General features: G+C 38.2%; 2 protein-coding genes and 1 non-coding gene across 5 annotated transcripts; all 3 read left to right on the forward strand.

Moving 5' to 3' along the window:
* The first annotated feature begins 1,264 nt into the window (after window positions 1-1,264).
* Window positions 1,265-5,932, forward strand: LOC145764735 (zinc finger SWIM domain-containing protein 3-like). Of its 3 annotated transcripts, none has more exons than XR_014288516.1 (5): window positions 1,265-2,628; window positions 2,895-3,065; window positions 3,220-3,372; window positions 3,531-5,584; window positions 5,710-5,932. XR_014288516.1 is itself a non-coding variant. In XM_082576392.1 (4 exons), the coding sequence occupies exons 1-4, from the start codon at window positions 1,329-1,331 to the stop codon at window positions 3,905-3,907; spliced, it is 2,001 nt and encodes a 666-aa protein (XP_082432518.1). In that variant the 5' UTR covers window positions 1,265-1,328; the 3' UTR covers window positions 3,908-5,932. The 3 variants fall into 3 exon arrangements, 1 of the variants encoding a protein (XP_082432518.1); XR_014288517.1 differs by having other exon boundaries at window positions 3,531-4,181; window positions 4,642-5,932; XM_082576392.1 differs by having other exon boundaries at window positions 3,531-5,932.
* A 2,806-nt stretch (window positions 5,933-8,738) lies between these two features.
* On the forward strand, window positions 8,739-36,529 carry LOC145765128 (SCY1-like protein 2). The gene is made up of 14 exons (XM_082576883.1): window positions 8,739-8,921; window positions 17,862-18,019; window positions 22,877-23,018; window positions 27,518-27,664; window positions 28,200-28,421; window positions 28,694-28,810; window positions 29,390-29,515; window positions 30,512-30,688; window positions 31,554-31,790; window positions 33,042-33,210; window positions 33,622-33,731; window positions 34,351-34,485; window positions 35,282-35,473; window positions 35,667-36,529. The coding sequence occupies exons 1-14, from the start codon at window positions 8,739-8,741 to the stop codon at window positions 36,228-36,230; spliced, it is 2,679 nt and encodes an 892-aa protein (XP_082433009.1). The 3' UTR covers window positions 36,231-36,529.
* Window positions 36,530-50,241: 13,712 nt separating this feature from the next.
* Trnad-guc (transfer RNA aspartic acid (anticodon GUC)) lies at window positions 50,242-50,313 on the forward strand. The gene has a single exon. It is a non-coding gene; the product is annotated as a tRNA-Asp (tRNA).
* Window positions 50,314-60,948: the final 10,635 nt, after the last annotated feature.

Here is a 60,948-nt window from a genome sequence, read left to right on the forward strand (position 1 = left end):
AGGTTAGTCGACAGACAAAACTTTTTTGTCTGTTATACAGTACAAGATATGTTCATGCTAAATAGTAGAGATGACTTTCTAATTTCTATGTGCAGTATGATAAGTAGTGATAGAATGAGCTCCGGTTCCGGTCAAATTCTGGCTCCGTACTGGAGGTGATGTGACTCCGGCCTAGAGCCGGATGTGTGTGTGCAAGCTGTGGTCAGGGTCATGACCTTGGAAAAATCTAATTTTTTGCATCATTGTAGTACTGCAGCAATGCAAGAATAGGCTACCAGGTTGCCTGTAACATTGGTCAACACCGTAGGCATATTTGCAATCTACAGGTCGCTGCTGCAGATTGAGTGTCACATGATATTGTGAGCATTCTTCTTGAACCATTTCAGATATAATGTCAATTAAGCAATTCGCGATTGACCTCTTGCCGTAATGGTTTAGACTGCAGATGAATTATTTCGATGACGTGGGTTCAATCTCACCATTGCCAGTTCAATTTAAAGTGTTGACCGCCTGGTTTACCGGTCAATAGACTCCGTCTACTGCAGCAAACTGCGGATTACCAGTACGCACATCATAGTAGGCTACACAAGAAAAATATATAATTTTCAGACGTTTTTCTATTCAGAAAACGTTTGTCTAGTATAACCAACACAGAACATTAGCAGTACCCTACAACGTGTGGAAAATTTGCAACATTGAGCTATAAAGGGTCAATTGAGAGTATTTTTTGCTTCATTTTCTTCACAAGAATTCATTCTACTTTCCCAAACTCATGCTCCAAAGATTTTTGTTGCAACATAAGGCGCTATGGGGATTGTAAGATTGAAAGCGGGATCAAGGAATTCAATCAAAGGTCTTCAATATCTTGAAACAATTCTACTTTGAGTGGATAGAAATAGAAAACATTGCTAAATTTGAAATCTACGTAAAAGTTTACTCCTAATGGATCCTTTTAACGGACCCTAAGCATTGCAATGTGGCATCTTTTAGAGAATGGGGTGAGAGTGGTATACAACCGCTCAGTTGGAACATTGATTATATGATGTAAATATTACCAAAGGCCTAAACATCCTTCCTCTGGCCAATAATTAAAATAACATAGAATAGAAAACAAATTTCACTAAAAGTTGATGTTTTTGCTTTTAAATCTGATGGAGTGCCTAATAGGCCTAATTGTTTTGCGCTATTTTAGTCTGGCCCAGGATTGTCAAGATTCTTGCTTTGTAGGGTATACTAATCCTCAGTTTATTTTCATTTTAGGTGCTGCAGTAGATGTGTTTGCAGATGATGACAAACAATTGCAGGCGATATACTTTCAAACGAAAGACATGCGGGAAACCTTTGCGGCATATCCCGAAATGCTGCTGATTGATGCAACCTACAAACTTAATGACTTGAGAATGCCATTATATGTGATGCTGAATGTTGATGGCTTAGGTCAGAGTGAAATTGTGTGTCTGTGGCTTGTAGCCACTGAAGACAAACTGACCATCAGCAAGCTGTTAACTCAGTTTAAACTCCACAATCCAGCTTGGGATAAAGTGGAGGTTGTAATGGCTGACAAAGACATGGCAGAGCGGGATGCCATGATGAAAATGCTGCCTACTGCAGAAATTTTAATTTGCTATTTTCATACCCTTCGCACTTTTCGTAGAGAAGTTTCCATGGAAAAATTAGGCATTTCTTCAGCCCAAAGGCAGGTATCACTGGAAATTTTAGGAAAACTGGCAAATGCCAAAAATGAGTCAGCTTATAATTTACTGTATAACCAATTCGTTGACACAGTCCCAATTGCTGTCACAACATATTATAACGATAACTGGCATGCTATTCGACATCAATGGGTGGATGGACTGAGCAACTTGAAAGCTAATTTTTTGAACAGAACTAATAATCGACTGGAATCCATCAATGGAAAGTTGAAAAGTGTCATAACAAGATACTCAGGAATGACCATGTTTTTTAAAGATCTGATGGCATGTATCCAATCTCTTTCCACCGAACGTGACCACAAAGCGTCAAATGCTTTCCTTAAGGTTCCAATTGATGCGATTTCAAGTGTGGCGGAGAGACAATACCAACAGCTACTGACACCATTTGCATATATTCATGTGCAACAACAATTCAAGTTAGCGGAAAAGGTTGTCATGTCAGAGATTTTGAATGATTCTGCCATAGTAAAATCTCGTGTCCATGGGGAATTGGCAGTCACAACAACAGCATGTCCTTGTGGATTCACATCATCAATGCTGCTACCTTGTAGGCATGTCTTGGCAGTTAGAAGGCAGCTCCATATGTCAGAGTACAATCCCAATCTTTGTTCAGAACGGTGGACAATGCAATATTTTCTTAAATCCCATCGCCTGACAAGAAACTCACTGGACAACGGTCCTGCATCCACATTACCAGCTGTTGAGATTCTTAACAAGCCTCAAAGAAGATGTGTTTTATCAGAACAGCAAAAGTATCGCCGTGTTCAAGATATTTCCCAGAAGATTGCGTTAATGATATCTGAACAAGGAATGGATGAATTCCAATACAACCTGGATAATTTACGACAAATTGCAGAGTTCTTGCAGGAAGGAAAGAAATTCCAAGTTGTGAACTTTTTGGGTCAAACTCAGAAAGGTAGGCCTATATGCTAGCACTATTTACTAAATCAGAAAAACTAGCCTACTTTTTCAAATATCTGAAGAGATATGGGTTAGTTACTGCAACTTGCGTCGTGATTTTGCAGTCAATTTTTTTTTGAGCAATGATTTTTATGGCGTTGAGCTATCCAATATGTGGGCTAATATGTACTGCATGCGCAGTTGCGCACTAATTTACGATTATACAAGGTTGCAGATGCTCAGTAATTCTGCTTTTGTGAACAACTGCATGATCCTTTTCAGGCACTGATACTGGAAGTGCTGCTGCAACATCTTCCAGCAATGATCCTGGAATTGTATTTCCTACGGTCTCAAACAGTACTTTACAGCACACACCCGGTGACGTCTTGTCGACCGTTGATACCAGTGCGATTATGATGCAGACACCGTCCAGTTCTATTCAGTCTTTTACAAGTATGTGCTGTTTCTGAAACATTCATTTCTGATTAGTTGTTTTTTCTTGCATTGCATAATGCATTATGTTTATTAATTTTTTAATAAAAACGTTGAAATAGTGATGTTTTCTACGTTGTAGCCTATATTCGATTCTCGTTGTGTTTATTAACAGATGATGCAGGATCAATTAAATTTCCACCGAAGATGATGAAACGTGGCAGGCCAAAAGGAGCTGGATTGACAGTCATTGGGTTACCACGCAAGAGACAAAAAAAGAGCGGACCAATTTCATTCAGACTGAAGTCGTCTTTTCAGAAAGAAGCAGGTTTGTTGCATTTATGTTTGTGTGACTTCATTTTTGTTATAGCCTACGTTAGTTTAAAAAACTACACTTTGACTTCTGTGGGTCTGCCTAGCCGATAGGCTACGTCAAAGCGTACGTAGGCTACATCAAACAAAGTCACCCATGGTCATATTTTTCAGCAATACTCAGTTGGTTTGTCGATTCTGAGGTAGTAGAAGAGGTCTTGCGTCCATTCAGCGATCGACTGATCGAAGAAAATGAAATTGAAACGTTGCCCGAAAGAATTCCAATGAAGTGTTTAGATGAAAACATTGCCATTGCTTCTGTGCGAAGACATTTTTCTTTTGACGGTTGGACGTTGATGGAGAACCTACTGACCACTTTGCGAAATAAAGGCCGCTGGTTGTGCATCTCCTGTTATTTAGATCTTGATGCAGGCGACAGCATCATGTGCGACTCGTGTCTGGATTGGCACCATCTGAGATGTCTTGGTAGAACAATGCCGCCAAAAACGAAGTCTTGGTTCTGCAGGAAATGCAACCTTATGGAGAAGTGACATTGAATGTTCAGGTGATACTGCAATCTCGCTTTGTCAATTAAACCAAGGTTATGTAAACCGTGAACTACGAAAAGACTTATTGGCCTTGACGCGTTATGCTTGAAACTTGTAACATTTGATAAAAATCGTTTCTTCAATGGTCCTCACATAAAACGCTAACGATGTGTTCTTGAATGACTAATGAGTCCAATCCTGGCATTAAAAGTTCTGATGCATTTAGGACATTTAACATTCTTTGGGAGAGTTGGCTGAAAGTCATGGACTAGTACAGGTTTGTAATGTAGTTGCTGCAATATACTACGGTCCAACAAGACCTTCAACAGTTCATCAATATTCAACTATTTTACTGTTTCCAACTTAACACAATTAGTATACGTATGTTGAACTCTTTCATAGCAAATGGTGGTACAGAACTTGAAAATAGCAAGTAAAAGGTAGCTCGAAGCTGCAGTTTTTTTTTTGACTGACTCATCAGGAGCTGTCATCAGAATAAAACAAACCTAAATGTGGTGAAGTACTTATAGTAGAAGGAAAGAAGAAAAACTGGAGCTTCAAACTATCAGCTACCTTATACTCGCTAAATCCAGATTTGTTGCATGTGTGTAGTATTTACATTTCTTCACTGTAATCTTAGGCTATGGCATAAATGCTTTGATTTCTTATGGCAAAAAATGGGTGATGAAGATCCATAAGTTTATAACAGTAAAAAATCAATTGTTTATTGTTGAAAGTGGTTGGCTTCAGTTGAAGATGCCATGAGATCCATTGAAGAGTACGAAGCAAAAGCAGGAACGAAGCTTGTTGTTGTTCAGAAACGAGCATACGGTGCCATGTTAATGTTGATTTTTAACATCCTGTCATTGTAATTCACTAGTGTACTAAGTGTTGATATTCATACTACAATAATAAGCCTTTTCTTTGTTGACAAAGATTCTGAAAAGGTTTCTGCAAAGCACAGTGTTTTCACCAAAGTGGAGGTTAGGCATCATAAAAGAGGAAACGGTTTACTAACTGCAAAAAATGCTATAAACATATGTAAATGTGTTCTGTTTCATCAACTTTGCATCTCGTTTCTTAAAGACACTCAGTTTTCAGGTGTAAAAGCTTTGTTGATTCAGAGTAGCCTAGCCTACTTCACTGACCTCTTTTGTATTTTTTCCATCTAGTGTGCCAAATCCATACGCCTATGTGGTGTTATTGATTGGACCAAGTGACATGTCCAGCGGTAACCAAAGGCAGGGTTTGGGTCACAACCAATCTTTTTGAGACAATTTATTTTTTACCATATTCACGTAGTAGGCTTGGTGGTTTTCAATGTTACGTACAGTACCGTATATTATTTCTGTAGGCTACTATCATAAGATGAAAATTTAGTTGATTGTAACTCATCTTAGATGAAGATAATACGATTGTTGCATCGTTGCGGCCAAGGCATTTGCCTCTTGGATGCAACTTACAAGACGTCCAAGTATTCCCTTCCTCTATTTTTTCTTTGCGTCAGAACGAATGTTGGTTACCAGGTTGTTGCTACGTTTATTATCCAAAATGAACAAGCTTCGGACATAGCAGAAGCACTTTCTGTTGTAAAAGGGTGGTCAGAAAACTGGAACCCTTCGTTTTTCATGACCGATAAATGTGAGGCGGAAATCAAGGCCATCGAAAGCGTTTTTTCAAGTTAGTGAATTGCATTAACATTTTCGTTGCTTGTGTGCTGTCTCCATTGCTCATGCATTTGTGTCGTCACTGTTAAGTTGCTACTGTACTTTACCACTCAGTGCCCACGACTTCTTGTTCCGCAGATTGCTACGTGTTACTCTGTGCCTTTCATCGCGAACAAGCCTGGGAAAGGTGGATGAGGAAAAGTGACAATGGCGTTCGCGATGATAAAGCAATTGTGCTGACATACTGGACGCAATGAGGAAAGCAACTACATAGAACAGACTTGTTTGCAATCAAACCAGGCGACAATGAGCGAATGGCAAACGCGATACCCCCCTATTCAGGGATAATATGCGTGTCTGTGACCGCAGGGGACCTGGAGCCGAGTTGTTTTGCACGTTGATAGCACCATGCAGTTGCAAGCACAGTAATAGGCTACTGAGCTCACATTTTGAACAATTCTGTGATCTTCACACCAAGGCTTTTTTTCAGTTGCTAACACGGCCACAAATCGCAGCGCATATGCGTGCTTAGTGTTAAGTAACAGCCTAGTGGAAAGTGTTGTGGATTGAATTTGCTAGTTCAAATAAGTATATTAATTCCGGTACCCAAAGCCTCAAATGAATTCACGAATATCGCAATTGTTAACAATGGCATATAAATTAGGATGTTAGTGCACACAAAGTAGGGAAAGTATTGCTTGAAGAGTTGATTCCTGGGACAAAAATTGAACACTGTAGGCTATGTCGAGCAGAAACTGGTTTAGTGTTTTAAGGTGGTCAAAAATGTAAGCATGCGTCTATTTGCATCCAACAAATAACGAAACTCTAAACTTCTCAGTTTGGTCGGGAAACAAAAAGGGTTGCGAGGACAAATGGCAGGTCTCATCTAGGCAAGGAGAGGAGGGACACATGGGTGATGATCTGGCCTAACAGTTACTGTGCTGTGCTCAAAATATGTACAGTTTTTGTTTAACATGTGCGGTATTCACTTTTTGTAAATAGCCTAGCTTTTCGGAAATGCAACGAGTCATCTGGCGCTATTTGCTTGTGTTTGAAGCCCGGTTGCTCGCTTTGTGAAAAAGCTATCAACCTCAACTTTTGCTTGTCAATAGACAGAGATATGTTGTTTAGATTAGCGTTTATTAAATGCTGTTATCTTTAAAAATATTTGTGGGATAAATGGTTAAAGTCGGTCAAGTTCAACTCTTTACCTAAGAAATATTTTTAACTTTTAGAGTCTGGCTGACCTTAATTTGGATAGATGATAGCTTGTGCTTTCCAGCAATGGTTCAATTGTTAAATTCGAAGCAGAAACAAGCAACTTACAACTAATTTAATAAAGACATATAATGATCGCAGACCGGGGAGACTTGTATACTTGCTTCGATTCGGAAATGCAACGAGTCATCGGGCGCTATTTGCTTGTGTTTGAAGCCCGGTTGCTCGCTTTGTGAAAAAGCTATCAACCTCAACTTTTGCTTGTCAATAGACAGAGATATGTTCTTTAGATTAGCGTTTATTAAATGCTGGTATCTTTACAAGTATTTTTGGGATAAATGGTTAAAGTCGGTCAAGTTCAACTCTTTACCTAAGAAATATTTTTAACTTTTAGAGTCTGGCTGACCTTCATTTGGATAAACGATAGCTTGCGCTTTCCAGCAATGGTTTAATTGTAAAAATCGAAGCAGAAACGACAAAGATATATTATTGATTAAATGCTGGTATCTTTAGAAGTATTCTTCGGATAAATAGTTAAACTTGGTCAAGTTTAACTCTTTTCTAAGGAGATATGTGGTGTTTTTCGGGCCTGTGTTACATAGCTATTAGGTAAAAGCGGACACTTGCATGCTTTTTTTTGTCATGGTTGACTATTTTCACCCCACTTTTCCACCATTTTATGGTGGATTCCTCCTGTGTGACGTCATCGCCTTTTTAACCAGGGTGGCGACTTGTATACCAGTTCCAGATCACGCATGAGCGCATATTGATGTCAAACGTAATGCTTGAGTGGTGCTTGTAAGAATAGCCTCTGAGGCTATTTTTACAATATGTTGTAAGAATAGCCACAGCCTATTTTAATTATTGAGAAAATTCAAATTCTAAAAAATAAGTTTCTGATATAAACCAAAAAATGCTTGGTAGAACGATTAACCATTTGCACAGCCAACTGAAGTACAAGAATTTATTCCAACAAATTTTTTTTTTATGAAAAACATTTGCCATAAAATTTGCGCAACATTTGCCCTCCTGTTGCGTAGCACATATGACGTTGCACGACATGTAATTAAAGTAGTAGTCTTAACGCTGTTTGATGTCTTGTTTTTGGCGTCGCTGAAACAAGAGAAAAATCTAAGATAAATATAATCTTTCGTACGAATTTTACAGGCAGCCATCTGTGGCTGCCTGACAGGTCGGTATTGGCGGTCATTAATGAAAATTCAGGCGGCCATAGCCGCCAGCTATTTCAAGTCCTGCATATCAAAATGGTCATGTGGTTACATTTATTTTACGTAGGCTAACTTATAAAAATGTGGTAACAACAACTCACAACTGCTTTTATATTTCCTAAATAGCCCATAGCCCAGGTAGCTGACCATTCACTACATAAAAATATTTTTCTGGGTTCTGACCGGTTTAAACCTAGTTTTCACCGGTTAAAACCAGGTTTAAGCCGCTTAGTGGTCAAAACCAGTTTTGACCACTTAGAGATCAACCCTGAATTAGCTATTGATTATTGAGCTTCTGTTGTATTTTTTTTTATTTTTTAAACAGTCAAAAAACATTAGATAGACTAAAATGAGTGGGCCCTAATCATCCATGGGCCCCTCCCCAGCTGGAACGTATGGGAGCGGTCAACACAGCCATGGTTCCACCAATAGGATTTATTTTCAGATCCATTTTGAATTGTTTACTTGTTATCTGATTCTCAAAAGTCACAACTTCACTCATGTCATTCATCAATTGTTAGTCACTCAGTTTCGGACACCACAGCTCTACTTTAGTAATCTGGTTCGTTTGATTTCGATTCTCCACTCCTCACAGCCCTTATTGATGACTTTAGAAATGTTCAGCTAAGTTTAACATAAACACTGCAGGAAAAGGTGTATTACCGGTATGACTTATTGTATATTATGACTTCTGTATTATGATTTATTTAGTTAAAGGCTATGGATGTTAGTGGTGTGTTTAGTAAGTTGCGGAATACATTAACAAGTACTGTGAATGAAATAAGTGCGGCTCTTCCTGGAAACCCACTACTGCGAGAATATGATGCAGGAAGCCAAGTTGGAAGTGCTGGATCTCGCCTATTGTGGAGGATTTATCAAGGGACTAAAAAATCAACTAAAGCGGTATAATTTTGCTACCATATCTTATTTAGTAGCTTACTGGTAATCCGGTAGCCTACTTGTACTTGTATTACCGTACGTAGAAATGTGCAAGGCATTGTTGAAGTTTATGGACTTCATGTGTTCTGAGATTTTCTTGCATTCTTTGCTATGTTTTGTTTTCAGTTTAAAATGTAACACATGAATATCTTACAGTTGTCCTCGCTTATTAATCGCTTACGATTAATAGGCCCACCTGCTTATTAAGTCCAATTTGGTTCGGTTCAGAATTACTTAACGTATGATATATGAGTGGCAAAGAATCGTCACTCACTTAATCGGCCCACCCACTTATGAAGCCCAATTTTCGTCCAGTCTCAAGGTGAGCTTAACAAGCGGGGACTAGGCTACATACTGTATATACTGTATAATTTATCATCTGTGTAGACCATTTAAATAGGTCTCGATAATTTTGTTTATGGATTCCAACAGTTCTCAACAGTTACATTCTAATATTTATGTAACTTCTTATGCATCATACACTATGCTACATCTCACGCTACAGTACTAGTACGTCATTTTGTCTTTTTGTTAAACAATACAAGACTGCACAGTTTTGGCATATCAGTAGTCATTTACAAGCAGCGTGGAGTAAGCAACTCCACATAACTACACTCCATGTGTTTTGAAGTTACACTGCAAGTTTGAAAGTTTTTGAACAGCGTGACAATCATTACAACTAAAATATGTTGAATGAGTTATTATACACTTTGTTTACATAACCACTTTCTGAAATATAAGCATCAGTATTTTTATTTATCTTGATTATTGTATATATTATTATATATCGTTGGGGTAAAACCAAATGGAGTTATGTCCAAAATCATCAAACTGAGATAACCGCAAAAAATTGTTTGAATGTTTTTGATATCTCAAATGGATCAAACCAACCAGTGCCACAATACTTACAACCATGCCATGCTCTCCTTGTTTTGCAAACCTGGAGTGCTGGAAAGAACTACACTCAAAAACCGAGACACTGCAATAAAACTAAAAGTGAACATAACCCAGTTTGGTTTTACCTCAACGATATAAGTATTAAGTATATTATATAGTTAATTCTCTTTTTTAAACCTACAAGAAAAATCATTGATATATATACCGGTATGAGAGTTAATCTGTAATGCTGAATAGTGAATACCGTACACTTCAACTATTTTATAAATCATTTAGATGCTCTAGACAGTGGTTCCCAACCTTTTTGTTGTCACGGACCCCTTTAGACAAATTATTAATTCTGCGGACCCCTACCTACATTTTGCCTGAAACTCAATTAACATACAACTGACTATTGCAAAGAAATTCATTTTCACATGAGTCAGTTCAATCACAGTAGGCTACTATTGACTATTGTAATAATTTTGCTACTCAACTACTGTACTGTGTCATATTGCATTGCCGCTATGACTCCTGCGGCAAATATCAGGTTCAACAGTTGCTCAAATAAGATAATGAATGAATTGTTTAAGAAATGTCAGCAGTAGCCTATTTGAATATTAAGGTGACCTAAAGTGCCATGCCGAAACTTTTTCAACGTAAGCAAATTTAATGAGATGGTTGTTGTTGCCTTTCTTGAACTAAACGACTGAACTGCGGTTGAGTTTTTGACAATGCAACACGCATGTCATCTTCAACGTCTAGGCGATTTCGATGTTGTTTTTATTGTAACACGAGCTGAGAATCCTGCCTCGCAAAGGTTAAGTGGTCATGAATGGTAACAAAACAATAATCGCTTGCTTTGCCAAGAATGGGTAGGTTTGCACTTGTGAGCACCAAAATTCTTCCACAGTTTTTGAATGAAACTCAATGCGTAATAACTTTTTTGATCTCAAATCAATTAGGTCATTTTTACTGAGATCGTCATTGCTAATGTTGTTCAAGTCAAAAAGAAAAATATTTCGAATCCATGTTTCAAATTCGTTCGGCAGGTGTTTTAAATTAAAATAATGTTGAAATGAGATTTGCAGGGTTTCAAGTGTGCGCAAAATTTTCTCTCATAGAGATCAAAAGAGTACATTCTCTTTGAGTTTCATCCATCAAGATAAGATCTTCTAACATTGGAAAGTAAGCGTAATTACCTGCTTCCAATCTGCGTTTCTAAACCGGCAACTTGGTTAAAAACGCTTTCAGTTTTTCAGCTGCATCAATTTTTGTCAAACCTGGTCCTTGAATGCCACGATTAACATTGTTAATATGACCAAAAATATCGGCTAAGTAGGCCATGCCCATAGGCGTCATTTCAGGGGTGCGAAGGGTGCTTGAGCACCCCAAAATGAAAATCTGAGGTAACAACATAAATGCGAGAGCACCCCTGGGCCCTGGTTTGCATACAAAATACACCGATTCAAATGGAAATTTGCATTGCTAAATAACGTTTTTTTTTTCTTTCTTCATCATCATCATCATAATCCATCGTCGGTTTGTTCCCCACTAGTGGGGGTGGCCGATTGTTTCCGCGCAGCAATTGTTTTAATCCCTTTTCTCCATTTCACCCTGTCCCTTGCATCTTCCTCCTTCAGTCCGACTTTTTTAAATTCATCCTTCACTTGTTGTTTCCACGTTCTTCTTGGACGACCGCGTTTCCTCTTCCCATCCACCTTTAGATCTAGTGCCTTTCTAAGAAAACTTCCTTCCTCTCTCCTTATCACATATGTCCATACCATCTTACTCCATTTGCCCTTGCCAGTTGGTCTATGGTCTCTCTCATCTCTAGCATATCCAACAATTCTTCAGTCCTTTTTTCCCTTCTCGTTTTCACCCCACACATTGCTCTCACCATTGACCTTTCCGTTCTTCTCAGGATTGCCAGTTCACTCTCTCTCAATATCCATGTCTCACTACCATATAGCATTGCAGGCCGCACACAGCTCCGATATACTTTCCCTTTCATCCTTAGTGAGATGAAAGTCATTTCACCAAAGCGCAATATTTTCAGTGTTTTACATTTGTGGGTGGCACGCAGCGCCACACATATCAAAGACAGACATGATTGTACTATTGCGTAACAATTAAGCACAAACACGCACACTGCGTCAAGAAGTGCTGTTTTCTACTCAAACGTCTACAAAAACATTCTGCAAACGGCGTCAGATGCAATCGTTAGCCGTTTCCCTTCTTCATCATACCGAATGGCAGACTTGCTACTAGAGCTGCTAGAGAATCCCACAATGAAAGAAGCCGATGTTACGAAAGTAAGCAAATTTTATGATGGTCACTGGGAACGCAAGGATTTGCTGCGTGAACGCAAACAGTGGTTCGCTTGTTGCAAACGTGACGGTGATGTTGTGACAGTGAATACGCTAAGTCAGAAATTCATTGCACAGCCGTCAATGGTCGATATAATGCCAAATATATATGCAGCTTTGGTAACTTACATTGTTATGCCGACTTCTTCCTGTGAAGCCGAACGTTCCTTTTCGTTATTACGACGCTTGAAGACCTACCTTCGCAGCACTCAAACGCAACAACGACTGAACAATTTGGCCGTTACAGGTAGTCATCGCGAATTGGCGGAGAAATTAAACATGGAAGAACTTGTCACTGAGTTTGTTTCCAAGACAACGACCCGCAGAAACAAATTTGGATGTGATTAATTTATAGCAAGCCGCATTATAAGGCAGACGTGAACAAATTAAAGTCGAATATATTTCAATATTCAATGTAAGATCACTTTCGCCTCGCATGTAATACTTGTTTTCATTTCTATCTGATCGTTTGACATACTGCTGCAGTCTATTCGATTACACATACGACAAAATTATCTTCTTTTATGTTGATTCGACGTTTCATGACGTAGGCTAAACATGGTTGAATTTACTATTAGATTGAGTCATTTGTTTTAACATTTTCCATCGGTCAGGTTTTCAATTGATTAGCCTATATTGACAATTTTCATAAGATAACTTAGAGCACCCCTAATTTTGTCAAATTTTTAAAAAAAATTACACCAATGGCCATGCCGTATAGAAAGCTTTTACTCTCGAACAATTTTGAGAGGGGACTTCCTTTTGCTTTCAAAAGACTTTTCAAAGATACCTCATGTTTTAGCTGCTGCAGTCGTTTTAAAACTTCTCTAGATAACCAACGTGCGGTACCTCAGAATTATACAAGGCCTACTCCGTCATCTGATCTGACCCTACTTCTTGACAGAGCGCTTTAAAAGTACGGTGGTTTACAGCTCTGCTTTTGATGAAATTAACAACTTTTACGCAATTCGTCAGAATTTCTTTGAGAATCGCTAGTAAAGTTTTTGCCGAAGCAGGACATTAAGGCGCGAACAAAACGGCGCGAGACAAAAAGGCGCAGAAAAAACGGCGCAGAGACAAAAAGGCGCAGAGGCAAAACGGCGCAGACAAAACGGCGCCAAAGTCAATGTATAGAACAATAATACTCTGCAACCATAACGAAAGTTTATGTGTGAATAAGGATTCTTGGAGCTGGTATACAAGTCCCCCCCCCACCACCCTTGGCAACTCATGACAAAGAGGAATTGACCAAAACATGTGAAAAAAATAAGGAAAAGGTTCTGAGCTTGTTACATTGACTTTGGCGCCGTTTTGTCTGCGCCGTTTTGCCTCTGCGCCTTTTTGTCTCTGCGCCTTTTTGTCTCGCGCCGTTTTGTTCGCGCCTTAATGTCGTGGACCGAGTTTTTGCTGCTAAGGCGTACCTGTGCAAGAAGTAATGGGTAACAAACCACGCGAGGAGCTTCGTTTTTTACTAAAGGGTGAAAACAAATGAAATCAACACAAAATTTTGCATTTTAAAACCTCGACGACACCGATTGTGATGAAAATCACATCATTAGTAAAAATGTATAAAAAAATCATTTTCCCAAAATTTTGTCTTTCTACATCGAGTACTTTTCGAGATAGAGTGATTTGAAATTTTAGTCATTTTCACCACTTGATGGCGCCATTTTTCACATTTTAACCCATATCTCGGCCAATTTTCATTGTAGAGACATGGTTGATAGCTCATTTGAAAGGTAATTTTAAGCTCTATCAATCTATCTAAAAATAATGAAATTTTATTTAATAATGAAAGAGGAATGTTGTGTTCTTGGTTGTAAACTTCCGACGAGCACAGCAAAAATATATATTTTCAAAATCAAAATTTTTTTTATTTTTTTTTAAATTTGATTCTTCTTCTACAGCCATGCAAAATATTGCGTTGTGTTTTGACCATTCTGTGTGTTTTTTAATAATTTTACTTTCCTTAGTCAATTTTTTTTTGTTTTGTTTATCCTTACTAAATTTTTTATACGTATCTGCAGGATAACTTACACGGGAATTAGTAACAAGCTAAATGCTGAGATATCTTAATTATAAATAAGTACAGCTTCGATAAAGAGGAGGTCTTCAACTCTTCATACAGTGTGTCTTTAATATAATTAAGCAAGAAGAGACTGGGAGTTATACAGAGGCAGATGATTTAAATTATTTCTATATTTTTGCAATGCTGCAACATTTTGAAAAATACAAATTCAGCTTGAGGAATGAAGTTGGCTACTGTAGCAGTTTGTATTGCGTGTGTCAGGAAATCTTTAAATAATATTATATAATACAACATAGCTTCTTGTAGGTTCTAAAGATGAAATCCAATAGCCAAGATATAATGATAAAAATTCATGATTAAGCAATGACATTGTCGACCGTTACCTTCAGAGGTTAACTATAAGCAACTATAAATAATTTTAGTGGACATAACTCGCTACTAGACTACTAATAAAATATCCAAACAGTAAAAGCTGGTCACTTTATTTGAACAAGTCAAAAATATGCAATATACATACATTACATCAATGTTCCCTCCAAGGTTTTAATAATATTAATTTCTGTTACAGGGGAAATCCACTCAAAGCTAACTGTAGTTTATAAAATACCAAAAAATCCACACTTTACAAACATGCCAATGAAACTTATATATGCAACTTTATTTGATTGGAAGCAATCATCAAATCAATTTTGGCGATTAGGAGGTGTGCTTACGTCATTGGGTGGGCATGGCTCTATACTTTGCATGCAAAATTGTAACATTATCGCGAAAACAAAAGTTCTGGCACAAATTCCAAGCAGCAGCTATTTCATAGCAATGCATTAACTTTCATTTTAAACCACGAAAATCGAGTACCAGTATGCCAAAAGTACGAACACTGAATCTTTGTTATCGTGATCGTACTGTTAATTTGCATGCAAAGTAGAAAGTACCGGTATTGTATAGGGCTATGCCCACCAAATGACGTAGACACACCTCCTAATCAACAGAATTGATTTGCTGATTGATTTCAAATGAAAGTTCTAAGTTGCACAAAACCTTTAAAACTTTTAGATGTAGTCCTAGAATATTGCTTAGAATACATATTTTACATTATAAATAACTGACTTTGGTGGGAACACTGCATTACACGTTAGTTCACTGTTCAAGTTGCAATTGAATTTTTAAAGCTAGCATCTGTTCGGCATGCAACAAATCGTTGTTGGTGAGGTAATATGTCCTTCCAGAGCTTGCAGTAGTTTGAGGATCCACTGATGAAAATAGAGAATTGCGTGGCACTATCAGAACACCATCTTTTCTTGGCAATGAATATGATGATACAGGACCATGTGGAATGTAGATGCAGAAATTTTAGTTCAAGCTCGTCATTACTCATGAACTTCTTCTAAACATATGCTAGCCACCAATTCTTCTCATACACACAATACACATGTAACATACATATGAGGTAATTTCTTCCCATTGTAAAATTTTTGAACTGTGTTTGTTGTTGATTGTTAAGGTGGAAAAATTGGATGACGATGAATATTCTTTGACTATCAGCTTCTCAGTAGATTTCGTCAGTGGTTCAAAGAAATGTAATTTTTGTGTACCTGGAATCGGGTTTGAATAGGAAAACTTTTCTTCAAGGTCCGATGCATGTCGTTTAATTTCTTCATCTTCAACATACAAACATTTCACTTATTGTTAAGCTCTTTTCTGCCCAAACAAAGAGTTGCGTTGGTGTTTGAATGTGGTCATCAGACACTCTTTGTAGGCTGGCTTTGGCAGCCAAGTGTTTTATGGTACCTCCTACTCCATCACAGCGGCCTTTTCCATGTGATGGTAAAATAGATTGCCTGTTTTACAAGAAACTTAAAAGATTGCAAATATTTGAATAGATGACGTTGAAAGGTGTGAACAGTTACAGCATTGTGTTGAAGAGTATCAGAAATTAGGGCCAAACAAATGTGTTTCAGAGAAGTACCGTAGATGGATCTTCAGCAGTAGGGAAATTGTGGTAAATTACAATAGGTGAACGGTAGCCTGCATATTTGTCCATGTCGAACGATAACTTTGAGCAGCATCTTGCACAAAAAAGGAGTAATTTTCAGCAAAAACACCCAAAATTATAACAGAGCCATCAATTTGTTGTTTCATTCGATTCAAACTTGCAGATTGTTGCTTAGCTATAAAATCATGTCTTTGAAGGATCCATAGTTTTTCCAACAGGCTCTCTACAAATTTGTCTAGGGGTCTATTAAGGTTTCCAAATGTGTGCGGTCAACAGTTCCGTTGTTTTTATTTATTTATTTCAACAGACACCCATGCTTTGTATGTGATTGAATCAACGAGCAGATTTTCTTCAAATATTTCCGTGATCATACGTTTAAGGTCATTGATATGACTACATTTATCGCATAGGCTAGTCCAAGAAAACATTTTGGTTGAGCACTGAGCAGGGTTGCAAGCTAGGCGGGCAAGTAGGTGTTTGTAGCTAACTATTGTAAAGAAATGATTCAAATTAACTTTTGAAGCATTGTTTGCACGATGGAAAGAACACAACCGTATTTAATGTGTTGCCAAACATCATGGCTATCGATTTTATGCTGGCTTAACCAGCGCAAACTATGCAATAGCCAATAGGTAATGTATTTTTACATCTGACTGATAGTTTTGTAGTAGAAAGCAAACATTGTTTCAGTAGATGAAGATTCTAGAATCTAGAAGGCACACTGCATTGTATATGACAACCTGAAATCCACATACCATGCATGCCCCTTGCCTAGTGTCCTTTCAAGATAGCTACAGTAACAGATAGGCCTACAGTAACAGATATGTATAGCCTATCTACAGTAATAGATAGGCTATACAATGCATCCTAATAGGCTACAATGTCATGCAGAGCAAACTATGGTGAATTGTTAGAGCAAGGAAAATAAATTGATTGAAAAACACACAGAATGGTCAAAACACAACACAATATTTTGCATGGCTGTAGAAGAAGAATCAAATTTAAAAAAAAATAAAAAAAATTTTGATTTTGAAAATATATATTTTTGCTATGCTCGTCGAAAGTTTACAACCAAGAACACAACATTCTTCTTTCATTATTAAATAAAGTTTCATTATTTTTAGATAGATTGATAGAGCTTAAAATTACCTTTCAAATGAGCTATCAACCGTGTGTCTACAATGAAAATTGGCCGAGATATGGGTTAAAATGTGAAAAAATGGCGCCATCAAGTGGTGAAAATAACTAAAATTTCAAACCACTCTATCTCGAAAAGTACTCGACGTAGAAAGACCAAATTTTGGGAAAATGATTTTTTGTTACAGGGCTTCAAATCATGTAATTTTCATTAAAATCTGAGAGATTCGGGTTTCGGTGCTGTGTTGATTTCATTTGTTTTTACCCTAAAGCAGCAAATCCGGATTTGTTCCCGAGCATAGCTGGTGCTCAATCCGTGCATAGCCTATAGAACAAAGTTTTTTTTTCCAAAATTCATCAAGGTAATCACGGACCCCCAAATGCTTTCTCACGGACCCCCAAGGGGTCCGCAAACCCCAGGTTGGGAACCACTGCTCTAGACTCTGTTTTCTTAAGAGAAATAATTGTCGATAATTCTACATTTATTTTATGAATTTTAGGAAGTAGCTATATGGGTGGTTGAAAAGAAGCAATTGGATCAATTCAGTAAAACTGATCGTGAGATTGTACTGGATGTTTTGCGGCGAGGTTGTGTGCAATTGACAAAGCTTCGTCATCCACGCATATTAACTGTTGAACATGGTTTAGAAGAATCACGGTAATCATAATCATTTTTGTGTTGTTTTTATGTGAAATCATTGTCACCAATCATCATTCATCATATATATATTTGTATTAGTCTCTTATTGTCAGTTTAGTTTATATATATATATTAGGGTGCCACAGGCGCCCTCATGTGGCCGAAATCACCTGAACTTTTTTTCTGGTGTGACATTTCACATATTAAGGCACTTTGCAAAGTTTGATTGAGATTGGACAAAAATTGGATGCGCAGATTGAAAACGAAAGTCTAAACTGAAATACAGTAAAATTAGGGGATTTCCCTAGTTTGAACATCAGTTTTTTTGCTATTTCTCATCTTTTTCTCCACATTGAAACAAGGTAAATTGAAGAATTAGGTTAGGAGACCAGTGCCAGTATGTCAAGATCTCAATTGAGGTCAAGCATGACAGCTCCGCGCCTGTTACATTGATTCCCCATCTTGCAACATTGAGTCAACATTGCTGGCTTGACCTCACCCAGGGTCTTGGAATAAAGTCTTCCGATATTACTATCAGGTATTGGAGGCTCAAAACTGCTTGGTGTTCCTTATTTGCCTGCACAAACATCCGATTCAAACGGAAAGCAAATGGCCAATGCAAGCATGGAATTGTTAAACAATTGGAACTGTACTGCATGTCTTGCTGCAATGGTGTTTGACACCACAAGTAGCAATACGGCCACAAAACTGCGGCTTGTATCCAGTGCTGTATTCGTAAAAAAAGCACAGGGTATACTGTCAGATTTTCCAAAATGATAAATAATACACAACTTACAAAATAGTCTTTATTTTACCATAACATGAATTATCAACATCAAAATTATACGAGTACGGAATTATGTTCATGATACACCCAGGTACCATTGGTCCTCAAATGGTTAAGTAGTTAGTTAGTAGTTGTCAAGAATCAGTAAGGATAGCATAAGCACTCTCTTTGGAAAACCAGAGGGTATACCATAATTGCTCGAAAAAGCAGAGAGATACTGCGTATACCGCCGTATACCCTCAAATACAGCACTGCCTGTATCCAAATACAAGATCATCTTGGAAAAGGCCTACTTTGGGCAGCATGCAGGCATCATATTGGGGAGATAATACTGACGCATGTTTGGGAAGAACTCAAAATAGAAAGCAGCAGTGGACCCAACATTTCCATATTTCAACGCTTTAAAAGCAATTTTCAAACTCTTTCTGATAGCGCATCAGGTTGTTTTCATACATCAAAATCGCACGAGGAAATTGATCTGCTTGTCAGCAAGCGGGAAGAATTGTCTGAACTGATAAATCAGATGAAGCTCCATCCAGAATCATCCAAATTTTTAAGAAGCGACTAATTAGAACTTTTGAATTTGTATCAATTGTACTTAAACATTGAGCCACCTACCAGTAAGGATGTGTCTCTCCAAAGACCTGGTGCATTACACAGAGCCAGGTGGATGAGCAAACTTATATATTCACTGAAAATTGTGCTCTTACAATACGAAATTCATAAATTGCCCCCAAAAAATGCCATCATGAAAGCATCTCAACTCGAAAAGTTAAAAAGGTTTCTACAATTTACAGTTTATTTCTATGTATCATGGTGGTTTACATATGTTGATGCGAAAAAGAAAGTTGATGCTTTCAGATTCGTTAATGATGCCGCTGAGCGAGGCGTCAAGTTGGCCCATGACTTCTTGTCAACTTCAAACCTTGAAGAACGCTACCAAAACATTCTCCAAGTAGTCGAAAATGCGAGGAAGGTATTACCTAATCAACGTACTCGACAACTACAGTCTGAGGGCACATGGTTTTTAACCATGTAATTGTCAAAGTATTGACTGTATAACTCCATAAAGTGTTGTCAGCTTACACAACGTTGCAATCAGCATTATTTGCAGCCTGTCATAGCATACCAGTAGCCTATTATGCTGCATTTTACTTTGTAATTAGATACTTGATAGTTGTGTGTTATTAATTGCCATTTTACCTTACCATTTCACTATTATTGCAAGCGTTAAAATAAATGTAGGCCTCCATAAATTTTACGCTATTGTGGTTTTGTTGTTAAGTAGTGGATGTCTGGACTCTAAGCATTGTGCTTTGTGTTTATCTTTCTGTGTTACGTTGTTACTGACTATGTTTAGTGTGTAAAGATCCAAATTTTTGTTTTTGAGTCCAAGTTCTGTACAAACATAGCTGAGATTTTGATCTTCAAAGACCAAAAAGTTTTCAATAAACAAAAACGATTAGTTAATGATTTTACTTTTGATTTTTCAAATGCTGTAGTAATTTCATCTCAATAGGCATTTTCTTTACATGGATCCATTTTTATCGAAGCAGGACATTAAGGCGCAAACAAAACGGCGCGAGACAAAAAGGCGCAGAAAAAACGGCGCAGAGACAAAATGGCGCAGAGGCAAAACGGCGCAGACAAAACGGCGCCAAAGTCAATGTAACAATTTTTTTTTCTTTTGAAAATACTTAACTCAAGCGCTATAGTTGATCTATAATAGTTTTGATTCAAACGCGTTGCTCACTTCAAGTTCATTTGGGAAGCACGAATAACATTATTGTAAAGAGAAACTGCTGTGCAATAATATCTAATTTGTGATAATTAAATGAGTTCAATAACACTCAATGACATTCTTAATTCAAATGCGTTGCTCCTTAAAGAAGTTTAAATGCTTTTGATGTCATCCGTCGGCGACTGGCCTCCAAGGAATGGACACGGACAAATTATTTCGGCTTGGGAGGGAAGTGTTGGAAAGCATGTCCAAAAGTTTAAACCAGAAAACTTTGGAGAATTTTTTTTTAATTGCTGAAAAAAAGTAGCCTACTGTTGTGAAATGCAGTGCGTAATTTCATTTGTGCAGTTTCGTTCAGTTGAGGAACATTGCAAATTAATTATTTTACCAGACAGCGCAAAAGACTTGAAAAAAAAAACCTTGGCGATTTCAAAACAAGCAATGAGTGTGAACCGTGTTTTTCTACCTTACCACTATTTTCGTAGGCCACATTCCATTCTCAAAACTACACAGCTGGTAAGGAGCTAAAAATAGCACGCTTGAATCAAAAACTTCAACAGTCAAAGTTCCCGTTGTGACATCACAGAGGTCGGTGAGATGAAAACAAGTCCGATTGCCGCAGTTTGTAGAAAAATGCTTTGATCGTACATGCTCTCCCAGTCAGCAAAGATGGTTTTTTTTACATTGTTTCAATGTCTGCTGACGATAAATCAATGTAAAAAGGACCAGTTTTGCTGGCTGGAACATACATCATAGAGTTAATGTGACACAGAACTAGTAAACTCTTTAAAGTTTAACCAGAATTGTAAACAGTTGTATGAAGTATCAGTTGTAATGTGCGTTGCTGCCTAGTCAGCACAGACACCTTCTCAACAATTACGCCCATTCACAATTACTGCAGAAACGTAGTAAATAAACAATTCCTGATTTCGCTAATCATCGGCAAACCGTTGCAATTTGTACAATTCGAAAAGTAAAAATAAAACCCGTCTGGTTTGCGATAGATTCCGTCCAACTGTGGTATTGATTTGCATCCTATCTTTGACACCCATCTCTCTGAACTGTCACGTGCGCTAATTCTGTACTACAAAGCAATTATCCAGGTAACAATATCCGCCACTATAACTTTGATTCAACGTTGCCAGACTTTGAATCAACATCAATGCAAAATCAATGGAATTGTTAGCTGTGTAAGAATATATTTTTGCGGCTTGTAGCCAAATCTGCCTACATCTCAAGCAAACATTTGTTTCCGATCTTCGTACCTTTCAAAACAAACAATTTTCACATCTAAGCACTGTGGTCGCACTTTTGCCAGCTGGATAATTACAGAATAAATAGTTTCTTGGCAGTTGATAAGCCGTCACGGTTGTTAGTGTGAGAGACAGAACGCAAAGTGTGATGCGGGAATATTAATCTCGCCGTATTTTGTCTTGAAAATGATGCGACACAATCTTTGAACTTATTGCAAACAAATGTACGCTGTTTCAAATTGCTCCCCGACCAAATGTGGTCTTTACTTCCCGACTGAACTTGACTTCAAATATAAGGAGCAACGCATTTGAATTAAGAATGTCATTGAGTGTTATTGAACTTATTTAATTATCACAAATTAGATATTATTGCACAGCAGTTTCTCTTTACAATAATGTTATTTCGTGCTTCCCAAATGAACTTGAAGTGAGCAACGCGTTTGAATCAAAACTATTATTGATCAACCTTCGCGCTTGAGTTAAGTATTTTCAAAAGAAAAAAAAATTGTTACATTGACTTTGGCGCGTTTTGTCTGCGCCGTTTTGCCTCTGCGCCATTTTGTCTCTGCGCCGTTTTTTCTGCGCCTTTTTGTCTCGCGCCGTTTTGTTCGCGCCTTAATGTCGTGGACCGCATTTTTATAATGCATGAAACCTCATATTTTTAGGCATTTTTCATAAATTGTTGAACATATACAATTGACACATGGTATGTACGATTGTAAATTAGTAAGTAAGTTCACCAGAAAGTGTTCGAAGTTCAAATACTCCGTAACTGAGAAGAAATGTCTGAGTTTTGATGATCTAGAGAGGGTTTTACTATTGAAATTGTGAAAATTTACCTTTAACAACTTTAAACCTAATCTGCACGTCCAAATTTTATCAAAACTTATTGAAATTTCTCACACATGCTTTTTTTACTAAGTGTCACATATAAAAAAAAGTTCAGGTGTATCGGACGCAATTTTAATTTTTGAGGGGCGCCTGTGGCACCCTAATATATATATAATGTAAAAAGAAAGCTTTTTCAGATTTTATAATTTCATGTTAGAAGTTGTTTCTGGAATTGTAATATCTGTCCTATTTTGCCTTGTTAGGGAGAGTATTGCTTTTTGTACGGAGCCTGTATTTGCAAGTCTGGCTAATGTTCTAGGACAGAGAAACAACATTGCTGAACTTCCTAAAGACCTACAGTCATATGAACTCCATGAAATTGAAATAAAATATGGCTTGATGCAAGTATGTGCCATTGTGCCTGAACTATGTGTTGATATGCTGGTTTGAATTACTGTTTTGTATTTTTGTCACTTTTATGTGACCTTTTTGTAAAAACTTGTTTAAAATTATGTTACTTAGGCTACCCAGAGTAGATGAATAAGTGTGGATTTGTATTGTCTTTATGTATTGATTGATTGAATTTATATATCACAATGTACAGGGTCTGCTACTATTCGGTGAGTCCGATTCGGTGAGTTCCTAACGTCTAACCCCTAACCCTAAAACGGCAATGATAATTAGGCTACGGTACCAGATAATTTAAAAAAAAATTGAAAAAATTCCCCGTTAAGGGATCAGACTCACCGAATCGGACTCACCGAATCGGACTCATCGAAACGGGCCATTCCGCAATTACATTAGCTTTCGGAACACAGTTCCCTAGTCATGTGCTATGGCAAATTACCACAGCAAACTTGCAGCATCAGGCTAAAATAGGCCTAGGTCGTTAGTATCTACATTGTAAAGTAAGCAACGATCATCTCAATCTATTGCAAATTTATGATATCTAAAAGCAAAGTCTCATTAGCACACACATTTGTGCAGATGAAAGTAGAGGAGAAGTGTGGAAGGAACATATGGAAAATGTTATGAGTAAGGAGAATGTATGGGATCATATGACAGAGGTTGATCTGGTGGAGGGTCCAGTGGGAAAGGTTAGTCGTGATGAAGTGGTGGAGGCAATGGGGCAAATGAAACTGCATAAAGCAGCTGGTCCATCAGAAGTAAGTGTAGAGATGATAAAAGCAAGTGGAGAGTTGGGAATTGAAGTAATGCTACAACTTAGCCAAAGGGTATTAGATGGAGAGGGAATGCCGGAGGATGATAAAAGCAAGTGGAGAGTTGGGAATTGAAGTAATGCTACAACTTAGCCAAAGGGTATTAGATGGAGAGGGAATGCCGGAGGAGTTGAAGCATAGTACTGTTGTTCCACTGTTCAAGAGAAAAGGGGATGTGAGAAGTTGCAGTGCATATAGAGGTGTAAAACTACTAGAGCATGGAATGAAAATTGTGGAACGAATACTAGAAAAGAGGTTGAGAACATTGGTGAAATTAAATGATATGCAGTTTGGATTTATGCCAGGAAAAGGTACAGTGGATGCTGTGTTTATATTGAGAAGAATGCAGGAGGAATACCGAGAGAAGCAGAGAAAACTATATATTATATGTGTTTTGTCGACTTGAAAAAGGCATTTGACAGAGTACCAAGGAAAGTGATGGAGTGGGCAATGAGGAAAAGAGGTATAACGGAGGTATTAGTGAGAGCTGTGATGTTTATGTATGAGGATGCAAGAACAAAAGTGAGATTTGGATCAAATTATTCAAACGAGTTTTTTGTGAAGGTTGGTGTACACTAGGGTGGTCCTTATTTTTCAATTTTGGAAATTTCAATGTCTGACCCTGCTAAAATGTGCTACTAGGCACAAAAACACTGTGTGTGAAATATTTAAAAAAAAAATTGATGTTTAGAGGTTGCCCAAGACCAATGAAAAATCACCATACACCACCCCAATAGACAGAATGTTGTTCGGTTCATCATATTTAATTTACACCATTATTTTTTATAAATGAATTTCTAACAATGCTTTCTTATTTTCTAAACAGAATGTTAAGGTCAGTAGAAAATAATGGCAAGTGTGTCTAAAAGTCGAAAAAAGGTGTACCTTCTAGATAAGTGGTTCTCAACCGGGGGTCCGTGAAGCGATTTCAAGGGGTCCGTGAAAGTTTTCCAGTTTTCAGCATGATTGATAAATTGCAAAATTTAAAAATTGTTTGTGCTTTGTTTCTGTATTAGCCTACAGAGATTCTTAAACTGTAAGTTGCAACGCACTGGTGCGTCATTTGAAATTGCAAAGGACATTGCACAAAGATTTGGTTTCTTAACTAAAAAATATCATATCAATGACTTAAATCTTTTAATAAGGCTATGTTGGCTATCTCCTACTTAATTCTTTTGAAACAGCGGATTGTTGTTCAATGTTTAACTTAACATATATAGCAGATAACATACTATTGCCAACATATAGCTCATAAGTCATAGGCCTAACATAGTTTCGTCAATCTCATCAATCGTCAAGTGTGTTGCGTCATCTTGCATGGGTGAACTTATTGAAGCCGCTGAGCGAGATGCAGTTACAAAAAGTCAAAAACTATTGTAAGAATGGATGAACTACTGTAAGAATGAAGAATCTACGTAAAAGCCTGGATTCTTGCTCCACTTGCCGTTAAAGCTCCCAACAGTGACCTGTGTGTTTTGAAGAGCTCGGTTGATTATAAGTGCATCAATAAAGGCATTTCTATGACATCTTTGATACAATTTTTTTTTTTTGTGAAGTCATACAGAAACAAAACTTGTATCAAAGATGTCATAGATGATGATGAAAAGCATTTCAATGGTGACGGCTAAGAAGATTGCGCCCATTTGCGGTAGCCTATTTATCGGAAGAATTAGTGGGTCTTTTCCTGTTTGATGATGACATTTCAACAGATCTGAAAGATGAGATGGTGCAAGCAATGTCCAGCAATGCAGGAGAAGGCCTGGTAAAACAGGTTACATTAGTATTGGGTAACCTTGAAGGAAAAATGTTATGATCATTCTTCACAACTAACACAATGTAACAGTAACACATGGTCACTCTTCAAGAAACTGAACATATCAGACTCTTTGTTTCAACATCCAGCAACAGAGTAGGAGAAAGATGGTAATTTTCAAACCGCTAAAGCAACTGTAAAGTCTCTGGCTGTTACAAACAAACATGCTGAAAGAGGAGTTGCTCTTGTGTAAGATTTCTCTGGATGTTGGACAAAAGATGAAGAAAAATTACAATTCCTTCTCTAAGTCGTTTGTGATCACCGCAAGAAATATCCACAAACCCTCAAAAAGAACCTTAATGCAACAATGATTGGTTGCTCACCATGGCTCTTGGTTGGCATATTAAATATACTGTCTAACTAAGGACATGGACAATGGACATTGTACAGTATAATATCCTAAATTAAGGGTATTAGAAATATAGAATATCGGTATATAACTATATATATTATTTGCTGTGTTATCAGTACGATTTTTAAACTGAACAAAAACTTGTGTTACTCTATGATGGTTGATGTTCTTCTTATGAAAATCTGTGACGCTAGGACTTTAAAGCATCAATTTATTAATGGTCCTTCGCCAAGCAGTTAGCTTGACCCCCTCACAGTAAATAGAGAGATGCTAAAGTTCAAAATGTTGAATCAGAACAGGTGATGTGACTAGCCAGGCATACTCATTTCCCAGAATTTGCCACTTGCCGTTCATCGTTAGCACAGATAGCATGGACTGATGACTGCTATACAATCATGGAATGATATAAAAAGCACTTGTGCTCTATTTCTTTGACATCTAGTATATGCATATTTTTCGCCATAAATTCCAAATTTCAACGGCTCTGGGCAACCTCTAAATATATGTATATTTTTTTCATATTTTACACAGAGTGTTTTAAAGCCGATGAGAACATTTTGGCATGGTCAGACCTGAAACTTTTACAAAAAAAAAATTTACCCTCAAATAAGAACCACCCTATTGGATATGCTAGAGATGAGAGAGACCATAGACCAACTGGCAAGGGCAAATGGAGTAAGATGGTATGGACATGTGATAAGGAGGGAGGAAGTTTTCTTAGAAAGGCACTAGATCTAATGGTGGATGGGAAGAGGAAACGCGGTCGTCCAAGAAGAACGTGGAAACAACAAGTGAAGGATGAATTTAAAAAAGTCGGACTGAAGGAGGAAGATGCAAGGGACATAGTGAAATGGAGAAAAGGGATTAAAACAATTGCTGCGCGGAAACAATCGGCCACCCCCACTAGTGGGGAACAAACCGACGATGGATTATGATGATGATGATTTGTGTGAATACACTTTGTCAGTTCTGAAACGATTGAAAAGTGACACACTAAACAGAATGGCTGATCAAACCCTGGATGCCTGCTTACGTCTGTCGACCACCGAATTTAAGTTGAGATTGGCACTACCAAAAACAAGAAACAATAGTCCACATTGCTTTATTATTTTGTTGATATGTTATGCATTGTCTCTTCTTTACAAGCTGAAAATCACCGTTAGAGTTGCAAACAAGCTGAAATGCATTTTTTATGCGGCCCTAAAGGTTTCCTTAAATCTCAATGTAGCCCTCCATCCTTGCAGTCTTGGACCACCCTGAAGTATACCATCACACTGCGATTTTAATTATTTTTGTTTTTATTTTGGAAAAGTATTTTGTAGTTTACCATTGTCTTTCGTCCCACTGGGATGAAGCACTGGTTTAATTCTCCTTGTTGGCTTTCTGAAAAGTGTATTGGCTGTCCTAGCTATTTTCGAATCATGTTATTTGCATTTATTGTAAAAGATCTATTTCATTTGGAAGTTAACATTCATGCTTCCTCAAACAAAGATTCCAAATCTACCTTTTTATTTTGTAGCTTTCTGAAAGTTTGGCGTTTCTTCATGGCAGTGCAAAAATGATACACGGGAATTTGTGTCCTGAGTCTGTTATCATCAACAAAGCAGGCGCTTGGAAGTTGTCTGGAGTTGATTTCTGCATTACAAATTCTGGGACCCCATCTGATGTATATATATAATTTTTTATTTTATTAATTGCGTGAAGTTTATCCATAATAATATATAAAAATCTTTTTTGTGTGCCATACTTAGGCATTCATGCATAGTTCTTTCCATTTATATCGGTACTACATCAAATGCAGTTACTATTCACTTAAAACCTTAACAGGCTGTTTTACCCTCGGGATCATCAGATGATTCTTATTCAAATAGAATTCATATTCTATTGAATAAGAATGGTAGCTGTATTTGATGTATCATAATATACATGTAGATTTTCTGGTGACTCCACTAAAGCAGATTCTTTTAGTCTCTTCTATCTTTGAAAGTAAATTTTGTATATATAATATATATATTTGTTTATATAGTCTGGTATTCGGGTTATTTGTATATATTCATTTTTGTGATTGGTTTAAAATAATATTAAGTTAAGGCTAATATGTTTGTGACGTGATATCGTTAAGTTGTACCTTGTCATTTTCGAAAATGCAGTTATGTTTTTGGATTTCTCTTTTCACATGTTAGCTTGCTTGATTGTTTCAGGTTCAATTTCAATGTAAAGACTGGGACACCACATTACCATCACCCTCTTTGCCGAATCCTAACTTCCTTGCGCCTGAGTACATTCTTCGAAAGTCCTGTGACACGTCAAGTGATTTATTTTCACTCGGTTTGTTGCTCTATTCAGTCTACAACAAAGGAAAAACTCTTTTGCATTCTGGGTCCGAAGACATTTATAAGAATATGCCAAAGAATTCTGACAAGGTTAGATCAGCAAACTCATTGACAAACAATTTTATCCTCATTTTAGTGCATTTGGTTACCCGTTTTCACGCATTGAAGTTATTGGGACACCGCAATACAAGTAGGCAGTTATTAAGTACCATACACTGCATGTAGTTTGTATTAAGATACGATTGCGCTTACATTTTATTACAAGTTTGTAAAAGTTGAAGATAAATTTCAGTGAGAATTGCTGTAAACGTTTATGTATTGTATTTTCCAATTTTACAGAATAAAAAGACCATGTTTTTTAGCTTGAAAATTTAACGACTGGAATGCTGGAAAAAATTCCATCTGAAGCTCAAGATCACGAAAAAATGCTTTTGAGTCCAGATCCCACCGTTAGACCCGATGCAGATCAAATGGCAAAAGTACCATTTCTTATGTTAAAATTTTATTTTTATAGTTAATTACTTTCGGTTGGTGGCAGGCTGCTCATCTTAATGTGAAGCAGTATGGGATTATTTCGACCGGCTGAGTCTCATTTCAACTCGACCACATGTTATCAATCACAAGTTTGTCAGTTAAAAGTTTCTTTTTTCTTAAATAAAAAAAAAATAAAATAAATTTCTTAAATAAATAAAATGAACCGCTGTGGACCTTGGTCAAGGAAAATGTAATGCGTCACATTATGTTCATTGTCGCCAACATAAGTTTATAAAACATTTACAAAGTAAATTTCAGGCCTGTATAATGAGAGGTTTCCAACTTGCTATAGAAAATAAAGTGAAAATTTCTCATTTTAAAAATTTAAAGTCGAAAGTTCAAATTTTCTTTAGGTAAAAAACTGATCATCCTCTTCATTTATTATAAGAGAAAGTGTTGAAGGCAATCGCTTCAAGAAGGAGTTGACCACCCCTTACTAGTGGGGACAAAACTGAATTTGGGTGATGATGATGATAAAGTTGCTGTACTTTTACATTATTTAATAATTGTATTTTATTTTCCAGCTTCCTTTTTTCAACCATGTTGGTGTCATGACCTTACAATATCTTGACACTTTGCTTCAGCGTGATAACCTTCAAAAATCTCAATTTTTTAAAGGACTTCCAAAGGTTTTGCCAAAGTTACCCAAGGTATCTGGAATATCGTTTGTGACTTCTAATGTTTTCATTCAAAACCAATATGTAGTGTACGGTGTCGTTACCAGTCTTTACAAACGTAATTGACATGAAACTAAAGCTGAATTTATTAGTAAGGTTTTAACCAACTTAAAACTTGACCACTCCAATTTAAACCATACTAAAAATGAAGGCAGGTCGCTCACGACAACAAGCAACACAAAATAGAGAACAGCCCGAAGATGAAACATACCAACAAAGTAATCATTGAAACAAGGAACAACTTACACAGAAACAACGTAAAACAATATATTATAACATGTAACATCATTAGACGTCTAATTTAAAGAATGTTGTGTTCTTTTTAGTTTAGATAGGTCAACTATCACAAACCGTTCCACGTTTGTTTCAACTTTTCGTCGTTCGACAACGACTGGCTTTTTCAAAGAGCTGCTTCAATTGAGTTAATTACTTTGTTAGCATGCGACAGAGCATGAAATTATGTTGTTGTAACAAATAAAGACGCAAATATCCCAAAAATCTAAAACAAATTAAAAATGAATTAGTGAAAAGATAGATTTAGATGAGCGATCACTTGGCTCTCACCAATCCCTGAACAAAGCTTTCGTACTAATTGCCAATAGTAGTATGACCAGTTGCGGTTAATAATAAAGGCAATTTTCGGTCGCTTTTCAATGACCTTGTGCTTTGATGATATTTCTCGTATTTGCCATATCTCATAGTTCGGAATGGCCGTTTCGGCTACTCCGATTCGTCTAGTTCCCTTTTCGGGTACAGTCTTTCTCGGCTAGTTTCCTATTTGGCAAATTTTTAAAAATCCAACCATAATCCTTCTGTAATGCAACAAAATCCTTAAGTAAATCCAACGAACCAGCCGAAAAAGACTGCAGCCGAATCGGACTAGCCGAATCGGACCAGCCTAATCGGACTAGCCGAATAGTAGCAGACCCCTCATAGTTTGTTAAACCGAGTGTCATGTTTTCAACTCAGAGGGTCGTGATGCAGAGAGTTCTCCCTTGTTTGACGTCAGAATTCACAAACCATGATATGATTCCGTTTGTTCTGCCAAGCATAATGAGTATCGCCGAGGATTGCAGCAACGATGAATTTGTAAAATCTGTCTTTCCTCCTCTTATTCCGGTGTTCAAAGTTCAAAAACCGATTCAGGTAAATGAAAAATAGCAGTTATTGAACAGAACTTAGTTTTTAAAAAGTTATCTCGATCACAGTTTACTTCTTTACTGTTTGTGACACTAGAAAAGGAAGTTCTTTTTTCTTCTACGAAGATTTATTAACTTAATTGAAAATAAAATTCCACGGATTGTATTGATCAAAAAAGTTTTTACTCAATAAACAAACAGTGTCAGAGTGGTCTGAGGATCTAACGGACGCTCGAAAGATTGTCGGTTCGACACTTATCGTGGACACACGATTGTATTTTAATACACTTGCGAACATGCTTGTAGATGGCCATGTAGTTGGATGGGCTGAAGATGGGTATACTCGCTTCATTGCACTCCAGTTTATTTAATTCAAATCCCGCAACTACCTAGTCCATAAGTGGATTAATTGCTGTGCTATGAGTATGACTATAGCCATGACCGGACTGGCCCGTTTCGGTGAGTCCGATTCGGTGAGTCCGATCCCTTAATGGGGGATATTTTCAATTTTTTTTTTAATTATTGGGTACCGTAGCCTAATTATCATTGCCGTTTTAGGGTTAGGGGTTAGAGGTTAGGAACTCACCGAATCAGACTCACCGAATCGGACTCACCGAATAGTAGCAGACCCGCCATGACTAAGTCAGAGAACAAGTTGTCTACTTCTGATCTGGAAACTTGCTATTTAGATGCGGATTCATGGCGTACTGATGGTATTAATTTTGTCCCAACTAACAAATAGACACCGTTGAGTCTGTCTTAAAAGCACTACTTTTGTTTATTTGGGTCTGTTTGAAACCAACGTGACGTTGCAGTAAAATTGAGAAACTTGATATAAAGCTTTACATTTACCAACTTGTTTTGGGTTTCAGGTTTTACTGATACTTCTGCAAAAAATGGATCTGATTCTATCAAAGACTCCACCAGATAAAATTCAAAATCACGTCTTACCAATGCTTTCCACTTCCCTCTCCTCTTCATCTCTGCAAATTCAAGAGCTCTCCATGAGCATTATACCTACTTTTGCCAATCAGCTTGATTCTCAATCGATGAAAACTAGCATTCTTCCAAAGATACGCCTCATTGCCACAGAAGGGGGAACCGTCTCAGTAAGTTCTTCTTTTGTTCTTTAAGGCTGACCGCAAAGTCATTGAATTGTAAATTAGGGAGGTTGCTCTGTTTTACGCTTTTAGGATAACTTTAGATATCATAAAGTGACCAACATTTTTTTTACGTTTCTTATCTAAAACAAAGTAGACAATATCACACTAAATCCGATTCAGTGTGGTACTGTCTACTTTGTTTCAAATACATTATTTTATCACACTACGCATCCTAATCGGATCATCAGTTAAATCATAAAAAGATTTGATAAAAAGTTTAATATCGAAGGTTTGTTTAAAAAATTCTTATCTAAACTGGCTTCTTCGAAAAGCTGCAGCAGATCTGTTTAACCTACTTGTGGCAGAATACAAGCCGCTTAGAAAAAACGCTCTACCTTACCCTTTCTGCATTTGAAGTGAGAAAGTAACGTTCACATAATTTTAGTTTAAGATTACTCTAGTGCAGTGGTTCTCAACCTTCATCTTGGCGGACCCCTTTTGGTGCTTTCGAAGCGGTCATAAACCCCTAAAAGATTTTTATCTGAAATTTTGGTATGCGTCTCCCAATGGAATCAAACGTTTCATAAACTTTGAAGCAACACACTTAGAAGAATTTGCAAACTCGTGACGCATTTATGACGATTGACGAAGTTATGAGCTAGGTTGTATGTTGGCACGTCAGGATCAAAAATCAGTAATCTATATGCTGATTTACATGTTTTTCTATAAATTTTATTAAAAATTAATAGAGTTTTTGCGACTGTTACAAAGAGTTTCTCACTTTTTTCATTTGTAATCAATATTAATTTGTTATAATCACCGTCATTGCAAAACTGTGAGTGGTGATAAACTGCTGGTTATAATTTTTTTTAGTTTTAGGAAAGCTTGGTTTTAGGAAACCAAAGCTTCGTGCAATGTCCTTTAAAAATTCAAACGACACACCAGTTGCTACGTACAGTTTGTGATAAAGCACAACCAATTTTTAAATTTCGTAATTTATCAATCATGCTACAAACTCGGAAACTTTCGTGGACCTCTTAAAATCGCTTTGCTGACCTCTTGTGGTCCGCGGACCCCCGTGTGAGAACCACTGCTCTAGTGGATAACTTGTTGACAACGTTCATCTGCTGAGATTAAAAGTACAAATGCAAATATGAAAATGTTTCAATCCCTTTAAAGTGACGGATTTTGTTGTTTGGGAATGCTTTGGTGAGGTTTTGTGCACCATGACATGTTTCTTTTCCTTTGTGTTCTCAGATTCGGATTCATGCCCTGGTCTGTATCGGAAAGCTGGTCCCCAGCTTTGACAAGTGGTTTGTGCAAGATGAGATCCTTGCCTTTTTGCCGAAAATAACCTCCAGAGAACCCGGCATTCTCATGGCTATCCTTGGAATCTTTCAAATTGTGTTGAAGAACGATAAGCTGGGTGAGTGTACATTTTCATTTGGATGGCTCCTTTTTCGTCGCCGTGGAACCTTCTTTTGTCGTTGCAATGTGCTATGGAAGGCAGTGGTGGGCAACCTTAGACAACCTCTTTATATTGCATCTCGAATCAATTAGGTCTAGATTGAGCAATCAAAATATAGAGATAAATATTGTCCTCTTTAAAATACAGTCTTATCCACTTTTTTGTCAAATCATATCACAGTGTAACGGCACATACTGTTTGTTTAGTTTAACGAGCTTATCTAACTATGACGGACCGAGGGAAATGGTCTAAAAGGTATAGAAAGAAACTTGTTTCAGAACAGTTGCGTCAGATAACGATAAATCTACATTCCTGATTTACCAAATTCACGACCAACGAGGTTTGATATAAACCTCATTTTCTGCGCAGGCATCAGCAAGCAAGTGATAGCCACCAGGTGTTTGCCGTTTCTGATTCCGCTTTCGATCGAGAGCACGCTCAATTTAAAGCAATATTCCGCTTTTATGCTTGTTATAAAGGTAAGGCGTGTCAACCCCTTCTGTTTTATCACATAAATTTTGTTTTTTAATGCGCAAATTATTTGAAATCACTGAGCATACCAAAGCGTGACGTCATCAAAGCTAATCAGTTGCTCATGAATGTTCTAAATGAGTTGATTGGTCAGCACTTTCTACGAATATTTTTCTGTCCTATACAAGTTTCAAGAAAATCCGTTAGTTTAAAATTGTGTGAAAGGGACGCATTGTCGTCACAATTAAAATATGAAGCGCATCTAAGGGTGTCACTCTGTATATACTTGCTTGCCACAAATGTGACCTTAAAATGTTAATTTTTGATGTATGGAAGCGCAAAGCGATGTATAAAACAAGATTTCGGAAAAGAATACAACAAACCAATATTTTTGTTGACAAAATGTTATAAAATTTGAGTAAACTGCATTTCAGCAACCGTTTAACTAAAACGTATAGTCCAAAACTTCAAGTAATGATCAAGTTTCCCTGACATGAAGTCAACAAACTTTCATTTGGATCAAACTAAGAAGCGCATTGATTATTGTATTTTCAAAGATATGTGTGTTGCTGAGATAGTTTGATTTAAACAAAGCAAAGCATTTTCAAGTTGTTTTTTTTCCTCCAGGAGATGATGCAGAGGATGGAGAGTGAACACCGAAGCAAGCTAGAACAACTGAATAAGATGCAAATTGAACAGGAATCTTCTTTCAGTTTTCCCAACGAGGAGAGCCAGGAGAAACCGAAAGTGCCTTTGGAAAGTGTATGTATCTGGCTGTGTTAAGCGATGCGTTTAAAAAATATATAATATTCTTTAAACAAGAAATGCTATCAACATCACAAACAGTGCTCAGTGCCAAGCTAAAAAGCCTAGTAAAGCAAATTATATCATACACAGTTGCTATTCACCTAAAAACCTTTACAGCCTGTTTCTCTAATTCTGATCAGCAGGCTTTCGCATGCCCAGCCTGGCGAGTAGTGTGTCTGAGCTGGTGTACTGGTTCTCTTGTGGTCTGATGTTGAAGATGCAATGATACGGTGGATCTGCAACATCAGATCACAAAAGAACCAGTACACCAGCTCAGACACGCTACTCGCCAGGCTGGGCTTGCGAAAAATTGAAGATGTCCTCCGATTCAACCGTCTCCGCTGGTTTGGACATGTTGAAAGGAGCAACCGATGGATAAATCAATGCTGAGATGTGCCAGTTGCTGGTACAAACAAGCCTGGACGTCACAGAAAGACATGGAGTGATACCGTAAACGATGACAGGAAGCGGTGGCAGATGACCAACACTAGCCCCCTGGATCGTGATGAAAGGAGACTGAGAATGTGCCTTGCCAGACCCCGTGCTACCCTGATTCTAGGAAATGAGACGTAAAACAGGAAGAAAAAGAAGAATGGGATCTAGTTCCAACAGAGTATTCTATTTGAATAAGAATCTTTTGATAATATCAATTAAAGTGAAACAGGCTGTAAAGGTTTATAGGTGAATAGCAACTATGGTATCATATTCCAGTATATCATATTGATATTATTATATCTGTTTTGGCACTTAGGTGGATGAAATATTCAGCAATAAGCCCACGCAAGCTGTTGAAGTTTCATCCAGGCAACATCTTACATTGGAAGAAAAACAAAAGCTGGCTAAGATGAAGGAACAAGAGAATCGAATGAAAAAGGAGGGAGCCTTGAAGCCCGTGAGCGTCGCTAAGCCGACTCCTAAACCCAGCAATAACAACTTTAATCAGGTACAGAGGTGTTTTAAAACTTCCTATTTAAAAATTTTTCAGTAAAAATCTGTTATATCGCGAGTACTAGTTGAAATTCCTAAACTTGTAACATAGATGTGGTCCAGGCATCAGAGTATGCGGTAACATGTTAATGCATTGTCTAAATGCTTGTCGAATTATTATACTATAATTTTGTTGCTCGTTGATTCAGCCGAAAGATTTGACTTCCTCCTTGATGCAAACCAACCTTCGTTCAATGACCTCATCAACGACACAGTCGAGTGGGTACAACCGTCAATCGATGGGGTCTGCAGTTGCACAACCCGTAGGGTTTGGAATGGGGGCTAATGCTCACCCACGACCTGGGCTTATAAATCGACCACCCGTGCAGTGGAATTTACCAAATCCCCAAAATGGGTCGACATTTGGCATGAACACAGCAAATCCATTTTTATCAACAAACGGAAACAACAATCCACGCTCAAATAACTCTTTGATGGCGTCACAAATGAACTCTATGACGTTGCAACCGCCAATGAAAAACACGTCATCCTTCGATGATCTTTTGTCGATGCCGTCAAACCAGAAATCTCAGCCGATGAATCAGATGATGTCGTCATCAATGACGCCACAAAATAGACCGATGATGTCACAAAGTGCATCCATAATGTCACAAAACAAACAAAACGCACCAATGATGCCACAGTTCGGTTCAATGGGCAGTACGCAGCCAAAACAATTAACCAAAGATGATTTGCTAGATTTTCTAGGTTGAAGTATTGTCCTCTTTGCTGTGAAGAACAATCAATAACAATCACAGCATTCTAAAATGGCAAAATTTGTTGAAGTAGCCTACCATCAGTATGAAATTTTAGCTGAAATTTTTATGCAGTTTTAGCTCTAACCAGTGGTGCGTCCTGTGGTTTTAACTCATTGTAGCCTACTTAGTCGGATAAGTTTTCTGTTTTTAGCGATTTACTGATTTTAGAGCCAAACGTAGGCTACATTTTTTGCTCGGTGCTTTAAGTTTGGCCACCCAATTCTGAGAAGAAATTTTGTTTGTCTTTGTCACTGTTTGTCCACTTTTCAGAAAACACTTTAAACAAATGCGTTTAAGCTGAATATTTGATTAAAGTGCTTTCCCTGATGTTTATTGTATTGCACCTTTGTGCAATTTGTTTTCTTAACCTTTTCAGACTTTAAGTCTTGTTAAAGAAAGCTTGTTTGTATCATATAAATATTTACTATTTGTTTTAAGACCATTAAAGTTGTTTTTTATGTTTTCTTAAATTTCTCTTCAATTTTCTTACATTTCAAGTTTCCCGCCTTTTTATCTCACCCAACCATCCCCTCAACAAGTCAAACAATCGTATAGTTGATTTTAAGTCGAATGGAATTACGTCAAGGGTGTCAAATTTTGTCGTGACCCATTTTTTGGTTTTAAATGTGCCCCGCAACCTTATTCCTGTTTTACCGTCTCACTTCCCGAATGTCGGGGTAAGACGGGGCCTGACAAAATTCATCCTCAGCTTCCACTCAGCACGGTCCAGAGGCTAAGGTTCGTCCACCGCTTCCTCAACGTTTTTCTGGGACTTCCAGGTTTATTTATGCAAGGAACTGGCACAGCCTGGCAAGTAGTATATCTAAGCTGGTGTATTGGATCTCTTTTCGTCTGATGTTGCAGATCCATCGTAAACCCTGTACGATTTATTTCAGTCAATACTTTGATAGAAGATGGTTAGACTTTGTGAAGTTAAATCCCAAACACTATTCATAACAAGCCCGCATTAACAGCATAACTACTAACTAGGCTACTTCTTCAGGAGTGGCAGCAATCACGTGGTTCGGTTCACTTTTTCCAAAGTCTTAAATTCGAACTAAATGTATGGACACAACAAAGAAGAGTTTTATTATGATTGTTATTGAAACTAAAACACTCTCTTGGACCCATACGACCATTTCTTGGGGTTAGTCAGCGACCCAACTTTGGGTCGTGACTATGACCCATAGTTAAAGAGCGTGTCTGTTTTGCTTGTTTTCACGACCGGACGATACAAGTAGGATCGTCAGGTTAGATCTCTTCATCCAGCAATTCCTCAGACAGCAAAATCCGCATTTTTCCATTGATTCAACGTATGCAAACGTTGAATTAATGTAAGAAAGCACTAACGTTTCTGGCCGGTAAGTTCATGTTACAAAAACCAGGCCTTAAAACTCGTATTTTTTTCCGGCAGCCATCGTGGCCTACCGGGAGCTCCTTCTCGGCGGCCAAATCTGCGCGCTTGGAGGCCAAAGCACAAATAACGATAGCAAAAGTAAATAGAATTAAACTTGCAACAATGCTAAAATGATCACTTAGCGTAGTTGAAGTCTGGGCGACGTCCTGCAATAGAATCGTTGTACCACGCAATAACTCCTTTATCCGGATTATAATCCGGTATTGCGGGACCATCTAACGACACTAAATTGTTTCAGCTGCTCAGTAAATTGTTTCAACTGCATTACCGGATACCGCCTTTCATGAAATCTGACCATTTATACCGTTATGATGTCACCATTGAGGGTGTGAAGTCACTAACCTACAGTGGGAACATTTCTCAACTATGAAGACACGTGTTTTCTCCTCGGATGTCAATTAACCTAGTTCTTCTTTTTAACTACGAATCAATGTCCGACAACATTGCATCGACATAAAAACGACAATATTGCCAGCCGATGTAAATTATCACTTCGGATTAACACTTTGTTAAAATAAACGTCGGGAATTACAAACAAGACTTATTCAAACGGTAGCCACTTTAACAAGTCGAAATTCTGCCATTGAAATTGATTAGAATGCAACCGCCAACCAATCAGAACATGTTATGAGAGGCTACCGTCCAATTGTGATCCTTCTCGCACTCATCCAGAGAGTTAATGCTTGTTTTGAAATTTATTTGGTAATTACAGAAGAAAAAGAGCAATAGCTGTAGTGGGAATCGAACCCGCGTCAATGAAATGACTACTTTCTAGCCCTAACCCCTAAGCCAACCAGCTGACAAAAAATCCATCACTTAATTTGCTTTCTATCATCTTCTTTTCGCCATTTTTTACGTCACTTAAACCGTGGCTTGTGATTGGTTGGCGGTTTCATTCTAATCAATTTCAGTGGCAGAATTTCGACTTGTTAAAGTGGCTACCTATTCAAACAGGCAAATGAGCGAAAGTTTTTTTTTTTAACTTTATTCTAGATCAAGTAATAAGCGGAAAATTTTTCTTGTTTTTGTTCAGTTATGTTCGTTTAGTACTGCTCTATAATCATGCAAAAAATCGCAAACCTGGGACTTGCTGTTTCGCATCACGGTAAGTAACGCTATTACTCGCGCACAATGGATGAATGCGCGCGTAGCCCACAGCTGGTGATCGCAGCTGGATATATTCCGTATATACAATAGCAAATGTTCCTGCACAATACAACAGTGGTGATTATAACGCGTTGACCTAATTCTGCGTCACTCTTTGATACTACATATTTTCGACAGTTAATCCACGCTCGTCGCTCATTCTATTGCAAAATTTAATAATTGGCTAGAAGAAACCGGCGGCCAAACTTGGCCGACTGAGAAGGTAGCACCGGCGGTCATTCAAGCACTACTTAGCGGCCATGGCCGCCGGCTGCTTTAAGGCTTGGAAACCTTGAGTCATTTTAGTTAAATTTGAGACTTTCCTTTCAATGTTTGAACTATAGAATTTAGATTAACGTTCTCTACCAATCCGAAATTTCATCGAAAATACTTGTCAGCTTAATGACAAAATGTGGTAATCGATCTAGTTTTATCTGTACATACCAGTATGGTGCAAAATTATCGCCATTATTCCATATTGAGTGCTTATTGTTACCGATGATACGTGTTTCAGATTGTTGTATGTGCAATTGTGCAATAATACGTTCTTGTGCCATTCAACAGTACGGTATAGGCTATTCATAGGCTACCAGTGAGTTACGGACAGAAAGAGCAATGCATTTACTCAGATAGCTCGTATTGTTTTATCCCAGTTAGAAAAATCCATCTCTTTTACATTGATTTGGCATCTGAAGACGTTAAATCAACATGACGTTTGCAACTTCGGGCCAACATCTTACCTCCCCCAACATTTGGGTAGCTATAACCTGTTGGTGGTGTAAGTCTAATGCAATGGCAGAAGTTAGGCAGAAAATTCTTATGGAAAGATTAGGTTTCAAAATTCAGATTAAACGGTTCGTTTTTTGACACAAAATTCGCGAAAAGGCGATTTCGTTTCGTTGTGAACGCGAAATATAACCAAAAATATCGAAAAAGTTGTCAATTACTATGTAAACTTACGAGTGTACAGCATAAAACAATTTCGAAGTAAGTAAGCTAACCCTATAGCCCGATTTCGACGCAAATTCTTTGTTCTTACGTGATACCATTTTGAATGCAATTTTGTGTGTAAAGTCAACATAAAAAGGTCGTTTTAATCTGTTCTAATATCATTGCGCAACGCTAAAGTAAGGGAAGCCTCTTTAAATTGTAATCACAAATAACTTAGTTGGTTTTATTCAACATCCTGGTTGACTGCAAGCCTGGGATAGAAAAAGACTACTAGCCTACTATTTTTGTGAATATTCATGCTATTGCTTGGAAAACGCTTTGACAGCACTTGGATAAACCGGATATCGGATACCCGGTTAATAATAGCATCTCAGGTATGTCGTATCTGCTTAGTTTTTTTGGTTAACAGGATAATACAAAAACAACGTCAGCAGTGGCGGCTGGTGAGTCCTAGAAATGGGGGTGCTGTCGAAGGCGAATACAACAGGGGGGCATCTCTCTCAGAAAAATTACATTTGATTTGGTCCATTCTAAGCATATTTTAGCTCTAAAATGTGATAAAAGTTGAAGTAAAACTTAGCTCATTTAAGAGTTTCGCAAATGTGTAGGCTACTATTTTGAAGGGGACGGTCTACAAACATATGTAAATAACACGTTCCTGTATGATAAAGGATAAAACGCTTTTCTTTTTTCATTACCTTTTCCACAAAAAATTCTCCCGTTGCCTATGTCACTTTACATTCTAGATGTAGATACGTTGCTTATTGCATGACATATTAAATTCATGCAGTATTTTTTCCAAGGATGGGAAGTAAGTTAGAGCTATCCTAAAAAGTAAGTTATCTGTTTTTCTACCTCCTCCCTATTTCAGTTCTTTTGTAACTAAGACTACCGGTACCGTATTAAAGCGTATTTGTAAAATATTAATCGGTGAAAATATAAACTTGTACTAATTGGTTTATTGCGTAACACTAAACAATGCGTAATTTTACAACGTAAAGGCGGATTCACACTGGCGTCGCTATTGCGCGCCGTAAGTTGTTTTTGACGTTACCACGACGCCAGGCACTCATCGACTTTTTACACTGCCTTTTTTCTCAACACTCCCCGTTCTGCTCGTGTGGTAAGTTATTTTAAAACAATTAACACATCGTTATCCTATTCGTTTGTATTGGCAATTCAAGAAAACTTACGGCTCTACGACGTCACAATCGAGTGTCTCTTTTGCTGTAACCTTGCGCAAAATATTTCACAGCACGCAGATTTTCCAGTTATAATTTACACTTATAACAGTCAGCAATTCTGTGAACAGAGTACATAAAATACATTTTTGGCAGAAGAACGGCAAGATATTTGAGAAACTTTTTGTGAAAAGTTTTATGAGATTGCTGCAAGTGCAACAAACACTAGCGAGCCACCCCTGCATGTCAGTAACCTGCCCCTTTTACATTTTTGTATTTCTCAAGTTTTAGCGCACTCGCAGTGATGGGCATTATCGGCGATAATTTATCGGCGATAATTATCGGCGATAAATTTTTATCGCTTATCGTTATCGCTTAATTATTTTTTCAGTTATCGTTATCGCCAAAGGCAATATTTGATTATCGCCGATAATTAATCGCCGATAAATTTTATTTCGGATCAACGTACACAAGTGGAAAGAACATGAAAAGTAATATTTTTACTAGCCACCTAGTTCATGAAACTAAAATTAAAACCAGTTCTTTTTCAGTGCCTGAAGTGTGTGTGCACAGGTCGTTGTCATGGGAGGGGCACGCCCCCTGCAGCGACGGCCCTGACAACACAATAATTTTTAGAGTTGCAAATTGCAATGCAATGAAATGCATGCAACAAGTCTCTTGTTGTTTTGCTGCAATCGGCAATCGCGAGTGAATTTTGCAATTAAAATGTAAGCGCACAGGCGGTACAGATTCCTTTGAAGCGAAGCGAAAGAAATTCGCAAGTGGTTTATGAAAGTGTCGCAATACGAGGCCGCTTTTACATCGGAAACATGGTCTTTCGCGCCACCATCACTGAAACAAGTCATTGCAGAATATGATATTGCTTGAAGCATTTGACATGCAGACCGACATCACACTTTTTGCATCTTGTAGTAGTTTTTGCATGACAATAGGCGCATCGAGTTGCGTGGTAAAATTATGCTAAATACAGTATAACCTTTCTCATTTACCTATGCTGCATAGCCGAGTGGTGAGAGCGCTGGAACGGCAATCGAAAGGGCAGGACACTGTCTTTCGCAGGGCACTTAAAGGCATGCCTGAAAGTGGACATGAAGATTGGCTTCCTTGCCTTCCCGTCCACTTAATCTAAATCTTCAACCACCGGGCGTGAGCCTGGATACGACGACGATTTACCTATGCGATATAGCCAACGCTCAAACAAATATTTTTATTCCCATTAATAGCCTAATACAGTGCCTATATTGTAACTCTTATCTCAACACCTCAGCATTCTGCCATTGCTTTAATGATGGTGTTCCAAAGAAAACAGAAAAATTTATCTGAAATTATCAGTAAGTTACGATAATTATGTTATTGTTCTTGAACAAACACGACTAATTTGACAAGCTTGATGGATTTCACAGTAGGCCTATGCACATTTTTACTACCACTAACGCTTAAGATTACCGATAAATTTTCAAGCATTTTGCATTTTTTGGAATTTTTTCAATTATTGCTGACTTTGCTGTAAACAGCCCGTAGAAAGCAAAATACAAAGTTTGGAATTGTTTATGGTATTTTCATTTGATTTAATTATTTTGCCTACTGCAAGTAAGCGGCAGTGTAACTCAATTGATAAAAGCATCCAACTGGTATCTGAAGGTATAATTATAAGCACGGCGATTACCTCAGTGGTTTGATTCTGGATCAAGAGGTTGAAGATTCGATACCTACTGCCGCTGTTACTATTCTATTCATGCATAACTTACAAAAAGTTTTGTCCCTTTACAGTACATTATGTTCGATTTTTCGTCATGTTGATGAAAACAGTTCGTGCTGCATGGGGTAAGGCAGCGCTAATCAAGAAATTTTTTTTTATCGTTATCGGACGTTATCGGCGATAATTTATCGTTATCGCTTAACTTTTTTTTGATTTATCGTTTATCGTTATCGCTTTAGGCATTTTTCGTTTATCGATTATCGTTATCGCTTAACTGAAAAATGAGTTATCGCGCCCAACACTGCGCACTCGACATGTAACCTACCTACTTCCAAGTCAGACTGCAAAGCGTTTCGTAGATGTCTGATTGATGCCGGAATAAGAATTATCAATATCAGTAGGCCCTATAGGCTAAATGGAGTGACAAATTATAAGAGAGTTGAAAATTCACTTGCTTTCACCAATGGGATTTCTACAAGGTTACAACAACCTTCACATATTGATTAGGCTAATTGTGGAAATATTTATCCTCAGACTGAAAAAGAAGGCTAAGATAGCAAAGTCACTTTTCCGCCTGTTGTTGAAATGTTATTGTCTGTGAATTATTCCTTCCACTCGGTGCCGCAAAAATGGAAAACTGTCCATAAAATGTGTTGCTCAAGCGCACATCCCGAGAGTCGAACCGGCTTCAACTTGGCGGTTTCTTTGTACACAAAGTCTGGCGTCTAATCAACTGAGCCATCGTATCGAACAGAGGAACAACCTAATTGAATAGACTAGGAAGTTTTTTGAAGCTTCAGGCCAGGGAAGCACCCAGATAATTTCAAAACTCTCTGTGAAGAAGTTCTGCTTAGGTTGCTTATTGCAAGTTATTGGTGTTGTGGCATAGGCAGAGGCGTAGCAACCGCCCTCCGATCGGAGGGGGCCTCGTAAGGAATGAGGGCCCCCAGCCGCCGAAGTTTTTGAAAGACTATCGAAGTACAGGATATAGGCCAACCACGTGGTCACAAACGTACGCGAAATAGCAGAGCTTATTGGTATTGAGCTGGTGTTTTCAAAAAACACGGTACGACGTAGGAAGAGAATGTTTGGTTACGAATGTGCTGATGATTCGGGTCGTCTTTCTGCTGAAGAAAAATTTAAATCACAATTTTTTCTTGTTCTCACTCATCAGGCCCATATCCCTGATCAGGCCATGTCTTCGGTTTCTTTGCGCTTTGACCAACTCGTGGAGTGGTACAAGTTGTTTGAATTTCTGTACAACGCTAGTAGTCTGAAGAAGTGTCTCAGAGAAAATGGTTGGGTTGGTTGGTTTTGAATCTTTATTCTCGACTGACAAAGCCTTATTGATTGGCTATTCCTGGTAGTTTCGCATAGCCTACTTGTAGTGACTCTTGACGCAGGGCCGGTTACCGAGATTAACAGAGAGAAGTTTTTCGAGTATTATGTACGCGCATACAAAAAATATTGACGCCGTCAGCGTAAACGCAAACGTTCGAAAAAACATATGCCGTATGCGTCAACGCAACTTGTAAAAAAAGTTGGCGGCGTCAACGTCAGCGCATACACTAGTGTAAACTAATTTTGTTTGCTTGGTGCCAAACATTCACACGGTATAAATCACTCGAAACAAACAAGTTTTATTTTGAATTTCCACGAAGAAACACAAGCATCTGAAAGTGTTCATCTGACATTTTGCTGTGTTTTGGTTCCAATATGTCTTTGCCCATTGAAAACATTCTTTCACCTGCAGCGCTGGAAGGTATTGGCGTGTTGTAGAGAAAAAAATACATTAAAAAGTATGCTTTGACGCTATGCGCTAAAAAACCGCGAAAAGTTTACGGCGCAGCCTCAAGCGCAAACTATCCAAAAAAATGTGGCCGCAAGCGTTAGCGCAAACAAAAAGTCTACGCCGCAAGTATGCGGCGTAGAATTTGCGGCGTAGGCTATACGTACATCTTTGTTGATACCACGAAATTGCTCAAGTATCGACCCGATAACATTGACAAAAGTCATTTGCAATGCCTAAAACGGCTTGTTACGTCATATATATATAGTGTGGAATCTGCTCTATGTTCAGAGATCCAACTATGGAAGGAGAAGTGGGCAAATATAACTGTTCCGGCGGCTGCTGCAGTCTTACCGATGACTGCGGAAGAAGCTTTACAACAGTGTGGTGAAGATGTGTACACAATCGTACACACTCTCTTCTGAAAATACTAGGCCTATTAACCAAGCCAGTCAGCGTAGCATCAGCCGAAAGAAGTTTTTCATCTCTTCGGTCGTTGAAAACCTGGCTGAGGAACAACATCGGCGAGGAAAGACTGAATAGATTGACCTTACTATACCAGCATCGGGACATTTTAATTGACACAGACTCCTTGATAAATCGATTTGCCAACAGTAGAAGCCGCAAACTTGACTTTGTGTTGTAGTCAAAGGTACGACATTTGTTAGACTGTTAGTATTACCCGTACCGGCAAAGCAGCCTTTTTATTTTCGTTTTATTTGTGAAGTACACAGAAATAGTTGCTTCTGTTATTGTAGTTTCTTTCTTTGTCTGGTGCAGACACGTGCGTCTGGTGCAGACACGAACCGTGCATGACACGTTTTAAAGAATAGGCTACTATAGCCTATCCTTTGATCGTGATTTCACTATGTTTAACTGCCATTCTATAGTTTTATTGTACAATTTGTAGTGTTTTGCTTGTCCAAAATAAAAATTTACAATAGATAGCCTACTGCCTACCTAGCTGGTTACAAGAGTATAGGTGCTCACTGCCTACCTACAATCCCTCCTCGGTCTGCCTCAATTATAATTGCAATTGTTTCTTGATTTATTTATTGAGTTAGTGAGTTGAGATAAAAACCTGATTTTGTATAAACTTATAATGGCTTTAACAACGATAACTTAAATCCGTGGTACACATTGGCATTCCTCTAGCTTGCTATTTCGATAATAATAATAATAATAATGTTATGGTTTTATTTAATGTCGCTCTACAACAGCTAAGGTCTTTTAGCGACAGGGCTCATTTGTAATTTGTATCAGGTTTACGATGTTATCACATTATTACCCAACTCATTCTCACTGCGCTATGCAGGATAGAACACAATCGGTACCGTTTTTAAAGTCTTCGGTTTGACCCGACCTGGAATCGATCTCAGATCTACCAGCACCAGAGCCGAAGGCGAAACCACTCGGCCACTGAGCTGTTCTATTTCGATAATGAAATGAAAACCAACACAATGGCAAAAAGTCTCCAGAAACTACACTCCCGGCACGCGGCAAAGGCGACAATCAGAGATTAAACGTCTTGACCATCAGGCGAGCCACGTCACATAGAACAGTGAAAGAACGCAAATTCAACGTTGCTTAATTCAGCCAGCCAAGTTACAAATTTCATCACAATATAATCAAAAGGGCAATTGACCCGCCGGAACATTATAGCCTATAGGCTAGTGGAATTCTACGGGGGGGTGAAGCATGACCCAGTGTTTTGACTTTTCCTCATTGCTCTTTCTAGCAATTCAAAACTTGTCAGAGGAATAAAACTTCGAAGTTATACAGTAAGTCTCGTCTGTAACAACCTCAATGTCTGTATCAATATTAAGTTATGCTGTGACATTACGAAGACAAAATTACCTGTTATTATCTTTCCGTGGTCAATTTTTAAATTGCCGTGAAACAATCAAGAGTGAAACTTTCAGTCTCAACTATAAATGCGGCTAGGTTGTTCAGGCTTCAACTTGAGATGGCAAGGGCATATCAGCTCTTCATCCTTCCCTTTGTTAAACAACAGCATTGTTGAGGGTTTTTTAAGTTATAGAATTTCTCATAATTTGTGTTCGAAATGCATCAGATTCAACCTAAATTCAACGCATCAAATTCAACCCAAATTTTCTAGGGAAGCCCCCGTCGTTGTTTGTGCCTGGCTGATCACTTGCCTGAATGTCAATGACATCGCCCACCCTAACGTTAATACCTGGATCCTCCCCTGCCTCTAGGCTGCTACAGTGGCGCCGGCAGAGGGGGGCAGGCGGGGCAGCTGCCCCCCAATGTTTTGGGCATCATTTTTTTTATATTATTACATATTGTTATTATTTTTTTAATATTTGGATCTCAACCTGAAGTCAACTCAAGTTGCAAGGAGTGGGAGGAGGGGGGGGGGTAAAAACTTTCTCTTTTATTTTAAACTTGCTCTTCTTGCTGCTGTTATTATTACGATTTTGTGGTTCTATTAACGTACTTCTCCTGCTGCCTGTCACGTAACAATGTTGTTACCGGCTGTTCAGCAGATTGGCTCTTGCTTGGTTCTTGAGTGGTGGCAGTGCATACAGCAGTGGGTCATTCAATGTTTCAAGGATATAATGTAGATTTAACTCAACGAAGTCTACTAAAGTAATACAGTAAGTAACCAATGGTTTGATGACTATCTCTGGCTGGAGTATTTATAAGTTAAGGATGCCACATTTTGCTTTCCCTGTCGAGTTTTCAACAGCTTGGTATGTTATAGTCCTGTTAATATTAGTTAAAGTTTATTCTATTAAACTGCAATTATGCTCCACCGGTGTTAAATGATTTTTTATTCTTAATGTTTCTTTATCCTATCCACGAAGATTTCATGCGCAATATAATGACGATAAAGTTTAAAACACAAAATGAGCGAAAAATTATATTATATACGTATTAAGATGCAAAAAAATGCAGTATGACGAAATAATCAAACTAAAGTCAATATGTACCTACGTTTATTAGACGTTAAAATACGTTTCACTTGTAATAAAATTCTTTTCTCATTCTTTTGTTTCTGAGGATATTGCGTTGCTTATTGCCTTTAAATTGGAAGACTTGCGTCCCCGCGAGCAAGTTTGTGCATTTTTAACGTTGTAGGGCATTGAATCGATATAACATCAGCAGATTTAGCTTTATGGGGTTGGCGTTTCAATTGATTATTTTTTCTTTCAGTGAAGATTGTTTTTACGTCTAATAAACGTAGAAACATGTTGACTTTAACTGTATTGTTCCGTCATACTGAATTTTTGGCATCTTAATAAGAAATATAAAAATTGTTCTCTAATGTTGTGTTTTAAACCAGTGATGAGCAACCTTTTTGTGACTGTGTAAAATTTTTTAGAAATCTCTGTGGACCATAGCCATTTTTGTAACTTATATCAGATTTATAATTGTGGCTTAAGTTTAAAAAAACAACAGCAATAAATTTAACCAAATATTTATAAGTAACAATTGACCAAATATCATAAAATTTTACGTCAGTGACTGCCTTGTTCTGTCACACATTAAATCATAATTACAAGTAAAAGTTTGATTCAATCTTAATCTTACTGTATCCCGCTTATTAATATCTTGGGGGTTTCTTTTTTTACAAAGAATGTCATTAATAACAGAAAATCCAGCCTCAACTAGCCATGTTGTTGGAAAGGATATGATGAAAGATTGTAGGCTACAATTTCGTAAATCTGTAGATTATTATTTTAAATAATTATTTTATCCGTGGACCACCGAAAATTCTCTGTGGACCCCTTGTGGTCCACCTGGACCACGTTGCTTTTCACTGTTTTAAACTTATCATTTGATATTGTGCATTTTCCTGATGAAATCTTCGTGGATAGGAAAAAGAAATATTAAGAATAAAAAATCATTTAACACCGGCTGAGTATTTATTGCAGTTGAACTACGCCCGGTGGCCGTCACAGTATATTTATTCCATTAACTTTTATTAGCCTCAATTCTCACAATGTTATAGGCTACGCAATACGCATGTAACCGCCCCTGCGTTTGATATATCAACTATGTTTTGACATCTGTATTTTCCAGGCATGGAAAAACGTTTTCACAGCGTTTCAGTACAGTAAGTTATTTGATAATTTCTCTGTCAACTAACAGACTAGTCAAAATCATGAGGCATATTTAACTAACAGACTGTTGGATAATCAGAAAGGGATTTGTAAAAAGAGGTTTTTCAATCTGGAAAAAAGCTACGCAGAATTTCGCTAGCTATGGCAGCTGCAAGTCCCATACGGAATCAAACTGTGATTTATTTTGAATTTTATTTTTTTCAACAGATCAGACATGTCAAAAATGTGGGACTTTTGGTAGGCTATATTGCAGTAGACAATAGCAGTAGAAAACAAGAGAAATTAAATAATATATCACTGTCTTGCACCAGTGGGGTAGCCAAGGGAGGGGGGTTTGGGGGTTTCAATCTTTCAAATTGAATTTACGGATGTTAACACTGCAAATACCGTACATTGTTTGCAAGAAAAGCTTTAGCCTATGATGTAATTTCACGTCAAACTGTGTAAGGATGCAAGCCATCTGTGACTGATGAGATCGCTTGTTCGATCTAGATTAACGTCTAAACAGCTATTCGTTATACAAAACTTGAATATATCAGAAATAAAGTAACTTCATTCTCTCAAAGCTTTTTGTTTGACACCCATCAAGATGTATGACGTTTATGACGTTAAATTTTCTAAACTTTGGATTGACTTTAAAGCATAAAAGTTAGTGACTTACCGGAAAAAGATCGCTTTTTGGATCAACCGTGGCCACCTGGAGATCTTTAGGTGGCCATGGATCAACCAAGGAGAAAACTGATAAATAATAAAACTGTAATAATCTCGCAAAAAAAAGCAATCAACCTATGTCTCTAAAACAAAGTTTGCCTAATTTTAAACGAAACTGCATTAAAAGAGCAAGTTTTACCAATACCAAACATCTCAATATCTCACCCTGGAATTAGCAACAAGAAAACATAGAGACTTAGCTTTATTTCCGAAAAATGCCGAAATAAACATGATCTTATCCTTTCGCTATGCCACTGGACAGCACCATTTTACAGGAATATTCATACCCACAATTTTGTTGGAAATGCTCTCAGAATGCACCAAACTGAAAGTAATTTTTCAAACATTTCTGGGGGAGGCCCCCCAGACCCCCCGCCGCTAAGTGTGGCCTTCGCCCGCCGGCCGTCAACACCCCCCTTTAACAATTCCTGACTACGCTACTCTCTTGCACTGTCAATATTTTGCCCCCCCATTGTTGAAGGTCTGGCGGCGCCACTGGGCTGCTATGTTTGGCATGTGTTGTTTTTTGCTGTGATGGTGAGAAATAAAAACGAAACTGAAAGTTCCCACTGATAAATCCACAAAAGCCTATTCAGTGCGTGTAGACTCTTTAGTACGGTTACGGTACCGTACAAACATTTGGTCTCTTTCACACGATTTTATAACGAAATGAATTTGAAAATTATTGAAGAATGTTGGAAAATGAACATTCACAATTTCACAAACAAACTGTGTTACAGTTAAATTGTTTTCAATTCACTTACTGTTTAAATTTTGACAAAATCATATTGTCCTGCAGTTTCAATAATGACATTTTTCAAGCTACTCTAGACAAAAGTATTTTGCACTTATTCGAAAAAAATTGCGGCTTAATTATGTTGATACGACATGCGGTTTCCCTCTATTTCGCGTTGCATACTGAGGATTTGTATTTGTACAATCATACTGTGGTACACGTGGTCCTCGTTAGTATAGTGGTGAGTATCCCCGCCTGTCACGCGGGAGACCGGGGTTCGATTCCCCGACGGGGAGCTTTTTTATACGTTAATTTTTTTTGACACTTGTGCAATGTGCAGCCTTATCAATCAACGGTTTATTTTTCTGAAGCATTGACAAGGCAACAAGACGACCATAAGGTTTATTAGTCAATTGCCACCGACCGAAGCCTACCCAGTATAGCAGACTAGCAGTTACCTAATGATGATTTTGTCATTTGAAAGTAGGCTACAGCCTACAAAAGAAAATAATGTAGGCCTAGCCAACAGAAGAATACGAAGTTCCGCCTTTCAATAATAACACGGACCAGGCGCGGATTTATGGGGGGGGGCCAGGGGGCCCGGGCCCCCCCCGAAATTTTGTGAAAAATTGTATGTTTCTGCATCAAATGGTTTGATATGCTTCTAAACAGCTGATATTAGTCCCTCGGCATCACAATTGATGAAAATGGTTGTTTTAATGTCTATTTTCTAGCATATCGTATATGTCGTAGTATCATTGTTAATATCTGTTTAGTTTTTTCTTTCTTTTTAACAGATTTTCAAATTTTCTGGCCCCCCCCGAAAAAAACTCTTAGATTCGCGCCTGACACGGACACACGGACAGCCACCTGCGTGCCAACCCCAATAAAACCCAAGTCTGCGCATTCCACCTAGGGTTGCCAGATGTTCACTATTTTAGTGAACAAATCACTATTTTAAGAAAATGTTCACTGTAAACTATTTTGCAATTCTGTCAATATATTTTAGCCAATAGCCATGGATTAACCAGTGACTATACACTTCTGCTGCTTAGAGAGTAAAAGCACATGAGTCTGATGCTTTGAAGAAAAACCCTTAATATGCTACCCCAGTGTAATTTCGCCAAAGCCAGGCTTGGCCAGCACGAAGTCCAACAGTGGAGTGTACATTGTACAGCCTAGGTAGCTGACAAACTGAAAGCCACTAGCCTAAGCAACTAACAGCCTAGAAGTTTGGCCATTTAACTGTTTGTTTATAGACTGTGTAGGCCAGCTACTCAATCATGTGTGATGTGGCTAATAAGTTAAGATCATCGCTGGAAAAGTGGACTAACTTCTTTCAGAAAGAAACTGCACCTAAATTGTTAAAATTTGTCCAGTATGCAATGTCTATCCCTGTATCTAATGCCAATGCTGAGAGAATTTTCAGTGTTATGGGTAACATATGGACAGATGAGCGAAACCAGTGGCGTAGCCAAGGGGGTTGGGAGTTACACACCCCCCCCCCTTTTGTCACGCATGTGACGTCATGATATAGAGAATGATGCTTTTAGTCTCTATGCCTCAAAACAAATTTTGCCTAATTTTAAACAAAACTGCATTAAAAGAGCGAGTTTTGCCAATACCAAACATTCAAATATCTCAGCTGGGAATTAGCAACAAGAAAACATAAAGACTTAGCTTTATTACCAAAAAATGCCCAAGAAAACGAGATCTTATCCTTTTGATATGCCACCGGACAGCACCATTTTACAGGAATATTTATAGCCTACCCCATATTTTTTGTTGAAAATGCTCTCAGAATGCACCAAATTCAAAGTAATTTTTCAATATTTTCTGGGGAAGGTCTCCAGACCCCCCGCCGCTCGGTGTCGCCTTTGGCGAAGACGCCATTGGGCTTCGCCCGGAAATTGGAGCCATTGGGCTTCGCCCGACTGCCGTCAACCCCCCCCCCTTTCAAAATTCCAGGCTACGCCACTTAGCGAAACCGTTTAGCTGTTTATTCTGTTAAAAGTGAATTGTGTGTATTCTTTAACATACCTTTTAGCTGTAGCTAACTGCTCTAGGCTGCTGCTGAGCTGAGTCGGAGTCTGCCTCACTTTCTGACCTAGTTTTGTTTTGACACGATCCCTATTTCATATCTCGAAAGCTAAAACCTCAGTTGCCAAGATAACAGGGATCAGTTACTGATCCCTGATACCTTGGCAATTGAGGATTCAACCTGTGATAAGTAGACCACTATACTTGCTTAAGAAGATCAAGAAAGTAAAATTTTATTAATTTTCATCTGTGGTATCACTTATGAACCAAATTGTTGTGTCAGACAACATCACATATTGCATTGCAACAAATTTTGCATATTATCTATGCAATAATTCTTTGCATATTTGGGCGTGGTGCACTCATTTAGGCGTGTGGCATGCGTTAGAGGGTGCAATTACGCGTATTTTGGGCTTTGGCATGTGTTTGAGACAGTGGCGTAGCCAAGAAGGGGGTTTTGGGGGTTACAACCCCCTTTGGCACGCGTGTGACGTCACTATATTGAGAATGATGCTTTCAGTCTCTATGTCTTTAAAACAAAGTTTGCCTAATTTTAAACGAAACTGCATTAAAAGAGCGAGTTTTACTAATACCAAACATTCAAATATCTCAGCCAGGAATTAGCAACAAGAAAACATAGAGACATAGCTCTATTACCGAAAAATGCCCAAGAAAACATGATCTTATCCTTTTGCTATGCCACCGGACAGCACCATTTTACAGGAATATTTATATCCACATTTTTGTTGAAAATGCTCTCAGAATGCAACAAATTCAAAGTAATTTTTCAAAATTTTCTGGGGGAGGCCCCCCAGACCCCCCGCCACTGCTTTGAGAACTTTGAGGATGCGGTCGCGCGCTTTCAAAATGTTCACTATTTTGAGGAAAAAAATCTGGCAACCCTAATTCCACCTTAGATCCCGAGATGCATCACGTAGTATCTCGTTAGGCCTATTAGTCCAGTTGTTAAAGCGAAAAAAAAGGGCCGAACCTTGACTTAATTGGTGTAAAGCTGAAACTTTGCACATTGTTTCTGTTGATTATGTACGTTGACCAAAAAAAAATCCCCATGAAAATCTTTTGGTGAAAAAATGTTATCCGCCTTTTTTGAAAATCCGCCATTTTTTTTCTGAAATTGGCGGATAAACAAAATTTGAATATTTTTCCGAAGTATTATCATAGGCTACTACGGCTTCTTTAAAACATGATATTATCATTGTCACAATTCATTAGCAAGTAGGTACTCAATTACAGCTATATTTGACTTTAAACGAAGTGACATTAACAAAATATTATGTAGCCTATACGCTAATGTATAATAGTTCCAAAAACGATAAATTTGTTCACTTAGTCAGGTCAACATATGGTTTGACCTCAAAAAATTCTTACAAAAGGTTTTCCAACGGTTTTTTCTAGTATTTATCATAAAGAATAATATATTAAAAATTTAGGAGAATCAGAGCACCGGAAATTTATCATTTTCAAGATGGCCGCCAAAACAGTATAATGACAATAATTCACTTAATATTCATGCTAGAGCTCTAATTCTGGCGTCTATCCCTAGGTTTAAGGTGGTAAGGAATTCATTAAAACAATTCAAAATGAAATTAACTGATTAGTTTAATGGAAAGACTTATATGAAACAAAACCAACAGTGAAAGACTGACAGTACAAGAATCGCAGACCACTTATTAAGTTATTTACATTCAGTTGCTTAATATTATAATAAGTCCTGGTCATCACCTTCATCCAGTAATGACTGATTGTACGTATTGTCACAGGCATCAAGTTGCACTGTCCACATGCTGAGGTACAGGATAGATTATTCTGCCTACACCTGGCAGTGCTACAGGCAGTTGTGCAGTTGCAGTGGAATCTGGGTCCGCATTCATGTCCGACTCCGTTGTCACAAACTGACTGCTTTCCAGCAGTGCCGGTCTTTGGGATGTGCAAACCGTGCGATCGCACAGGGCCCGCAAATTAGGGGGGCCGCAATTTACTCAGAAAATGCAGTAATTTTGTCATTTTCAATGAAAAAATTCAACAAGTAAATTCAACAAAGGAATTAGCAACAAGGAAACATAGAGACTCAACGAATTCAACTTATTTCGTCACCTGAACATTTTGTACCCTGAAAAGATCGGGAAAAAAAAAACGACATAGCCGGAGTTGCCGCAAACATTTCAAAATTTCTCGATCTTTTCAGGAGACGAAATAGGTCGAAATTTAATTTTGTTACACGATTTCAGGGTACGAATTTTTCAGGGGACGAAATAGGTTGCATCCAAACTCAACATAGAGACATAGCTTTATTTCCGAAAAATGCCAAAGAAAGCATGATCTTATCCTTTTGCTATGCCACCGGACAGCACCATTTTACAGTAATATTCATACTTAAATTTTTGTTGAACATGCTCTCAGAATGCCCCAAATTCAAAGTAATTTTTCAAAATTTTCTGGGGGAGGCCCCCAGACCCCCCACCGCTGGTTGTCGCCTTCGGCGATCACGCCGCCACCACCACCCTTCCCCTTTTAAAGTACCTAGCTACGCTCCAAAATTGGATTATTGTCATTGGGGCCCGTAAAGCATATTCCGCACAGGGCCCAAAATACCCTAAGACCGGCACTGCTTCCAGTTTCCAACCCCACCCGCAAGTTTCCATATCACTCTCCTGTCCTAGCCAGATCATGATTTGGTAGTAAACCCTTAGACAATGAAATTTTGTTGATGACTCAGTAGCCTAGGTGGTAGGCGTTTTGGTGTCACAAATGATTGGGAATTGAGACTACTTTTTTTCTTATAGTAGCTTACTCTGTAGTGCGATGACGAGAGGGAATCCGTCCGCGTGCCCCCAAAAATCACAGCCATTGCTTGACAATCTTTGTTCACAATGGGTGCTGCTGTCTGCTTTGGAAGAAGGAGGTAATTGGCACAGTCTTTCAGAATAGCATCACTCTTTACCAGCTTGTGAAAGACAGATTTTCTTACCCACACCAAAGATTCTTGATGTTGTGTCACATCCAGTGTAGGCATGTAGAAAAAGTAACTGGGAACATAATTCTTCACCCATCACCATTTTCAGTTCGTTTATATGATACACTTTGTCAGCATTTTCCTTGTCGGAACGGAAATATAGATCTCTGTTTACTTGTGGCGCATGTAATGAAGAAGCAGGACCAACAGATATGTGTCTTCTCCAATCAACGTTGTCGAGTGTGACACTGCACTAACAACAGTAGCCTTCACAATCGGAACATCAGCATCCCCTGGGGCATTGATCACTTCACAGCCTTTAAGCTACCCCGAAGTGTTTTACTGATCGAATAGGTCGATCATTTTTTTTTGTTCATGTTCATGTAGGCTATATTAACGTTATCTTCGGCCACAACACAATTCACAATATTCCTCATGGTTTGATCTTGAGAAAAAGGTACATAACCAGCCAGTGATGTCTTCTGCGCTTCATTGGCAAAGCGGAGTTGCATGATTTCAATCCTAGTCTTCTCTGTGATGTTGAGTTGTGATATGCTGTGCCTTAGAATCATACGGTTTGCTTTCTGACCCGGTGTCTAGGCAGCAATCATTCCCATCCAGTGGAAAGCCCCCTTTCCATCCAAGGTGATAATATTATGATCAACATTGTCAGCTGCAAATGACATTGTACTTTCGAGTACCGTAGGTCTATGTTCTCTAGAACAATGGATTCTGACGCTACACAATCAGCTGCATTCTTTTCAAACCTCAGGACTTCTGCGTAAGAAGAACAATATCCCATATCGTGTAAACTGTAAAGTATCAACAAGAAATCTCGACCTGTACAAATGATGTCCTTGAACAGCAAGACCAATTTACAATGGTGCAATCACTGCTCGTGGTCTGACGATCTGGTCGGTCGAGTAGTGAGAACGACAGCTTGGCCAATACTTGCAACCTTTTGCTTTGTGTCTTTTCCTACAAAATTAATAAAGAACCCAACAGTGTTCGCAAAGTTTCAGGCAAGTGGGCTACATTAGAGCAAGACCGAGATTGAGCGTCGGTTGCGTAGCCAAGTGGTGAGAACGTCTGCGCGACGTTCGAAAGGACGTGGGTTCGACACCGCTCCAGAGCACGCGGCTGTGTCTCAGCAAAGACACTTAATGGCAAGCCAAAATAAGGGGAGCAGCTGACTCGAAGACTATATGTCACTTCGCTGCTTCCTGTCGTCTGTTGTATCGCATCTGCGATCGCAGTGTTACTGTATGTTAGGCCTATGTATCGCAATGGGCGCGCATAAAACACGATTACTATTATTATTGAGTGCGTCTGTGCTTGGATAGTGATCATTAACAGATGGAACATCATTTTTGATAAGCCTTGCCGCAGTTATAACTATTTCTCTCTTTTGTGACTCTTCACCATCCTCATGCCTTGTTTTTAGGTAATGAGATCGGAGGAATTCGAATGTCTTCTCTCTCATAGTGACAATGTCATGAAGGCCCTGACCTTCAGTTATATAAATAGATTCATCGATTGGGTTTTCAGATATTTTGATCCATAAGGAAGGCAATCATCAATTGCTAAAAACTCCTTCATTTTAGATCTGAGGTCTGATATCATTAACTGTTTTTCACCATTCTGTTCAAGATGTGAACACATCTTTAGAGATGCTTGGTCCTGTTCCTCATCCTTCGGTCGCCCAGATTTTCGACGTTTTGCCTCAATACTCTGTCGCATTACAAGGTTACGTTAAATCCATATATAAAATTAACACTACAGGAATGATGGTATAAACAGTGCAGCATGCAAATCGCCATCGTAATATTCAATACGACGTTTCACGGTGAATGACCAATCGTCAGAACGTCTCTCACAACACTCTAATATAGTCCTTGCAAAATCATCTGTTTTAACAAAACTAAAGCCAGGTCTGTCCGTGAGAACTCGAGTCCCACAAAACAAACACTGAGTCTTACTGCCGAAATTGCCATTAAGAATTCGAACACTTCGTTTCCTCGTGACGCAGGACCCACTTTCCTCTCTGTTATTCTTAAGCTGTATGTCGATTGGGTTGGTGTAACGTTTAGGCCTACGACAGTTTATGTATAGCCTACTTATCGACCAGCTGTCGCAACAGTGTTGTCCCCTCTATTAGTACTGGCAGCATTAATCCCATCAGCACCTTTTTGACGCAGTATACTGGAGGCTTCAGAAGCTTGAATTTCCTTGTCACAGATCGTAATTTCTTAGCAGGCATTTTCCCTGAACCCTTTTCCGTGTATCCGTAAACTTCCTCCGGCAATCACGGTGGATCAAAACTTTGCCAATGTGAAATAATTGCAGTATGAAATTTACATTTAAATGAGCACCAACACTAACAACAATTTCATAAAAATTGAATATTTCAGTACTTGTACATCCGCCATTTTGAAAAAAATGGCGGCTTTTCGAAAATAGCGGATAAATTTTTTTCACCAAACAATTTTCACGGGAATTTTTTTTTGGTCATTGTACACAATGAACAGAACCAATGTGCAAAATTTCAGCTTTACACCAATTAAGTCAAGGTAAAACCCTTCAACGACTGGACTATATATCTTAGTCTGACCACGGTCATGCGTAGGCGTCGTTTGTTCACGACATGCCCTGTTGTCTTTTTATAAGCCACGGTTAGTAAGGTCTTGTATAATCTTTAAGATAGGGTTCACAGTTTAATTCATTCTCGCTGGTGCCTCACTTCCTCATCAGCGCACTACAATTAACCAGTCTTCCCCCTTACGTCCTTAACGTTACCGAGTAGCCATGATCTTCAAGGACATAGGCTGTGCGCGAACGGGCTACTTCTTCTTTTCTTTGTTCTAAGTTTTGACTGTATAAAATAACTTATATGGAAACAATTGTGCACCTTTTGTTTATTCTCTTCCTTTTCTCAAAAACTCTATCGATAAGCAAACTAACGACCAACTTTACTTCAACCAAACTAAAAACTGATGAATTTTTGCTCAACGTAGTCAAAAAATGAAACGTGTAACTTACAAAAAATGTGAGATCATCTGAAGGCAAGCGCGAGACTAATTTAGTTTCTCGCGCGGGCTTGCGGTGATCGAAGCCAAACGTCACAAGGCTACCCATCATAGATTGATAGATAGGCCTATAGGCTAAGCCGACACGTTGCTTGCAACTAGCTTGCCCGTCGCTTTCTGCCTTATACGCCTTGTCTTGTTACTACTTACAGCTAGCCTACTCGCCTTCACTTGCCCACCGCTTCCTGCCCTGCTGGACCAGTTCCCCGTGTAGTCACTTTGCCTAGCTACCATGCTAAGTTAGTCCCTGCACTTGTAGGTTATTTTGAGGCTTGGCACTTCTGGCCTCGTCGCTCTCCCCTGGTGTGTCTCCTGGCACTTTCAATAAAGCCATGATAAAACAATACAAAAATTTCAAGTATCAAGTTCAATGAGGAGAGGAAGGGAGAGTTTAACCTCCAACCCCCTTGCTTGCGTACGCCGCTGTGTGATCAATTGTGCCATATTGTTTTTATTTGGATCGAAGAAAATGGATATATTTAACTGAATCGTGTTAAAATAGGCAAACTACTGTAGGCTACTGAACTAAGTTATATGAGATAAATAATTCTAATCTAAAACAAATTTCTTCCTAATTAACGTCTCATTGGCTGCATTTTACAATTGGGCAAGGGTGAGGAGGGAAAATTGCCCCCTCACCTGATGACGCCATTGATAACATGTAAACCTGCCCCCTGTGATGTTGGAAAGTTCCTACGGTAGTGTTTCATCATCCCAATCACGCAGGTCAGGAGCTCCGCTTTGAACACGATAGATTGTGTAGCTGTCATTGTTAAAACAGCATATTTGGGGCTTTGCTACTGCGTGCTATCAATCTTGCAACACTTGCTGGATGAGGAACAAAAATCAACGGCTGAGTAAAAGAATAAATTTAGCAGATTTTGTCATGTTTTTTCATTAGCTTCACTGCGTCTGTTCGCGTGTTTAAAATTTGATGCTTGTTTGTCGTATCCAGGCTCACACCTGGTGGTTGAAGATTTAGATTAAGTGGACGGGAAGGAAGCCAATCTTCGTGTCCACCTTCAGGCATGCCTTAAGTGTCCTTCCAGAGACACAGCCGCGTGCTCTTGAGCGGTGTCGAACGGGCTTCCTTTTAATTTCAGTTCCAAGGCTCTCACCACTCGGCTATGCAGCCGACAAGCTTTTGATAACGTGTTAGCATAATTTCACTGTTAACATCTTTTTAACATAGCCTACCTAATCACCTTTACATAGATTTTTGAATTGCTTCAAGATATTTAAACTGATGGGTGTTTTTTTCGATCGCATTTGTTTCAGTGATTACGTACTCCATATGTAGCACTTGATGCTGTGAAGAGTGCTCTGCTTTGCTTGTCAGCTTGGAGACAAGCGTCAAGTACCGAGGGTCGATTATTATCGTTCATGTTGATTGCAGTTGTAAGGCTGTTGTGGTGTCGACTGCTGGATATATTGAATCCTGGATTGGCACTAAAAATAAAATGGTGCTCGGTTATTGGCAATGTAAGCTTCTGTAAATTTGTTTAATTTCAGCAAAATCAATCCTGTAAGCCTAAAGCATTGTCAGTCAGCGCTGCAGTCATTGTAGCAAAAACAATATGTAGGCCTATTAGAATAATTAGATTGTAGATTACATATATGGGCAATCCTTCTACTGTACTAAATTGGTTGGGAATTTAAGTAAGGAAATATGCTTTGCTGATTTCTAAATCAAAATTGCGTAGACATAGGCGCAATATATGTTTCTCGGCAGCCGATTGAGTGCTCACTTCTCAGCCTTGTGCTGATAGCCGAAAGAACGTTCCTTTCTTCACAATACGCAATTTATGTTTTCAAGGAAAATTTATGAATTGTTACTCCATCTTCCATATTATAATTGCTGCAGAATTTTGTTTGTTTTATTCGTTGCGTTCCTCATGACGATTTTATTTTGATTGAGCAGGAAAGGCAGTCGCTATGATATATCTAGCTTGCAAGTCAGTACTATACAGTATACGCTACAGTATAGGCACTATAATATTGGTATTTTACATACAGTAAAGAAAACCAAAAACAACAATTTAATCGTCAATTTTCACATTATTTGCATCATCATGACCAAATATTTCTTGATAAAAATTAATGGCATTTGACTGAGGTAACAGCAGCCCTTCTTGACAATTGAAAAAGTTCAGTTTTCAAATTTGCATATGCTCTTGAAAGTAATGAAAGCCTTCGGAATGTAAAATTGTATCAATTTAACAACTGCGATAACGTTTTGAAATGATTGGAATTGCTTACTAGGCTACGTGAAATTTGGCAACATCAACGTCAATCATTATCTCCAAACTCATCAAGCTCCAGCTGAAATGATCAATATAAAGCAGATCAATACATTGAAGATTTCGAGTTTTTATCTCTAAGATGTAATTGGAAATTAATGAAGCAAACGGCAAATAAACAAAGCTTTATTTATATTCTCCAATGCAGTACTAAAGTATTTTCTAGTTTTTACCTCTTTTTTATGCATGATTGGTTTGTGAAGAAAAATGTTCGTTTGGGTGTAACTCGTTTAAATGCAGCATAATACGACTTGGACTTGCCAAAACATTTCTGTAAGTTTCTTGTACTGGTGGCATCGACACAACTTGCCTGATTAATATTTCATGAAGACCGCACTGTAATACACCACGTTCATCAGTTAACTGTATCGAAACAATAGTTCCTTCTTTACAATGCAATATACGCTATGAATGTGAATGGGATACGAATTTTAATGTAACCTACTTGCGCTGAAAGAACGTGTTTGTGGATTTGAAATTTGCATGAATCAAACGTTTTGAATTTGTAGAAATTTTAGTTGTTGTGCTGAG

Source organism: Aplidium turbinatum, chromosome 2, assembly GCF_918807975.1.
Source record: "Aplidium turbinatum chromosome 2, kaAplTurb1.1, whole genome shotgun sequence".
In the NCBI taxonomy this organism is placed as follows: Eukaryota; Metazoa; Chordata; class Ascidiacea; order Aplousobranchia; family Polyclinidae; genus Aplidium; species Aplidium turbinatum.

Bases quoted from the DNA above. Each gene is read 5' to 3' on its own strand.
- LOC145764735 (XM_082576392.1), top strand. From the start codon at position 1,329: ATGCGGGAAACCTTTGCGGCATATCCCGAAATGCTGCTGATTGATGCA. The intron at 2,629-2,894 runs GTAGGCCTATAT...GATCCTTTTCAG, and splicing joins TTTGGGTCAAACTCAGAAAG to GCACTGATACTGGAAGTGCT. The intron at 3,373-3,530 runs GTTTGTTGCATT...CATATTTTTCAG, and splicing joins GTCTTTTCAGAAAGAAGCAG to CAATACTCAGTTGGTTTGTC.
- LOC145765128 (XM_082576883.1), top strand. From the start codon at position 8,739: ATGGATGTTAGTGGTGTGTTTAGTAAGTTGCGGAATACATTAACAAGT. The intron at 28,422-28,693 runs GTTAGATCAGCA...CATGTTTTTTAG, and splicing joins TGCCAAAGAATTCTGACAAG to CTTGAAAATTTAACGACTGG. The intron at 33,211-33,621 runs GTGAGTGTACAT...TTTTCTGCGCAG, and splicing joins GTTGAAGAACGATAAGCTGG to GCATCAGCAAGCAAGTGATA.